The 72,089-nt window shown below is 36.0% G+C and overlaps 5 protein-coding genes across 5 annotated transcripts in view; 2 read left to right on the top strand and 3 right to left on the bottom strand.

Moving 5' to 3' along the window:
* col1a2 (collagen, type I, alpha 2) overlaps positions 1-3,192 on the bottom strand; it is a 19,367-nt gene extending 16,175 nt beyond the window's left edge. Inside the window, exons 1-3 of the mRNA XM_084131088.1 lie at positions 2,938-3,192; positions 323-358; positions 1-60 (exon numbers count right to left, since the gene is read on the bottom strand). The exon at positions 1-60 is cut by the window's left edge and continues 24 nt beyond it. The gene's annotated coding sequence lies outside the window, so the exon portion shown is untranslated. The remainder of the gene's footprint in view (positions 61-322; positions 359-2,937) is intronic.
* Positions 3,193-42,747: 39,555 nt separating this feature from the next.
* Positions 42,748-45,110, top strand: bet1 (Bet1 golgi vesicular membrane trafficking protein). Its single transcript, XM_084131086.1, has 4 exons — positions 42,748-42,933; positions 43,752-43,861; positions 43,983-44,039; positions 44,133-45,110. Exons 1-4 carry the CDS (start codon positions 42,915-42,917, stop codon positions 44,286-44,288), a joined length of 342 nt encoding a protein of 113 aa, XP_083987212.1. The 5' UTR covers positions 42,748-42,914; the 3' UTR covers positions 44,289-45,110.
* Positions 45,111-45,156: 46 nt separating this feature from the next.
* On the bottom strand, positions 45,157-65,490 carry LOC311093578 (putative acyl-CoA dehydrogenase 6). Its single transcript, XM_084131084.1, has 9 exons — positions 65,248-65,490; positions 61,335-61,455; positions 52,055-52,184; positions 49,466-49,572; positions 47,912-48,079; positions 47,648-47,821; positions 47,142-47,303; positions 45,766-45,916; positions 45,157-45,507 (listed from the first exon to the last, which is right to left on the bottom strand). Exons 1-9 carry the CDS (start codon positions 65,437-65,439, stop codon positions 45,417-45,419), a joined length of 1,296 nt encoding a protein of 431 aa, XP_083987210.1. The 5' UTR covers positions 65,440-65,490; the 3' UTR covers positions 45,157-45,416.
* A 791-nt stretch (positions 65,491-66,281) lies between these two features.
* Positions 66,282-67,270, bottom strand: gngt1 (guanine nucleotide binding protein (G protein), gamma transducing activity polypeptide 1). Its single transcript, XM_084131087.1, has 3 exons — positions 67,188-67,270; positions 66,992-67,090; positions 66,282-66,846 (listed from the first exon to the last, which is right to left on the bottom strand). The coding sequence occupies exons 2-3, from the start codon at positions 67,085-67,087 to the stop codon at positions 66,721-66,723; spliced, it is 222 nt and encodes a 73-aa protein (XP_083987213.1). The 5' UTR covers positions 67,088-67,090; positions 67,188-67,270; the 3' UTR covers positions 66,282-66,720.
* A 665-nt stretch (positions 67,271-67,935) lies between these two features.
* Positions 67,936-72,089, top strand: part of tfpi2 (tissue factor pathway inhibitor 2) — a 7,473-nt gene continuing 3,319 nt past the window's right edge. The window contains exons 1-3 of the mRNA XM_084131085.1: positions 67,936-68,166; positions 68,312-68,482; positions 70,415-70,594. Of these exons, the coding sequence (XP_083987211.1) occupies positions 68,091-68,166; positions 68,312-68,482; positions 70,415-70,594 (427 nt within the window). The 5' untranslated portion in view covers positions 67,936-68,090. The remainder of the gene's footprint in view (positions 68,167-68,311; positions 68,483-70,414; positions 70,595-72,089) is intronic.

The following is a 72,089-nucleotide window of genomic DNA, read 5'->3' as shown; positions in this document are numbered from 1 at the left end:
AGGGCCGGGAGGCCCATCAAGTCCAGGTCTGCCGGGTTTTCCATCTGGTCCTTTAGGACCCTATGTAGAACAAGAACAAATAACACAATTAAGCTAGTTGTGATTGCTCAGATGTTTTAAAATGTGAGGTAAATCTGTAGTGTTGACGTGAACTAGCCACTATGCTAGTGTAGTGAAACTGAAACTATACAAAACATACATAATAGCTTTCCTGTCCATATGTCCTTATAGATAATGGTTTAGTGAAACACCTTGTAATAATGTAGCCTTTGGCCTATTTTAAATATAACTTTAATTCTGAAAAATGACGGTGTAAACTTACCCTCTCACCTCTGGGTCCTTTTGGTCCCCTGGGGCTCTATTTATGGACAAATATAATCAGACAACAGGCACAGACCTATGGCTTAAAGTCTAACATTTTACTGTCAGACATTCATATGAAGAACATTTGCTTTTCATATGCATGTTATGCAGGGTGCATTTTCAGCTTTGAGTCAGAGCTCTACACTCATTACCATAAACATGAACATAACCTTAATATAACTGCACATAGAAAAGTGAATAAATAAAAACAGGATTTATTTATTCCCTCTTTCTAAGATTCTTATGTCATGTTGATGTCATATCAAAAGCATTTCTTCAAACTACAAACATGCAAATTAGTCTGCAAAAAGAGTTATAACATGCACTGTGTAGTATTCATCAGTAAATACTATTAACTGCATGCCTGGAATTCGATATTAGATATTAATGAAGGTTAACAGAGGTGCTTTAAGGAGCACACAGGCCTAGAGCAGGACGATGAGCCTGTCCCGCTGAAGTTCCTCACTATGCTCCTTTAAGCACCTTCTGTTGTTGGTGATCAATACTGTCATGTGATATTCAGGTGAACAGTTTGACTCAATCCCAAATAATATCCCATATTTATGCCAATTCCATTAATCTATGCTATGCATGTCCACTTGAGGGAACTGCTGGGCAAAATCCACCAGGTTGGAGGAATTTCTGCAGCATGTTGATTTTGTTACTTTGAGTCCACCTCTTCAGCAGGCCATCTAAAAAGGGTCCATTGTGCCCTGGCTGTCTGCTAGGCAGGGGAAGGTGATCTCTAGTTTCACTGACATTTGCCTGAGCCAATGGACTGCTTTTCTCATTCCTGACACAGGCAAGACGGAAAACCCCAGAAATAATCCAAAATGCTCTGGTGTATTTGAGATTGACCAAAGGATCTTTTCACCGAATATCATCATCCGCTTGGAGATTTGGGATCAGATCAGGTAAATATCTCTATTAATACAATTGAAATAACTTCATGCGAGTGTACTGACCGCTGTATGATGAAGATGGGGGGTGGAGGAAGAAAACGGAAAAACAGGGAGAGAAAAATGGGAAAAGACAGAGGTGATTGATTAGAGTTATGCACTCCACATAATGTTGAAATACAGTCTACTATTTATTATTCTAGGCTTCACTCATGTACAGTATGTATCCTTACACTGTTTATGATTAATAAAATATCCTTACATGCAAAAATCAATGTGTTAAAATGGAAAAATTATGCCTTTTTGATTTTTTTGCATTGTTGAGAAAATGAGAGGACCTGATCATAGTAGGCCTGGGTTTAATTTTGTGTCTTTTGCTGTAAAACAATAAAAGATTCATATCTTTCAGTGAAATGTGCTGTTATGATAGAGCATCTGTACGAATGGATGTACAAATTGTAGTGTAGTGTTTAAGAAACTTATATCCCAAAGCATAAAATTATTCCTAATCAATATACTTATTCCTGTACTTGCTTAATTAATTAATTGCTGATTCATTTGAGTTCAAATTGAGTAATCATAGTAAATCTCTTTTAAAAAAAAAAAAATCTTAAGCGAATTAACAAATATGCAATATTTTGATTATATATAAATATATGAATATGTTTTAATACAAATATATATTGTTCTATTGTGTATTTATAATATAATAGTTTCCTAGGCTGAATGTATTTATTGATTTATTTTAGCAAGTGAGTCACATACAGTAGAGGTTGTCAGGTACTATAAACCTGTAGAGGTGATCGGGTATTGTTTACATGCTTAGGCCTTCCGGTTGCATTGCCAACTATGAACTATGAACCCACTGAACTAAATAGTTTTATCCTATAGGAGCCACGTGTCATGTCGTTTATTCTCCACCAGGTGGCGTATTTGACTACAAGGTGATGACCTAATGCCACTTTAAATGTCAGTTTTCTTAGTTTTCTAAAGAAAAAAAAGCTATATTAAAAGGTAAGAATATTTTACTAAAACATTTTGGGTTTTAGAGGCATACAATCGATTTTATGATAGGCCTATATTTCAAGTCACTCCGTATATACGAGTCTTAACATTTGGGTATTATTTAAAATAACTTGTTGCTTTTTATACTTAAAATAGTTAATTTAAATGAGATAAGATTATAAATCAGTTAATTTTATATGATGTTGTTTAAATGTGATGTTACAGACTTCAGCCAGCAGGGGGCAGATTTTACAGACCCCCCCCCCCCCCCCCTTTAATTAAAAAAACACTCCTGGAGTCTGGGACAAAGATGAGGTGCAGCACCCGTCCCTGACCATAAACTAAACACCTTTAACCAGCTGTCCTTGACTATATTTTAAAAACTTTTTTTGATAATAGTATTTGATAACTATGCCATGTGTTTCCGTTTCTCAATCGCAACAGATGAAAATATCCAAGACCACGAAGTATCCATTTAAAGGATCCGCTGGATTTTACAGTGGAAAGCCAAAAGGAAACGCCTCAATTCTTCAGATGAAGTTCTAGCTTTCCTTGAGGTAAATTTCCCAGCAAGGTTCAACCAAACAAGCGGAGCAAATCCAGTAGAAGAAGAAAGAAAAAGCCTTAAGATCCTTGGTTAGACACAAAAAAAAGCATATTTCAGACTTACATTGACATGATGCTAGGTACGAAGTCACTGCAAGCAGCAACAGAATCCGGGTATCCACAAAGCTGAGCATGTCTAAACCGACATGCAGACTCCTTGTGCTGCAGTGCCCTGGTTAAACTCAAGCAGGCATACAGTTGTGGTATAAACTCCAAACTTAGCAGGAACCTGCTGCCGTGATGCTAGAATAATAAAGAGCAACCAGCCCTATTTATATGGCAGGAGGTTCCCTTGACTGCGTGTCCAGAGTGCGCCCTCAAACCAATGGGAGAGAGAGACTCTATATGACTCTCATCCTAGCACTGCCCTCATCCCAGCCTCTCTCTCTTTCTCTCAGACTTTGGCAATGCTCTGACAATGATGACGAGTACAACGTTTTAATTAGATCCATTCTTTTGAGGACGTGGACATGGTCGAGGTTTAAAAGAGAAAAGCGTTGCGTTTTTCTCAGGCTTTTCAATGGCTCTTATAGGATGGATGGGTCTGTGGACACTTGTGGCACATTTTGCGCATTTGAAGCATCTTCACAATGCGCTTCTGACCCCGGGAACGGGAGATATAGCCTGTCTAACTGAAGAATACTCGCTATGCAGGCTTAATAAGTCAGGCTTAGACGCTGTGAAACGCACACCACCTTATGATCAGGTCGTCAATGTGCGCGTGTTTGAACGGCATATGTTTGCCTTTTTACGCACCTTTATGTCTTGTAGATAGCGCACACTGAAACTCCTTGTTAGACTATTATAATAATGGCCACAGTCTGCGATTAGTGTTGTTTTTGTCTAAAGTGAAGCTTTTCTAAACCATACATTGCATCTGTATGTGGGCCAATGACATGGTGATCTTTTTTCACCGGTTCTATTAAGTTATTCAGAGTTACATTAAAAATTTAATTCAGACAAATTCTTCAGTGTTGGACGTTTTTAGGGTTATGAATAGAGTCGTGATATATTTGCAGGGCTTAAAATAAGTCTGGGTGCTTTAACTGTCCAGGGATCATTGAAAGACTGAAATTGTTGGGAAAAGAACATTTTAGAGTAGTTTGACATTTGTATTCATTTATTATTTTATTAATATTATTTCTTAATAAAGTAAGCAGTGGAGCATTTAAAACAAATGATAAATAATAAAAATTAACATTTCTCTTGCAAATCGGTGTGGCGTAACTAACATGCAGGAAGCCATTTTGTTGTCATGTGACCCTTAAGACCCTCATGACTTACAAAATATCAGTTTTGTGTAATAAAATAATACAATTTTAACCCTAATCCTAGCTTTCGGTGAACTGTTTGAATAATAATTTTAAAAAAAAATGATTTCGGTAACACTTAATTTCGATGGTCCCCCAACATACATCCTTCTAACTACGAGTAACTTTGCAACTACATGTCAACTTATTCTACTAACCCTAATCTACTAAACCCTAACCTAACAGTCTAATGAGAGATAGTTGACATGTAGCAAAGTTACTAAGTGTACCATCAAAATAAAGTGCAACCAAGATTTCTCATTTTTTATCATTCTTGTATGTCATTTATCCATACATAGATGACCAATTGGCTGGCATTTTTCATTTTTCAAACTCTTGTGTAGATTTTTTGCTTTAGTTCTCCTTTAGACGGAAGAGTAAAGGCCGGTCTGAGAGATCTAGTTTCAGATCCTCCTTCCTCAGTGCGGCTCTGGCCACAGGACCAGACATGTCTGCACCAAGAATACACCACTTAGTCCTCTGCAGAATGTGGCGTTCGGAACCTATGGCATGTTCACCAGAAAGAACACTACAAAAATGAGTATGCATGTGCTTTATAGCCTTTAATCATTAATTGGCTGTAGCCATGTGATCCAACACTAATTAAGGGCCGGTTCACACAGAATGGATTTTTTTCCTTTCCACTGCGCTACTTTTCCACTGTTTTTCCATGTAAATGCAGGCTAGATGGACGTGTTTGACTGTAGCACCTGTGTTCAAAATCACCCCCTATACACTCATTCACTATTCCCTATAGTTTGCTAATTTAGCCCACTTGAAGGAGTGAATGAAAACGAGTGAGCGAATTCGGACACTTAGTGCGCTAGAAGGGCTGCCGCTTTTGCATAGTTTGTGCTTGCTGTTAAATGGGAAACTAGCAAGTTTAAACCTTAATAAACCAATTTAATACCTGTATGATGTGCTGTATGACATGACCCTCACAATGCATTCTGGGTATTTTCTAGCTGTTGAGTGTACATTAGTTGTACACTTGTTATGCACTCGATAATCAACACTATGGTTTCGGACACCACTACAAATAGCTGTCGCCTCAAATAGTGCCCTATTTAAGGGTATAGGGGGCGATTTCGAACACAGCCAGAGCCTCGTGCAAAACTTGGTGCTCAAAAAACGCGTCTCTACACTTTGTTGGCCCGCTGACCTCATTTCGTCTCGCTTTTTTGTCAGCAAACATGTGTTCTGTGGTAGGACCGGTTCATACAGAACAGGTTTTTGCTGTTAAAAACGCGAAAAAAAAGACACTTTTTAAAAAAAAGTTGAACTTCTTTTAATTTTTTAGAATGCCTGTCATGCGCAATGGTTAAAGTTGTACATCTAGTGCGTGTTTACACTGAAAAAAACTGTGAAAATGCTGTCTGTGTGAACAGCCCCTGACCTGGCCCTAACAGCATCAGTTGTTTTTGACTATTGCAGTTTACAGTAATGCTCTATTGTTAGGAAACTTAGTACTATTATAAGGAGTATAGAAGACGCAGTTGTGTTGTCCATGAATAGGCTCACATGAGCATGTGATATACTGTATAAGTCATGTATAATCACTTCATAATGATTGAGCAGATGCTATAAGTGCAAATAACATTAGATTATATATAACATACAGTTTTCATTGTATAGGATTGTATTTATTAAAATCATAAATTGATGCTGCCTTATTGGCACCTAACCCATAACCATATCAGCCTGCAGTAAATGTGTCCTTGAAGTACCAGGAAGAGAGACACCGTTTTGGGCACAAAATGAAGTTATTTGCACTTAGTGTAAATAGAAACTCTGTAATGATAACTGATGTGAAAGCATGTTTGTTTTCTTCAGTGTAATAAACTCCCAAGGTCTGTTACTGCCCACCCACTGTTTAAATAGTTAATTGAACAGGATGGGAAAGCTCATAGACTATGAGTACTTAATTAGACTCCTCAGCAGGACTAACTGTAACACACTCATTAATGTCACAAGTGTTAATGACGTCTGTACAGGCTTTGACAAGTACTTGCTCTGTACTTAAGTAGGAGACACTTTCTGGGTTTTTAAAAATTGTCAGCCAGCCTATTTTACAGAAGATCTCATATTTTTGGGAAGTTCTTGTCCGTCATAAACTGTGGCAAATCATAATATTGTGAATATGCATTAATAGGCCTAAAGAAGATGAATAACACGTTTTCTTAAAATGGCGCTCCGCTATTTCTTTCCTTAGGGCTTCAATTCTTTGTGCCAGAAAAATATTAGTCATTGCTGGAATGTCCAGGCAACTTGCGTGTAGTTAAAGCAGGGAAAGCATTGAAGGGGAGGAGCAAATGAGAGCAAATGTGTTTCAAAGATGGCCAGGCATTTCAGCATGTTCAGTCAAACATGGAGTTCAGCAGAAACTAGACCAGATGAAGATCTGAGAACAGTGCTTGTGCACTGCACTAGTGAACATACTCATACAGTTGCTGAACTGACCTTATTCATATAACAATGATTCATATATTGTCAGAAGTGGAAAAGGTTCTGAAAACTCTTACTGAAAAAGCATTATTAGAATTAGTTTGACCTATATAGAAAATTAAAGTCAACTTGCAATTTTAAGAAATTTGAGTGTATGCGCAAGTGTTGTGACTTTAAGCTGCATGAAAGGAAATAATAACAGTAATAAAAAATATTATATATCACTGTAAAAAAATCATATGATCAGTAACTTATGACAGCATGTTTTTACATTGCTTTAACTCATCAAAATAAGTTAAGCAATTGTCAACTTTTTTACAAGTTATACAAGATTCAGCAAATTTTTAAGTCAGTTTAATGTAATTTAAGTTGAAATGACTTAAAAATCCAAGTTGATTGTACTTAAAGATTTAAGGCAGCAACTTTTTACAGTGATATTTCATACATACAGTTATTGTTAATAATAGTTTTATTATTTTTATTTTACATTTTGTTTGTAATGTAATCTGTATTTTGAAGTAAAATAAATACAAATGTAAGTTTAATAATTGTAAGAACTAATCTTGTATGGTTCTGCAAACTGTTAAATTTTCCATATTGAACAAGAATACCCATTTGTCTGGAAGGTGCAGAGGATCTTTTATTTCAATTCCATGGCTATTTTATTTATTATTTAGACTGCAGTTGGTCTTAGCTTTATATATGCCTATTGTGCAGTAAAATAATAAATAACATTACTAAACTTATTTTACTGTAAAATAAGTCATACTCATTATAGAACCCTTGATTCAAAACGGTTCTGAAACGGGGTAAAAACTTAACTTAGTTTGTTCGTACGCCATTCACTTTCATGACATTAGACCCAGATCAAATAATACTGGAGATCTCTTTTGTGCTTTTCAGATGTTGCTCAGCTTTTTATTGTCGGCCATTTTGCAGAACTCTCCTTTTTTCCACTGAGGTCTCCAGACTCCAGTGATCTGCTGGTGCCGTATGTTGTTGGGTTCCAGATGTGCTGATCTCAGGCATCGTGTGATTGGCTGCGCGCTCAAGCCAGTTTCCGCGTCTCAGATTTCTCCACATCCAGAGGCAGAGCAGAGGAGGTACATGGACCACAGTAGCCTCATGTCAGAGTTTATCCACTGTACACCTGCCAGCTAGCTGCAACATGATCAGTACAAGACTCTCATACCAGTGTGGCTGTCACAGCATGTAGCTAATGCAGTCAGACGCAAGTGTGAAAACCAAATGTACACAATGTAGGTTCACAGGTAAACTAAGGGGCCAAGAGACAACTCAAACATAATATTTAGCTAGAAAACCTACATTTATTTAGTGTTTTATGGTCAAAGGGACTTGAGCTGGTTCTTCCCCTGAGGAGTTCCTAAAGATCTGTCATTTCTGAAGGTGTAGGAGACGCGCCCAAGGAAGGCATTCGCAGTGAACATGCATTTAAACAACCTGCCTTCTCACTGACTGTAGGTGGTGCTGGCTTAGAGACTTCAACACTCGCAGTTCTCCCCTTTTCCTCTTTACTTATCATTATTATATATATATTTATATATGTAATTTATTTATTTTTTGTGACACGTGGCATATGGCAGTGTTGTTTCTTTGTGATAGTGAGTATATAAAATTATATAAAAAATATAAATATAAAATTCTCTATCTTTAGCTAATGGCATGTAATATGCTCCACTGTAAAAATGGCATTTCATTCAACAGATCATGAATATATCCCATCTACAGTATATGTAACCCTGGACCACAAAACCAGTCACATGGGTCAATATATATTTTTTTTTACATTTTTACATCTGAAAGCTGAATAAATAAGCTTTCCATTGATGAATGGTTTGTTGGGATAGGACAATATTTGGCCGGGATACAACTATTTGAAAATCTGGAATCTGAGGGTGCAAAAAAATCGAAACATTGAGAAAATTGCCTTTAAAGTTGTCCATTTATGTTCATGATTGTGCTGCATTCACTCACAAAAATAAATGTTTTATATATTTACGGTAGGAAATTTACAAAATATCTTCATGGAACATGATCTTTACTTAATATCCTAATGATTTTTGGCATAAAAGAAAAATCGATAATTTTGACCCATACAATGTATTATTGGCTGTTGCCACAAATATACCCGTGCGACTTGTGACTACCGGTTGGTAAGAGGTTTTGAAAGAAGATTCTTATGCTCACCAAGGTTGCAAAAATACAGTGAAAACAGTAATATTGAGAATATATTATTACAATTTAAAATTACTTTTTTTAGTTTCATATATTTTAAAATATATAATGAACTCCTGTTATCAAAGCTGAATTTTCAGCATCATTACTCCAGTCTTCAGTGTCACATGATCCTTCAGAAATCATTCTAATATGATGATTTGCTGCTCAAGAAACATTTCTGATGATTATCAATGTTGAAAACAGTTGTGGTGCTTCAAAGGAACAGCATTTATTTGAAATAGAAATCTTTAGTAACATAAATATATATATACGGTCACTTTTTATTATTTTAATGCATTTTTGCTTAATTAAAGTATTAAAACAAAATACTGACCCCAAACCTTTGAATGGTAGTGAATGTAAAATAACTAGGTAATAATTTATAATATATTACATTTTATAAGTACACAGGTAATTAGTCTTTTCTTTATTAAAATGAATCGTTCCAATCCTAGATGCTGATTGGTCAATACAGCATCCCAACTTAATGCTGTTAAACTGTTATAGTTTACATTGCAGGGACTTTAGAATGTGAACAAACAGCAAAACATGGCACTAACACTATTAGAGTCATGGGTTCAATTCCCATAGTGTTCTCTTTAGATAAAAGCATCTGTCAAATGCAGTATATGTTTGTAGTATACTTGTTGCTTATACATAGTATAAATATTGCCACTGATTCATGGTGAGTGGAATGGATTGCAGCTTATATATGGGATACGCAGGCACTGTGGGGGAGCTGCAGGAGAGCTAGTCTGCTGGTGTGGCATGTGAATTATCCTATCTTTGAGAAAGCTCTGCTAGACAGTGGGTCATTAAGGAGGAGGAGCACACACTCCCATAATTTAGAACTCATTTGACTGAGAAGAGGACACACTCACACAGAGAGAAAGAAAGTCGACTGAGGTTTTGAAATTACAGGCTATGCTCCAAGGCTGATATCCTTTTTCCTTACTTTGGACTCTGTGGTGATGACCTTTCCATATGAAAAGAGAAAAATCTGCAGCAAAAATGAACAGAGTAAATCTTACTGTATGACACATCAGTGCTACTAATGCACATTTTTGCTTCTTTAAGGGCTATTGATAATTAGATATTTGTTAGTATCTAATCATTGTCTCTGCTGAAACAACCATCATAGCTGGGCACCATTAAATTATCACTTTTAAAATTGAACTTGAGTATGCTTTTGAACACAGTCATCATCTGACAATCCCGCGTTCTTCATCTGTGAGATAAGTCAAGAACGTAGCCTTCTCAAATGAGAGAAGAAGAGAGAATCAAAGCTGGGAACCACCCTTGCTTCTGCCTAACACATAGTTAGTTTTATTCCGTGTCCACATGACTCAAAGTCTGGTCAGCAAAGGCATAATAAGAGGTATAAAAATACACAAGCACAATGTCACAGGGGTGCACAGCCAGTTAAATTGGTAGATGGGCCTGCAGTGGTTTGAGAATAAAGACCTAACGTATAATACCTTTTAAGACCAGCAAGGAGTTGTCCAGCACAAGGACCATAGCAGAATGAAATTAAATATATATGCACTAATCTAATCATTTATTATTATAATAATATTTAAAAAAAAAAAAAAATTGTTGTCTATCAAATAAAATGTCCTGCACAAAATTATTTATTTTTATTTTATTTAATCTTATTTCACATTTATGCATGCATGCAAAATAAATATTCAATATTTCAAAGCAGTTGATATCACTGTATAAATATATTTGTTGTTGTTTAGGTAGGTCAAATAAAATGTCCTGCACAAAAGTATATTAGTTTTTTTTATCATGTTTATTCATGCATTCAAAAAAATCTTCAATATATCAAAGCAGTTTGTATATATTTTTTGTCGTTTAGGTATCAAATAAAATGTCCTGCACAAAAGTATATTGAGTTTAGTTTTATTTTATTTTATTTTATTTTATAATTTGTCATAAATCTTATGAAAATCACATAAGTTTACTGATAAATAGTTTATAGGAACTGAGACTATGTGCAATTCTAGAGATTCACCCTTAAATATATACTATGGATACTGATTCTAGTTATGTAGCATATTTCTGTTATGCATGCATGCAAAGTAAATCTTCAGTATATCTTAAATCTCAAATATCTTCAATAATGCAGTTAATAAGTAAAGATCATAATGTTATTTGGTTAATACAAGCTTAAGACTGTATTTGATCAGAGCCAAGCAAAGCTGAATCCTGCATGGGGGTGGGTCATTAAATGGTTAAGCTAAAGCAGTCTCAGTAAAGGCAAACGGTGAAATTTTTTCCATATAACAGCACACATGAGGAACAGTTTAAGTGGGTCCAGCTGTCTGGCTTGTCTCTCTCTCTCTCTCTCTCTCTCTCTCTCTCTCTCTCTCTCTTTCTCTCTCTCTCTCTCTCTGGAAGAGGGCAAATGTGGTGCAGTATATCATCACACATCTGGGAAACTCACTCTTGGTCTGCTGCAGCAAGACAAAACTTTGAGCTGAAAGATTTTCTGTTCTCAAAAGCACTAACAGCAAAAGAAGACAAAAGTGTTAAAACGTCAAAAAGCACAGGATGTTGAGTATTGCTAGTTGTCCTGCCAACTTCACCAGGCACCAATATACCAGTCTGTAAACACACACAATTACAGCTCTTTGGTACTGTGGTCTCTAGCAGTTGTGGGAAGCAAAGAAAACGTGAATGCCAATGATAGAACACAGTGATTTGTGCTCTGCCCTCAGCTCATTGGCTGCCTCAGCTGTCCGTCAAGAGTGAAGGGGAGGGAACTGTTTATTAGGGCTCCGCCTTGAAATGAAATGAGAGAAAGAAAAATAGTTTTATTCACAAATGTCATGTATGCATCTGAAATCTGATATAAAGAAATAAATTAGTAAACTCTTGCAAAGAAAAAAAATCCTATTGGTTCATTCCAAAAGAGGAGAATGGATTTCTCTTCCAATATGGAAAATGTGGCAGCCCAACCGACTTCACATTCCACATATGACGATCTCCAACACAAATTCCTTAAACTGTTTTTACTGTCAAGCAAGAAAGTCTCATTTCTTTCGTATTTTACATCGATATGAAAGAGGAGCTAGAGAATACAGTTTTACATTCAAAAGTGACCAGATCATCAGACCTTTAGAGCCCAGAAGTCCTCAGTTCTCTTCCTGATCCACCCAAACCCCCACACACACCGCCTGAGCTCAGAAACAGCAGGAGAAACTGATGCAAACACACCACTCAAATTAGGATGGATGTAAGATTGGATGAATGGATGGATGTATGGATGGATTATATATATGGATGGATGGATGGATGGATAGATAGATAGATAGAGAGAGAGAGAGAGAGAGAGAGAGAGAGAGAGAGGATGGATGGATTGATGGATGGATATATATATATATATTATATATATATATATATATATATATATATATATATATATATATATATATATATATATATATATATGATGGATGGATGGATGGATAGATAGAGAATGGATGGATGGATAGATAGAGAATAGATGGATGGATATATATATATAGAGAGAGAGAGAGAGAGAGAGGATAGATGGATGGATGGATGGATGGATAGATAGAGAATAGATGGATGGATATATATATATAGAGAGAGAGAGAGAGAGAGAGAGAGAGGGGATAGATAGATGGATGATGGATATATATATATATAGAGAGAGAGAGAGAGAGAGAGAGAGGATAGATAGATGGATGATGGATATATATATATAGAGAGAGAGAGAGAGGATAGATGGATGGATGGATGGATAGATAGAGAATAGATGGATGGATATATATATATAGAGAGAGAGAGAGAGGGGATAGATAGATGGATATATATATATATATAGAGAGAGAGAGAGAGAGAGAGGATGGATGGATGGATGGATGGATATATAAAGAATAGATGGATGGATATATATATATATATAGAGAGAGAGAGAGAGAGAGAGAGAGGATGGATGGATGGATAGATAAAGAATAGATGGATGGATATATATATATATATATATATAGAGAGAGAGAGAGAGAGAGGATAGATGGATGGATGGATATATATATAGAGAGAGAGAGAGAGAGAGGATGGATGGATGGATGGATTGGATTTGATTTGATTTGATTGGATAACTGATCATTGGTGTGTCTGTAGTTTCTGGATTTGCTGAACACATAGCGCTGTCAGTCACCGGTTTACAATCAGACTCTCACCTGTCAAACAAAACTCTTCCTAACCTGTTTACCTTTAACTGCACTGAACCTCTGATAAAATGATCACTAGTCCTCAGGCACAATCTTTTAAAATGGAGGTGAAAGAGTATGTGAGGATCACTAACAGAAGTCCAAAAGACACAGTCTAGATGTGTTTTAGATATGTTTTATTTATTTATTTATGTTTGAACTATAGCATTTTTTCCAGCATGTATATATATATATTTTTAATACAGATATCTTCCTGCAAATAATCTTTTGGTGTTTTTAAAAAAACATCTCAGAAAGACGATTTTCATGTCTACGTTGTGTTTATTTTATTTTTTTAAATGTTATACTCATGAATCATTCCATGATGAGACTTCCCAGTACTCTCATCATGTCACTGTAAACACACATAAACACATTAACACACATGTCATTTAAGGTCTATCAAGGTCAGTAAAGCTCTACTATCCTCTATCTAAAGAGGAAACTGAGTTGAAGGATAAAGTAATAGTGTTGAATTTTAATCTTGTAGTTAGATGTGTTTGGCTCATTTTTCATGAAAGAAGTCAAATGTCTGTTTTATTTTGTTTTGTTTTCTAAGGTCTTTCGCTCCTGCACGAATGTGATCTTTTTCCACATGCCATGTCACTTTTTCCATGGTGTCAGTGTTAGGGGGAAGGCGACTCAGCACACACTGTTGGTCACTCTCAAAGACTGAAACAGACAATTCTCTCCGTCCTTCTCCACTTTCAGTGAGTTTATAAGCAACATATGTGACCCGTCCAACTCCTCCTTTTTTTGTCTCTCATGCTTTTTTCCTCCTTTCCCCCTGGTCTTTCCTCCCTCTTCAGCTCAGCGTGTCTGTTGCTGAAATAAAATCTGAACATTTATTTTGCTTGATAACGCAGTGTTATTGTTCAAATATGCTGCACTCATTCCCTTACAGTTTCCTGCAGATCTGTCCTATTTTAGGTTAATGATGCATGGTATTTAAAAAGCAATAATAATGCAATCAATAATTGTTAGATTATGTTCTTTGCATGTCCTCATCAAAATCATAAGAGATATGAGGATTTTACAACTAAAACAATTGGGAAATAACACAAATACGGTCAGTCAGAACCTGACAAACATGGCATGGCATTCTCAGATCACGGAAACCTTTGGTTAGTGGAGCAATTTGGAGCCAGTGAGAGCTGTGAGGATTGATGGATTGTCCTGTTGGCCTGTTTAGGTATGAGAGTTTAACTACATAGATATGGAGCATGAGAGAATCAGATTAAAGTGTAAGGCACATGAGTTGTCCAAAAATGTTTTGAGTGTTTAACAACTATTAGCTTAGTTTGTTAGTTAGTTGTAAATGTAATCCCAGGGTGAGGGAACTCATATCTTAGGGTCATAAAAAGCCCTAAAGACACCTGGAAGACATTATATCCGTGAGGAAACATATGGAGGGCGCACAAGTTTTAAAGAGGCACAGCTTCATTTTTCCACACTAGTGGCTTAAAGGTATTGAAGAGCCTGTGGGAGGTCTGTTTAGCCTGGTGCATGACATCATCAATATGTTTGTGATGTCATCATTTTTGGTGTGATTAACATGATAAGTTTAATACAATAAAGGTTGCTTAAGGCCCTGTTTACACCTTGTATTAAGATGTGTTTTGGTCGATCGGATCACAAGTAGACGAGGGAGACACTTTCACGTTTACACCTGGTGTTTTGATCCGTCTCTTTTGTCCACTTTCGAACGCTTCTGTCCTGATTACTTTCGAGGGGATGGTCTATGGGCGGGTCCCTCTGTTTTCGTCAAAACACAAGCACATGTACATGTAAATATATGGGCTTTTTTAAGATATTTTGATACAATGAATGAAATAAGCTCACACAACTTTCATATGCTTGCAGAATGAGACAACAGAAAAAGATGAGTAGAGCAGCCGCTTTCGTTTCTACAGTGATAGCAGCCAGACCCTGCCGATCGCTGTGGGTTTGTGCTAGAAGTCAGGACAGGCTTCCCATAATGTTTCTGCATTAGGTAAGTAGGGGGAGAGTAGGCATCTTTTGTGGCTGTTTAAATGCATTTGACCACATAAGCGTCTACATTACAAAAGCAATCTGGTCAAATATGGTCAAAAGTGGACAAGCTCAAAACATTTTAGACCCCGTTTACACCTGTATTTAGTGTCGTCCACTTGTATTCCGATCGACAAATACACATAATGGGCCCTATCTGAAATGCAAGTATCAAATGCAAAACGCGAGTAACTTTGTGGGCGGATCTAGGCCAGACGCAAATCTAAAATGGGTTGGTCTGAAGTAGCTTCATTATTCATAGGTGTGGTTTGGGCGTAACGTGAAATAAACCAATCAGAGCGACATCTCACATTCCCTTTAAGAGCATGTGCGCTTGTTCCATGGCGGATTGCTATTATAACGGCGGATTTGCCGGGCGCACGCCAGGAGCGGTTCACAGCCGAGGAGACCGACGTTCTCGTCAGGGCCGTAAAAGACAGAAGAGTGACATTGGGGATGGAGAAACCCACCCAAATAAGCTTTGGCTTAACAGGCGTATAATAATTTGGGTAAATGTGTAAGCTAGATTTATGCATATTTTTTCCACATCTTCATGGACACCACAATGATTTCCCTTGTGTGGTAATATTTTTCCTTGTAATTATGTATGGTTTGCAAAAATGGCAACTGCTGCGTCTGTGTGTAGATGAGAGAAGCAAAGTGTACACGCTACATTATGGCCAAGCATGCGCCCTTAAAATAGCATCTGAATAACGCGCCACTGACTTTAGATTAGGTTTTTCCTGGTCTGTGGCGGAATTGTTTTCTGAAACTGCAAAATAGCACCAAGGATCGTTTGCGCCGGAACACGCCTCCTCTTTTCGCTGAACCGCCCCCGGGAGCGCAAGTTCATTCCCTAATTTACCGACGTGCGTCTGTGGAGGGAAAAGTCCGCTGTGCGTCGGGTGCAAAATAGGAATGATACATGCGTCGGTGTACAAAGTCAATTGTGCTGGGTGATAGGGCTCCTTAACTCTTTCCCCGTCATTGACGGAATTTTCTGGCCTTCCGTGTTTTCACTGTTATACGGTAGGGGGCGCTATTACTCATCCTCTGAAACATTACTGAATCTCCTGATCAAAGCACAGGTGAAGATGAAGCAGAAACAAGCGATAGCATTTGTAAGCAGATCCATATCCAAAAAAACGCAATCATCAAAATTAAACCGCATATAATTTAAAACTGCCTAATGTTACTGAATGAAATGTCGACCCAGGAAGAGCTATAGGACTGTGCAAGCATTGCGGGTGTTTATGGACTAGTTTATGATTTTGATCACCATTCTGAATCTGATCCAGACTTTGTCATTGGAAAAAAACACTATTTTCTCAGCTTTTTGCTCACAATGTTGCCTTTTTTATTAAAATTACCCACATTCAAGTGTTGATAAAAAAGAAAAGAATGCATGAAGCCAGAATAAAACAGGTTTTTTTGTTTTGATATATTGCATGTTCAGATATTCATACAACAAAAGATTCTGCAGGCCTTGAATGTTTTGTGAAAATGATAAAAAAAAAAAAAAACTTTTTTCAAAAATGCTGGTGGGAAAAGAGTTAAATACTAGGTGTAAAAAGTCTTCAATGGGGTTCTGTACAGAACCCTAGGGTTTGTGACTCAACTTTATGCCAAAAAGGTTCTATATAAGGAGAAATGTTTTAAATGATTGCATAATACTTTCCTGTTCGAAGTATGATTTAGTAATAATAAGTATGTTTAAGAGCTGTTTAATTCATACAATTTGATCAAAATTAAAAATGTATTAAAACTAAATTGATAAAATTATCCCATTATGGTTCTATAAAAGGTTCTATATATGAAGCATCTGACAAAACCCTTTAAGGTTCCTTTTAGAAAATGTATAGGGGCAATTTTTATATGCACTTTTAGGAGTTTTGTTTCTCTCTCCATTCGGTTACATTCAGAGGTCTGGTTGATGATGCCAGAAATTCCAGCTCGGAGAACTGCAGACGAATTTATTTTTTCCAGCTTCCTTTGTCTCGTCCCTCCCCCTTTCTTCTCCAAGAGCTCTCGCAGTGGAAAATCACAGTCACAGTTAATGTGAGATGCAGTTCCTTGTGCTTAACATCTCTCGGCCCTCTTAAATGGAAAGAAAGGCAGTCACCACTATAGCTCAGTAATAGCACACATTTGCTGTGTTATACCATTGCAGTGGTTTGCTTGTTGAGTTGAGCTTCATATATCATATATTTAAGGTGTAGGTGTATCTACAGTATCTGAAAGATGGAAACATCTCTCTGCACTTTTGAAAGTGTTGAAAGTAGGATGAAAGTTTTTTTGAACTCTGTAAGTCTAAGCCCCTCCTCTAATGATCGGGCTGCCCATGAAATAGCTAAAGCATGAGTACATTTTCACTGGCCTTCCTCCAGTGTGAAACCACTGCATCTGGTAGAAATCTCCTGTCCTTTCTCTCGGTTCTTTTTGCCTCTCCCTCCTCCCTGTGTCGTTTACTTTTTCTAAACAAAGAAAAACAGACGATTCATGTGAAAACAGCAACAGAATTGTACAGTCTGTTAAGAAAAGATTCACCATATCGCATGTAAAGCAGCATGCACATATTGTAATGGGGGATTGAACTGTAAACATGCAGTAATGATTTGTTGTAGAGAAACATTGAGCTGACTCTGAAACAGGTCAACATATGCAGTAGTGCCAAAAGTGATGTCAAGCCTAAGAAAACTGAAATCTTCACCCTTTAATAAAAAAAAATGTTCTAAAGATTTTCTAAGCATATTGCATAGCTGTGCTTGAAGTCGATAGTTTTATTTCGCAATGAAACAAGCCAAAAACAAGAGAGAACCAACAAAACATTAGCAACTAATTATGTTGTAGTCAATGTATGCTTTTTCCTGTGAAGCTTTTTTCTATGCATTTTTTTTTCTTCTTTTGCATAGTAAAATAAAACCTTTATCTCTAGTTTGCCTTTTTTGCCAAATCATTTTGTCAGAGAAACACCTTAAACAAGTTAAATGATTTGTGCTTGCCTCATATTTTAAAAATATTAAAACGTATCATGGAACTTGTAAGGTTATTAAAAATAAATATCCCCTCTGGAAATCACTTTTGGCCAACCGAAAAATTAAGTAAATTATATTCGGTTCTTTTTCTGTTCACTTTATTCTAGTATTTGAATGTCTTTGTTTCTTTATAGTAATATAATACTGTAGGCGATCTATTATAGAGTCTAGCCCTGGAATTTATAATGGACTTGCCAGGTCACAAAAGAATTGAAAGGAATACTTTCCATTCTTTTGTATTTTTTTTTCCGAAATGAAAGAGGGGAAAAAAAGACATATGACAGATATTGTATTTTCCAGCAGAATCACCATAAATATCCTAATTTCTCTGCATATGGTCAGAAGTAAATCATAAAGAATTAAATGCTAAATAGGAATATTTGGTTAGTGTCTTCCATGTTGAATATAACTCAAATTTCAGAATGGATACGCATGAACTTGCCTCTCTCTCTCTCTCTCTCTCTCTCTCTCTCTCTCTCTCTCTCTCTCTCTCTCTCTCTCGCATGGAGAAAAGCTTCATGAGTTCATGGGTGTGTCTCTGTTTCATTGCTGCTTTTCCACCAGATGATTTCTTTTCTAGTTATACATAGAGGAGGAGCGTTTTCCCTTTTTAACTCCCTGGAAATCCTTCACATATGCATGTAAACAATATATGAACCCCTGAAAGTATGTAGATGTTTTTTTAATGTTCTCCGCTTAGAGGCTTAAAAGGAAAACAACAATCCATAGACCCAAATTCTCATTTGAGGACACATTAACAGTTAAGTACAAGAGTTTAGATTCATCTTAAGTGGACAGGCACTTTGGTGCACCGAAAGGAACGTGAATATTTGTACTTTTGTTAAAAAGTAGATGTTCTGAAGTTTTAAACTTCATGTATCTCAGACACCCACAATCTCCACTAGAAATCAGATGAACTGTTTCTAACTTAATACAGTTCCTGTACAACACTGTGATCAAACCATAGTAAATATATATATATATATATATATATATATATATATATATATATATATATTTGTATCATAATTGAAAACAGATCATTTAGACTTTTAGTTCTGATTTCATGAGCCACGTTCAAAGCCATTGTATATTGACTATAAATGCATAGTTTTATGCACATATTGTGTAATAAAGAAATGAATTGAATTTAAGCATGTATTGAAGCTGTCATGTTTCAAAATGGATGTAAAACCACCATAAAAGTATCATAAAAGACTTGAAAAAGTTAATGGAATTTAGAAGACTTATATTTATGTATATATAGTCTTCTGAACTGTAAATGCATCTTAATACCGAATGGAAACGGGCTTCTCCATTATTAGTAAGCAATATTTTTTTTGTCAATAAAGGCCATCATATTTATTTTAGCCTCATTATTATTCCATTATGTTAATTCGCAGTTATAAAATGCCAACTTGCTAACTTTAAACGTCTGTCTCTTTGCATTTTACTGAGGATATATTGGTTCAAGCGGGCCTCTGTGTGAAAGTAATTGAAGTGTTGTCTTTCCTGGGAGGTATATGAGGGGAGATAAGAGTGAAGGTTAGTACGAGTTAAGAATGGGAACCCTCAGGTCATGAGCTGTGCTTTTCTTTATGTGTGTGTGTGTGTGTGTGTGTCTGTGTGTGTGGGGGGGAAGACACAGGACAGGCCAGGACTGGTGCAGCTGCACTCTGCACATACTCAAATTACACTTATTCCTTCTTTCTCCCTCTGTTTTTCCACACTTTTGACTTTTAGTTATTTTAGATCTGCTTTTTTAAAGTAACAAGATCATGACTGATCACGTATGGAAAAATGCATTCTTCATCAATGTATTTATTCATTCTTATACCATTTATAATAGCTTTTGTCCTCCTCACTATTTAAAGCTCCATTAAGAGGCATCATATAGATTGAATGATAACCCATATTTCAACACATTCTGTGTGAACGGCAGCTTACAAGCGCAATCTATAACATCTACAACCCACAGGCAATTAGTGGTAGTACAACAGAAACCTCATCCACTATCTCTACCTCCACCAAAATTAACTCGGTTATAATTTTGGCAATCTGAAATTTCATTCAGTTATTATTTAATATTACAGTGGATCATGTAATTGTATGTAGATTTGAATGTAAATATTCTTCCCTGATTTGATTGATTCACTAAATGCATTGGTTGTAAAAGAAGAGAGGCGTTTTCGGTGGTTGTCACCTCGTGGCCATGTGTTGGGTGTTAAATTAGGGTCCTGTCTGGCCTGCTCTTTATAGGGAACACCTGCCACTCCTGCTGAGACTTCAGTGGATGTGCTCAGCATATAGGCAACATGTTCAAATGCCATCCATCCCACCTACATTTAGTAAGATCATTTTATTTATTTGACAAAAAAGCATTAAAAAAAATTATTTACTTACTTTATTTGTTCATTGCTGTCTTTTGAAATCCCCAGGCATGCTAGTAGGCACAAGATCAGAAACTCTTAAATATTATCTGAGGCTCTTCTGTTTATAGCCTACTTCAATTCCATTATCACAGACCACAGTCTTAAAGGGATAGTTCACCCAAAAATGAAAATTCTGTCATTAATTACTCACCCTCATGTCGTTCCAAACCTGTAAGACTTTCGTTCATCTTCGGAACACAAATAAAGATCTTTTTGATGAAATCTGAGAGCTTTCTGTTCATCCATTGACAGCTACGCAACTACCACTGTGACACTTCAAAGAGTTCATAAAGAGATCGTAAAACAAATCCATATGAACTGAGCGATTAGTTCAAATTTTCTGAAGAAACACGATCACTTTATATGATGAAAAGATTGAATTTGATTGAATTTAGGCTCAAGCATGTTCGCTTGACGTGTGAGAACCAATGAGGGTCATTCTCGTGTTACGCATCACGTTTGAGCTTCTGCAAGAACCAATGAGGTTTGTTCTCTCATGTCAAGCAGGTTCGGTTGAGCTTCTGCTTATGTTCGCTGATCAATGATCATTGGTGTTTTAATGTGAATAAAAGCCTAAATTAAATCTGTTCATCATATAAAGTGATTGAGTCTCTTCAGAAAATTTGGACTAAACCTCTCAATTCGCATGATTAGTTTATGATCTCTTTATGAAGTTTATGAAGCGTTAAAGTAGTAGTTGCGTACTGGTTAATAGTGAGAATTGAACCCTAAAATAAAGTGTAAAAAATTAAAGAAAAAGAGAAATTATGTGAATAAAAGGATCTGGTTACAGTTTATTTAGACTAATGACTAGTTGACATGTAGTTACTTAGTTAGAATTTCTAAAGTGGACCATCAAAATAAATTGTTAACAAGGATCCCTAGCTATGTTGTTTTGGTCAAAGGATCAAGGCCTTTGTAAGCCAATGAGGTATTTTGTTCAAATCAAGTTTCCTAAATCTGTTATTTTATATATGTTTATATTTTAGCCGAGCGAGTCAGCGAGAGATGACAGACTCTTTCGGTGTGTGTGCTTCTTCACAGCGGATCATCGGAGTGCTGATGGGCTTTTTTGGGGTGATCTACAGCTGACAGGTTTGGCTGCTGGACGCTGGAGGAATTCAGCTGCTTGTCAATACAAAAAAAGCTTTAGCTATAGTCACTGTTTCTCACAGTTTAACAGATGCATGCATGAAGCCGATACTTCTCACCGCACACATACAGGTTAAGAAAATGTCTGAGCCGGTGTGTGTCAGACTGCGAGTGTGTTGTGCGGGACGTTTAGTTTAGCCCCTACCAGGCAGGATAAGGCGCACTGTGCTGGAATCAAAGTGCTTTCCTCTGCTTGTCCCAGGGGCAGTTAGATAAACACACTTATGCGCTGGCCTAAGACCAGATCTCTTCTTTGCAAGTTCACAACATGGACGCTGTGTTTTCTCTCGTCTGATCTTCATGTGTGATCAGAGTGTAGTTTATATGGAAGTGTGGACCGGAGGAAGTAACGGGGGCTCTGACTACAAATTATACTTGCGCCCACTACCACTGCCTCAAAAGATGCAATAATACCCATAACACCTACAATCCGGTCTCAGTTACAGACGGGAATGTCCAGTCAAGTCACGCTTTTTACAATACAGATTGTTTAAAATAATGCAACTGAGTTTGTTTCGGCTGTACAGCAGATCTAGAAGAAAACAGTGTAGTAAATAGTCCAGCTTAAGTAAGTTTCTGTTGTAAAAAAGTTATTAATTTAGTTCATTTATCTATACACCAAGCTCAGTTCAGTTCTCATATAATGGTGTCAATGCAGGCGGATCAATAATATGTGACCCTGGACCACAAAAACAGTCACAAGTCGCTCGGGTATATTTGTGGCAATAGCCAACAATACATTGTATGGGTCAAAATTATCAATTTTTCTTTTATGCCCAAAATCATTAGGATATTAAGTAAAGATCATGTTCCATGAAGATATTTTATAAATTTCCTATTGTAAATATATAAAACATTTATTTTTGTGAGTGAATGCAGCACAATTGCGAACATAAATGGAAAAATTTAAAGGCGATTTTCTCAATGTTTCGATTTTTTTGCACCCTCAGATTCCAGATTTTCAAATAGTTGTATTTCGGCCAAATATCGTCCTATCCTAACAAACCACACATCAATGGAAAGCGTATTTATTCAGCTTTCAGATGATGTATACATTTCAATTTAAAAAAATTGACCCATGTGGCTGGTTTTGTGGTCCAGGGTCACATATTGTTGAATATTAAGTGTCCCCAACTAAGCAAGCCACAGGCGACAGTGGCAAGGAACCCAAACTCCATCATGGGACAGAATGGAGAATAAAACATTTCAGAGTCTCTGCTTTGCTCCATTGTTAAGTTAGATTCTTTTTTTTGAAAGAAGTCCTTCTGCTCACCAAGGCTGCATTTATTTGAGCAAAACACAGCAAAAACAATAATGCTGTGAAAAATTATTACAATCACAGTCACGTGATCCTTAAAAAATCTTTCTAAAATGCTGATTTGCTGCTCAAAAAACATTTAGTATTATTATCAACGTTAAAAACAGTTGTGCTGCTTATTTTTTGCTGGAAGATTCTTTAAAGTTAAAGTCATTTATTTGAAATAGAAATCTTTTGTAACATTATAAATTTCTTAATGTCACTTTTCATAATTTAACGAGTCCTTGCTGAATAAAAGTCTTTCATAAGTCAGGCATTTTTATACTTTATGCCCAACATTTTCAATTAAAAATCATACGTCTCATTTTTCATTTAGAGTCTCAAAGTACAAGTTTTCAATAATAATTTTTCTGAACACACAGAGGTTTCCCAAAATTATCCAATAGCAGCATACATTGAAACACAAGTATCTCCTTTACACGTCTGCCTAAAAGATGCTTCTCTAACTCTCAGTAGTACATGACGTGGCTGAAGACGGAGATCTTCTTGACCTCGCTGCACTGGAAGCACACACACCTCCGGTAAGAAAAGAAAAAACTCTAATGACATGTGTGGCGAGCCAAAGAGATTTGGGCATTGGCAGCTGAAGTTTGCAGTGCTGTTCTATCTGTTATTGTGGAGGATGGTTAGTATTTTACAGAGCAGTCTGCAGCCTTGAAAAAACATGACATTAAAGGAACCCGAGGATGTTGAGGAGAGCTTGATGCCTGAACTCTGTTTAGACTGCAGATCCCAGACTGCTTCTTACTGTAATGGAAGGGATCTCGACTCAATTGCAGAGTCTAGATGAGCAAACGTTTTTTGCTGAGCAAAATCTGTAAATGTTATTTAAACTTATGATTACGAAGGTTTTCTTTAACTTTTAGGGCGTAAAAGTGACATATCTACGGAAAATGGAAAGTTAGATATGCGTCGGTGAAAGTTTTCCTTTCTAGCTCTCCTTTTTTGTCCAGATGTGTTTCTCGTCTCTCTCTCTCTCTCCCTTGAGTCAGCCTCTGTGATTCATTTTCCACAGACATCTTGAGGCCCCTCTCACTATCTCACGTCTCTCTCCCTCGTTCTCTCACTCCTGCAGAGCCTCAGCCTGCCTGTCAGGTCTGGAAAAAACACAGCAGAAGGAAGGAATGGAATCCTGTGGCCTGGAGCTACACGCATACACACACAGATAATGGTGGGACGTCGTTCCTCACAGACCCGCCCTGTTCAGGGCCTGTTGTCCGCAAACACAATCACCCAGGGGCTTTTACGGGACCCTGAAGGCCAAGACCCTCGTTCTAGGGGGGTGTGGTCCAGACTTGATGAGGAAGGAGGAGTTTATGGGTTAATCTCAGTCAGTCACTGAAGGAAACACTGCTTCCTCCTTTCAATGCTCCGCCCACTTTCCTCCATTGAACCAGCATTCAATGTGATTTCTTGCCTAGTTGTATTTGTTTTACATGGCATTGATGGCACCAATAATGTAGATTTAGACATATTGTTACGACCCCCGAGATAGCGAAGCAGTTCAGGGGTCTATGAACCTTAATTTACATTAAAGAGAAACATATATAATCTATGTGCGGTACAAAGACCCACTAATCCAGGTAACTGTGCAAAAAGCCAATAACTTTATTCAGTACAACAAGGTTATATAGGCAAGAGTGAAGCAAGACAAACATATATATATATATATATAGATCATTATCTTATTTTAATAAACAAATCATATTCAAAGTAAAAAAAGTTTTTAAGTCATTAACTTAATATTTGGAGACTGAAATAAAAGGTAGGCTACTAAGGTTTTTATTTATTTATTTTTTATTGTCTATAAATAATATATACCGGTCAACAGTTTGGAATAATTAAGTTTTTTGTTTATGTTTTTGAAAGAAGTCTCTTATGCTCACCAGGGCTGCATTTATTTGGTGAAAAATACAGTAAAACAGCAATATTGTGGAAATATTATTACAATTTAAAATAACTGTTGTTTTTTTATGTGTAATATATTTTAAAATATATATTCTTGTGATGAATCTGTGATGTGAATTTTCAGCATCATTACTCCAGTCTTCAGTGTCACATGATCCATCAGAAATCATTCTAATATGATGATTTGCTGCTCAAGAAACATATGCTCTTATGATCTTATTATTATCAATGTTGTGCTGCTTAATATTTTTGTGGAAACTGTTACAGCATCATTCAAAAGGTTTGAGGTAAGTATGTTAAAAAAAAGAAGAAAAAAAGTTAATACTTTTATTCAGCAATAATGCAAGTTAATATAAGAAAGTATTTATAATGTTATTTATAATGCTATATTTCAAATAAATGCTGTTGTTTTGAACTTTTTACTCATTAAAGAATCCTGACAAAAAAATTGATCACGGTTTCCACAAAAATATTAAGCAGCACAACTGTTTTCAACATTGATAATAATAAGAACCATTATTAATAATTGAGCAGCAAATCAGCATATTATAATGATTTCTGAAGGATCATGTGACACTGAATACTGGAGTAATGATGCTGAAAATTCAGCTTTACATCACGGGAATAAATTGAATTTTAAAAAATATATTCAAATTTGATGAGTATAAAAAAAATCTGAATTATTCCAGACTTTTGACCGGTAGTGTACATTGAAGCAAATATTGCTCTAAAAGTGTTATTATCGTATTTTTATATAAACAAGGTACCATCAATTTTATGGCTCCATACTTGCAACCTAGATTTATTTCTAAGTGTCATTTTCACTGAGCCTCAGAACTAAGACTATTCCATCTGTACTCTTTCTTTAACAGCCGATCTGTGGCGGAGCCTCACGTTTGGGCCTATACACACACCGCCCATCAAATTACAAGGCATACCTGCTCTTTACAGCCACGTGTGGACTGAGTGCATGTTGAGGAGCTTCATCTCAGGGGTCATAAACTAAAATAGAAAGGTGGGTTTGGGAAGTTAGTGTCTGTCGTCCTGGACACCTAGAGGAACAAGAAAGATTTTTCTCAAAAGCAAAGGTGCTATCAACTTTAAACTCATGACAGACATACAGTGCGAGATCACATCTAAAATCTGGGATTTAACATTTAGATTGTTAGGATTTTATTTTAGAACCATTTCAAATGAAGAAGAAATGGAGAAATGTTTCTGCACTATTTCTAGGTCACTAATCAAATAAGTGAATTTGTGCAACTGAGACACTTTGTTCTGATGCTCTTTGGATTATTTTGTGTCACTGGACTTTTATATATATATATATATGTGACCCTGGACCACAAAACCAGTCACAAGTCGCACAGGTATATTTGTGGCAATAGCCAACAATACATGGTATGGGTCAAAATTATAAATTTTTCTTTTATGCCAAAAATCATTAGGATATTAAGTAAAGATCATGTTCCATGAAGATATTTTGTAAATTTCCTATTGTAAATATATAAAACATTTATTTCTGTGAGTGAATGCAGCACAATCACGAACATACATGGACAACTTTAAAGGCGATTTTCTCAATGTTTCGATTTTTTTTGCACCCTCAGATTCCAGATTTTCATATAGTCGTATTTCGGCCAAATATTGTCCTATCCCAACAAACCATACATCAATGGAAAGCTTATTTATTCAGCTTTCAGATGATGTATACATCTCAATTTCAAAAAATTGACCCATGTGACTGGTTTTGTGGTCCAGAGTCATATATACTGTCAAAAAATGTGGGGTCAGTAAGATTGTTTTAATTAATAATTTTATTTTGCAAGGACGCATTAAATTGACCAAAGGTGGAAGTAAAGACATTTAAAATGTTACAAAAGATTTCCATTTCAAATAAATGCTGTTCTTTTGAAATTTCTATTCATCAAAGAATCCTGAAAAAAAAATATATATATGCATTTTCATAATAAAAAAATGTTTCTTGAGCAGCAAATCAGCATATTAGCTTTCTGAAGGATCATGTGACACTGAAGAATGATGCTCAACATGTATCTTTTTTTCTGAGGTATTTTTAAAAAATTATAATTCAGAAAAACACGATTGAATGTTCACATGGTCGCCTTTGCTACCTCAGATGAACCTTTAGTAATTTGCCTGTCTTCAGAAGTAGCAGAGGAATACACACTGCCACGTTGTCTCCTTCATTCTCATTCCCCTCCCTGTCTCTCACGTCTATTTCTTCCCCTGCTGGCGTCCCATCCCATCTCTTTCTCTAACATGCTCTCTGACCTCCCTGATGTTTAGCTCGATGGATTTCAGACTTAAGATGTGGTTGTTTCAGGGCCGGAAGGAGGCAGTGTAAATCAGGCACTTCCTGGGCAAATGTGACCTCAATGCCATCCTCAAAACACCATGTCACCGAATGTTGGAGCTCCAAGAAGAATTCTGGTTGGATTCAGTTTTGCTTCTTACATCAATTTAATTATTTGAAGGATGTTTAGATATTTTATCTAAAGAAAATGTTTTTGCAGTGTGCTGGAGTGATATCCAGTGAAATACCTGTGGAAAATCCCTGGTCTTAGATCACAGGTGCAGTGAAGTTGATGATTACAGGGACAGTAAAACATCCTTTTCTCTGATCTTTACTACAAATACACCAATTGAACACATGCTGTACTAGAAAATATAGAACCTTAAAGGGATAGTTCACCCAAAAATGAAAATTCTGTCAGTAATTACTCACCCTCATGTCATTCCAAACCCTTAAGACTTTCGTTCATCTTCACAAATGAAGATCTTTTTGATGAAATCTGAGCGATTTCACTTAGAGTGCCACTTTGACTTAGAGATTTTAAAACTAATCCATGTCTCTTCAGAAAACGTGGACGATTAGTTTTACGATCTCTTTATGAACTTTTTGAAGCGTCAAAGTGGCAGTTGCGTAGCTGTCAATGGAGGGACAGAAATCACTCAGATTTCATCAAAAAGATCTTCATTTGTGTTCCGGAGATGAACGAAAGTCTTACAGGTTTGGAACGACATGAGGGTGAACTATCACTTTAACGGGTTCTGTCAGGAGCTTCATACAAAGAAAGAACCTTTTAGGGGTTCCCATCATGTGATCTTTTTATGGATTTAGTTTGATTAAATTTTATTAATCAAACAGCTCATAAACATTCTTTATCACTAGAAAAGAATTACGTTTTAACTTGAAAGTATAATTTTGGCATAACGTGTTCTTTAAAATGGAGTCAAGAACCTCAATGACTTTGGTTTTGTAGCCTATAGAATTTTTGTTTTCTTAGAGTGAATGTTTTGCTGTAGATTTAGTGTTCAGGTAGAAGACTGTCATTGTACTTCACTATATCTGACCACTGGACTTTTAAGAAAGCAGCTGAAACAGCTCAAACCTGTGACACGAGCACATCTTAAACCCTTCACAGACCAGCACTGGTCTGACAGGCATCCTCGAATCCAGCCAAGTTCAAAAACTGCAGCCAGTGTACTCTTCTAATCTCGTACAGACACCTTCCTGAATTCATTTTAATCTTTTACATCAATTTTAGCCTGTATTCCTTCAAATTTGAATGAGGTTTGTGGAATACTGTAAGAGTTTATTTAATCTTGATCACACAGCCATATTGTTGAATTAACTCGGCCAGTAAAGGCATCTGGATAGAAAAGTGTTCATCAAATAGCCCTGGAACAAAACTAAGAAACTTGAGGTATTCAGCACCTCCCCCTATTCTCAAGCCATTCCCAAACGACTTCACCAGACGAGTTAGAAAACAGAAAAGTGAAATAGTCCAGTTAACAGACTGAACTCTAAAAGAAAAATTTAACTGGGGAAAGTGCCCTTTTGGTCCTCATGAATATTTTTTTTTTCAGTTAAGGCATTCAGAAATCTTCTTTCTAGGGGTCTTGCCATAAAAAATAAATAAATAAATAAATCACAATATATAGTTAATTCAGTTTTAATTAAATACAAACACATTTTGCATTCCAGGTTGAAACGCAGTATAATAAAGTAAAGTTTACTAGACTTAAACTCAGTTTAGTTAAGCAGATTTTGTTTGAAAACAACCCCTTTATTTCTGGGGCCATGAATGAGAGAGCAGCGACCCCTGCTGGTTAAGGGCTGCCAAAGGCTTCACACTACTGCACACATTCATTGCTCATGCTCAAGCATTTAAGGGTTAGTTCACCCAAAAAGGAAAATTATCCCAAAATGTAGCCTACTCAAGTGTATATGACCTTCTTTCAGCCAAACACAATTGGAGTTATATTAAAAAATAGCCTGGCTCCGCTCTTCCAAGCTTTAAAATGGAAGTGAATGGTAGGCCTACCTTAAATTTTGAAGCCCAAAAAAGCACATCCAGGGGGTTAATAAAGGACTTCTGAAGCAAAGCGATGCGTTTTTGTAAGAAAAACATGTTAATATTTATAACTTTATAATCTATCGAGGAGCCCACTGAATCAAGACAGGCCTACACATTTTATTTCATTTTAAGGACAAATGTTTGACTAAATATGATGTGGTGATTTCGGACCATTTTTCATCCATTTTCACTTTGCAGAAAAAAAGTTGTAGCCTACTGTTTTCTGGGACTTTCTTTCACCCACACAGACAGACATACCAGAGAAAAGCTCAAACCCGTTTCGGTGTTTCTTATTGGAGGAGAACACTGTACGGGAATCACTTGGTTAAGAAGCTACATATCTTTGTCCACTGGGTGGCGCTCACATATAACTGTCTGGGGGGATTGGAAAAACGGGACGATACTTTTTCATATTTCAACGCCTGGGCCGAGCATAAGTCATGATTATGTGTTGGATAAACCTGTCTACTGTCCTACCTTTCTGTCCTTGATCTTTGAATTGTAGGCCTGGCCAACAGACATTTAAAGCGACAAAATCAACATCTTATGTCACTGTTAAATATTGCTGTTTTATCTTTCAGATAAACATCTAGCCACCAGATGTGCAATAACCGGAGGTTGAATCTGTTTGACAGATGCTGCATGGCTTGTGTGACTAATGCTTAGCTTGTTTAATGCAAAGAGTGAACACCTTGTGGAATGTGTCTAAATGATAGGCTACAGACTTTTGTTTTTGAGGCAGGGAGATCTGTATGTTCAGATTTTTACATCTGAACAGAATCCTTGAATAATCTGGCAAATACATGTTTGTAGATTGTCGTTGAACAGACTGCCCATTTCATCATTTAAACAAGGACTTAAGATAGACAGTGTAAGTTATATAGAGAGTTCCATAGTTTAAATCAACACTGCCACAGTAATTGTAAATAAATAATAAAGCTTTATTGCAGACACAGGTCCATATAACACATACAAAAAGGAGATACAAAATATACATAAAAATTCCATATTAGCCGATATACAGGCTATTGCACCAATGTCGTCTTAACCTAGAAGTGTATCTCTAACAGCTTTTCAGAGGACTGACTAGAGCTTCAATTATATGGTTCACTGACTTGTCCAGGCGACACATAAAACTAAACATCAGTTGTTCAAGAGTGCCTCACAGGTTGATTCATGAAGTGGCTTGTGTTTGATAACTTTATCAAATTTAGAGCAAAATAACAAAATGCACATTTTGAGACCATGTAAAGTTCAACTGATAAATGAAATCTGCAGACTGTGAAGACTGGATCATTATTGCAGTGATTATTAACATGTTCTATGTTTGGCAACAGTTTTTCTAACCCTAATTGATGGAGTGTGCAGCTTTTCATTTCTTAAAAACCATGTATGAAGACACATCATATTCCAGGATGACAATGCACACATGAAGTGGCTCCTCTGAGTCCAGACCTTAAATTCATTGGAAGTCTTTGGGATGTGCTGGAGGAGACTTTACAGAGTGCTGGACTCTTGTATCGTCAATACAAGATCTGGACCAAATTTTGATGCCCCTCTTGATGGAAATAAAGAGGTGCATATATATGTGTTTGGACACAATAGCTTGCAATAGCAGTTCCTTGATGTGAGATGCACCTCATAACTATTAATCTCATTAGTATAACATGAAAATATCACTTGTGATCTGTAACGATGTTTACAGCATTTTGTGGATGTGATTGATCAGGTGTCCTTGCATAGTTTACTTGCAAAGGTCCACAACTCTTGCCACCTTATATAGTTGGAAACTCAATACGTCTGTCATCTTCAGAATTAGACTTGTAGATTAGCAGGATACAGGTCATGGAGCTTAGAGAGATGAGAGAGAGAGAGAGAGAGAGAGAGCCAGTCAGATCAATGAGAGAGAGATAGAGAGAGAGAGAGAGAGAGAGAAAGAGAGAGAGAGCCAGTCAGATCAATGAGAGAGAGAGAGAGAGACTTAAGCCAAATAAAATAAGCCAAAATACAGTTTCTGTAGCTTCTCATAGGTTATGTGTGTTTAACATTTCCATGGCTTATATCAAACAGTACCGCACAGATTACCATTTTTAACAGTTCCATCATCAGTTTTATGTAATGATAGCATTAGCTAAACAATGACGCACCACTTTAATTTCTTGAAATGGACTGAGTCATTTTGAATTATGAGCAACTAGTTCTTATCAAGCTCCTGATTCATTTGACTCTTCTTCAGTAGAACATGTGTAATATCTCAGATTAATGAAACTGTCAGAGAAGTAACCTCTTCTCTTGTCACTGTGATTTGTTATACAGTTCTTTCTCACATTAATTCAACACGACCCCAGTGCACCCAGAGACAGCAACACAGTTCGGCCCAGATCCGGCACACATCTGGTTTGTGTGGATTCCACGTGTATCAGATGTGGATCTGGGCCAACACTATGTTGCTGTCTGGGTAGAAAGCAGAAGCAGACATGTAGATTTAAGTTCTAGAAACATGCTTTCTACAAAGACTAGAGCTTGTGTACTGACTTTCTTTTTTTACTGATCCCACATCTTCAGTCTTTCCTGCATGGCTTTGTGTTGCATCATTTAGGCTGGAAAAGGTTTAAAACTGATTTGTTTGTAATAGCATTCAGACAAAATTCCTTTTCTTTTATTATTATTAATTATTATCCTAATAAGAAGTAGTATTTCAATCCCAAGCTTGTTGTCATGCCTGAAGAAGCGCAAACGCCACATCTGAGAATGAATGCTGAAATAGAGGGACAGTGTTTGATAATGCTTGATTTCAGCCATGTCTGCAACACTACAGTTGAACTCTATAGGTCAAAAATGTAGTTATTTTTTATTTTTTCCTTTGTATATTTTGTTGGTTACAGAAAGCCATTTCCCCTGACAGCACAGAGATTTTTGTGAAACATGAAAGGAGATTACGTTAGAAAGCCTCTGTCAGGCAAGGCTGTGCTTTAATCACCATTTTCATTTTCTCTGACATTTCTCTCCTGATATTCGTCTAGCATGACAATGAAAAACGCAAGAAATAACACAGAGGTCTTAAAATGATTCTTTTCCTCATGACAACCTGTCCTGCAAGTTCATTTCCTACTTTCATTCTTTTTATCCACATTTTTTGTGCAGCATTTTTTGTATGTCTAAATCAAGAATGTTTAGTATTTTTTAGTTTCTTCATATTATCGTATGTCTTACGAGCCTAAGCTTTTTGGGAATGAGCAGTTGTTTGGTGTATTGTTTGGACCTTAGAGAAATGATTAGTTGAATCAGTGGAAAAGTAGCTGTAATGTATCTATAGTAGACTAGACTAGATGGCACTGTTGCTCCTGTATGGAGAGAGAATTGTGTCTTTATTACATGCGAGAAAATAAATGATCTGAGAGAAAAAAAAAAGTTTGAGAGAAAAAGTTATCACACTGATAGCAAAAAAGCATTTCATGAGAGAAAAAAAAAATATTTGAGAGAAAAAGTTTTCATACCAATAGCAAAAAATAATAATATTTGAGACTAAAAAAAGTTTTGAGAGAAAGTATTTTCTCATAGAACATAAAAAATATCAATTTGAATTTTTAAAAATTATCTCTGAAAAAAAAATCTCTCTCAAAATACTTTGAAAAAAACTCTCAAATATATATTTTTGCTATCAGTGTGAAAACATTTTCTCTAAAAAAAAGTGTTTCTCTCAAAACGCTTTTCTTTGCTCTCGATGCAATTTCATGCTCTCGTGTCAGGATTCTGCCCACGCCCGCGCCCCACACTTTGAGAAACACTGAGCTAACTTAGCAATAGGGGTACCTCCGTTTGGTCAGGATTTTTCCTCTTTTTGGCTGGTGTCGACCAACAATGAAAAATCGTTGTCTGGCTGCCTTTCAGTGTCCTTTTCATCTTTCCATCCGTTAGCATGCACTGTCAGCTTTCTCCAACCATTCATCCCAGCGACTGCGCAAAATAGTGAACAAACTTGGTAGAGAAAGCGGTTTGGGTAATACCAAGTAGTCGGTGCGGTGGGCGGGGGGGTACATTACAGATTATTTAAAATATATACTATCTTTCTCGCTGGCAAATGAAATTAATAAAGAAAACGAACAAAAGTATTCATTCGGAATATTTCATATTTATTTTAATCTGAATGATGTGATGATATTGGGGGGGTGGGGGGGTTATATTAGCTGGATCTGATTTTTGAGGGGGTCATGACCCCCGTAACCCCCGTGCAAATTACGCGCATGTGTGTATGTATAGCCTACTAAACGCTGTTGATTCTATTCTGTATGGGGATAAATCTTAACCAGAATCAGTTTGCTAAATATTAGAACTTCCTTGTTTAAAGTCCGCATGAACCGGAAGTTGCAAACGACTTTTCTCCAGTGTTGTGACGTATTTCCAAGTGAAAAGGAATATTGAATAGAGGGCGGGGTTTTACTTTAGCGCACCTCCTCTCCATCTCTCGCTCATCGCAGACTAACGGTTTGAGGGGAGTGGTTTAGCGTTTTCAACCCAAGCCGTCAAACTGACCTCATCAGAGAAGGAACGCCATTCCAGACCGGAAGTAATCTTTCAGATTTTGATTAAAGATTACCACGGCAAACTATTTTTTTTTTGTGTATTAACTTGCACATATTAATTGTTCACCACAAGACTAGTATCCGCTAACAAAGTATAGGGTCAGTTTTGATTTCATGTCGACTTTAAGAAACATGGAGGAATGACAAGCAGTCCAGCTGTTATTGCTTCGTTTCTGAATGGGGATGTATGGTACAGCAGTGTATTTTCCATAGACTGTAAAAAAAATATGGACGTAGTGTCCATGACGTCACGTCACCCGTAAGTTTCTGAAGACCGTTTTTGAAGCCTAAAGTGGGCGTGGCCGACCGTCGCCATCTTGGCAGCGCGTCACTCCCAAATTTATTTATTTACATTCAGACAATGAGCTGAGGTAACGTGACGGCTAACAGACAGCAGACAAATGGCTAATGATGACTAATGACCACAGCAGCGGGAATCCACCTGTCACTCAAAAGTGGACACCCTTAATTATGCAGAAATTTTAAGGCTTAATATAATTTAAACGGATGAGTTATAAAAAAATTCACCCCCCTCACAGTTGTCATGAAGGGAAAAATAAGCTATATAGACCAAAGCCACTTTTTGCACCAGACTGTAAATGTGTTTTTTTCTGCTGTAAAGTTGGGCATTTTAACATGGGGGAGATGCAGATTTGACTCACTTCTGCACCCAGCCTCAAGCGGACAGTCGATTAATTGCCGTTGAATTCACTTCCGTGTTGGTTTCAAGAGAGAGACGGGGAGGTTGCCGCTTGGTATTTTCATATAAATTCATGTTCAAGTTAGATGGTTTAACCTTTATGAAATCGGTTTGTATAGGACAAGGAAAAAAAAAAAACATCTTGAATGTTAAGAGGATTTTCCAAGAGCTGTGAACAAATTTGAAGGCACTAAAAACTCATCAGTCTACATTCATCATTTCCCCCCTCTCTCTTTCTCCTCCCTCTCTTAATGAGTCATTCAGCACTCCCAGAACATGACCGATGCACATGAATTCAGGGGTTACTCTAATTATACATTTAATAATGCATATCTCTGTTCATTTTGTGCAAAAAATAAAATAAAATTCCAACTTAGAGCATGGCTTGTTTCCTCATATTTGAACAAAGCACGGTCTTTTCCAGCCTGTTCTTCTGTTATGCTGAGCAGATGGTTGCATCCCCCGTGCGTATGTTTTCAGCAAACAGAGGCTCTGGGGAAATTCATGCAGCAAATGAATACTTGCCTATCTATACTTTTGTTTTAATAAAGAAAGCAGTTACAGCCTCGCTATGTTGTCTTTCGAATGATAAGCACTCACTCTTGTTAGAACGAGAAATGTTTGACCAGACGGTGGCACTTCATACAGAGGGGATTTGCAAAAGCAATTTTCCCAGTTCAGCAAACAATGGTTTACTTGTTAAACTCAGTGAATCTGCAGTGTAGAATGAAATGAAAGACACATGTTGGGAATGGATGAACGGGGACAAAAGCAAGAGCAACTGTACACTAGCTTTTAGAAGAAAAGGTTCTATAGAACTCTTTAGAACCCCTTTTAGACAGCAACCAGGAACTATACAGTGACTTGCTTTTATTAGACCCCCTTTTCTTTTTTATTAGAAAAAATAAATTAATTTAAAGTTTCAGCTACTCTGCTTTGCTATGGAGATAGGAACCTTTTGGCTGATGATTTTATTTTTGAGACGTTTGCCATTTTTATCGTGCATCCTCAGGCATGATGTTATTAATGAGTTCACTTGTGATGTCTTTTAATTTGATGAATAATTAACTTCACCTTTTATCACTTTGGTTACGCTGCACTGGTGGCTGATGTGATGTGAAGCAATCCAAACCCGTCTTTCTCTTTCTTAGATATTTAATTAGTCCATATCACATTTACCTCAATCAGATTAATGTCGATAAGTCGATGCAGATTTATCCACTGTTAATTAAAAGAGTTTTATTTCAAATCTCTGCCCGTTGGCATCTCTGCTTTTTGTGAAGACTTAAGAATGTCGAAGGACTTACATTCGAAAAACATTCAGTAAAGATAGTTGCTGTTATTCTATAAGGGGAAAAAATGCTGCATTCAGAGGCAAGTGAATATTGTTTTGTTGAGTTTTCCTAATACATCTGGAGGTATACAGGTGGGCGATATGACCATCTTATATCACAATATGAGTCATTTTATTTCATGATAACAATATATATCTTATATATATATACAGTACCAGTCAAAAGTTTGGAAACATTACTATTTTTAATGTTTTTGAAAGAAGTCTCTTATGCTCATCAAGCCTGCAGTAAAAAAAAAAAAAAAAAAGAAGTAATATTATGAAATATTATTACAATTTAAAATAATGGTTCTCTTTTTTAAGATACTTTAAAATGTAATTTATTTTTGTGATGCAAAGCTGAATTTTCATCAGCAAGTACTCCAGTCTTTGGTGTCTTATGATCCTTCAGAAATCATTCTAATATGATGATTTATGATCAATGTTGGAAACAGTTGTGCTGCTTAATATTTTTTCTATAACCTGAGATACTTTTTTCAGGATTATTTGATGAATAAAAAGTTAAAAAGAACTGTATTTATTTAGAATAGAAATCTTTTGTAACAATATACACTACCGTTCAAAAGTTTGGGAACAATAACTATTTTTTTTTAAAAGAAATTAGTACTTTAATTCAACAAGGATGCGTTAAATTGATAAAAGGTGATGGTAACGATTTATATTGTTAGAAATGTTTTTATTTTGAATAAATGCTGTTTTTATGAATAAATGCTGTTAATGTTTTACTCATCAATGAATCCTGAAAAAAGTATTCCAAAAAAATATATTAAACAGCACAACTGTTTCCATCATTGATAATAACTGAGTATCAAATCATCATATTAGAATGATTTCTGAAGGATCATAAGACACCAAAGACTGGAGTACTTGCTGATGAAAATTCAGCTTTGCATCACAAAAATAAATTACATTTTAAAATATATTAAAAAAGAGAACCATTATTTTAAATTGTAATAATATTTCATAATATTACTGTTTTTTTTGTTGTTGTTGTTGTTTTTTAACTGCAGGCTTGATGAGCATAAGAGACTTCTTTCAAAAACATTAAAAATAGTAATGTTTCCAAACTTTTGACTGGTACTGTATATATACAATATATATACAATATCTGAAGTCTTCATACAATATGTAGACTTCAGATGCAAAAGCCTCTTAAGTGCCATCTGAAATTTTCTTCTAGAATGATCATTTTTATCAAGCTTGTATGTTTATGTTCAGTTATTTCAAATTAATGGCAATGAAAATGACCTATTAACTGTCATCAAAGTGAAATTACTGAACTTAAATATACAAGCTTGATAAAAATGCTCATTTTAGAAGAAAATTTCAGATGGCACTTAGAGGCTTTTGCATCTGAAGTCTTCATATATATATAAATTATTTTAGAATTGTTTTTATGATATCAAAATTTAACATTGGAATTTCATAATTCTATTCACTAGTTTCAATATCACAAAAAACGCATTCTAGCTTAGTTAATAAAAAACGTTCAAGCTTACTGAATACAAGTAACAGTCAGTGATAAAATAAGAACAAAGAAACTAATAACAAGCAATAGGACAACAAACTACAACAGAACAAAGAAATAGACATATAGACATACCGTATAAAGTAATCAAATGTATAAAAAACACAGCATAGTCTATGTAAATTAAATATACATTTATTCTTATTAAATTTACAAAAGTGATTCAGTCAAGAGCAGTGAGAGATTTTCTCTTGCTGATTAAATGATGGCAGACAGCAGCAGGAATATTAGGCTGCTGTCACTTTAAGATCCAGTTTTACACGTGTGTTTTCTTTCTCAACTGTTTACCTTCACTTTAGAGATAAATGACTTTTTATGAGGATATTTGCAAAGACGGGTACAGTACGGTAACGTTAAACCGTTCAAGCCAAATATGACGGCAAAAAGAACTTGCGCGCTCTGAGCGGCGGCTTTATGTGTTCGCATCTCTCAAAAGTTCTCTTCAGCTGCTTATTGCTCTTCAACAGTTTAAAATCACCTGTTTATAAACGATAAGCTTTTGTGACCACACGGCACAGCAAAATCTATACCGGATGACACATTTCTACCAGTTAATCGCGTCTATCGCTCAGCCCTATCTGGAGGTCTGAACTCTTTCATGGCTGTCATAAAAGCAGTACTTTTCCATTAGAGGAATGTTCTTGGCCTGTTGTGCTGGTCTTTATCACTATATTTCCCTTTTTAAGTCATCATCAAGAATTTTGCAACATCTCTGCTGAAAATGATGTCATCTTCTGTGATTAAAAAAGAACATTTGGTATTATCTGGAGCTTCTACTGTTCAAGAATCATCCTTAGATCATTAAGAGATGTAGTGCAGAAATCTTTCTGGAATTTGAAAGCACGTATGATGAGTTGATCATAAACAGCCTCTGGGCAAAGCTGAGATTTTTGCTGATATTTCTTTATTACAGCTCCTAAACTGCTTTGTGAAAGTTGGTCTGTGCACAAACTATATCCAGGGACAGTTTAAAAATTGTATATTAATGAAAGCAGAACAGATCAGAGAGTAAACAGAGATTATATTCATTGAAGTGGAACACAGCTGTGCAAATGATGCAACCAAAGTTATGAAAATATGTATGCAAGAGGCCAAGTTGGCCCAGACCTGTAAACTGTGCAGAATGACTGTATGGCTGCAACATTATTTTATTAAAAAACACAATGAGCGGAGAATTTCACGAGGTCATGTTCGATGAAAGAAGGTGTTCATTTGTGTTCCGAAGATGAATGAAAGTCTTACGGGTTTGGAACGACATAATGAATTAATTGAATTAATAGAATTTTCATTTTTGGCTGGACTTTTTAATGCATTTTAGCTTTTACCATGCTGATAAATGTCAAAATGGTTTATATATAACAGTAAAATGGTGGCAAAGGGGAAATGTTTGATCCCAGCTTGGCATGAAAATGGCTTTTTTGAAAGCCATTTTGTATTGTTATATTATGTCCTTCCTTCCTTGTAAGGAGATGAGTGCACTTTAACTGCTTTATTATTATAAAGTGTTGAAATGATAAAGGCTTAAAATAGAGCCAAGCACTCTGATAATTGCATCGCCCAGATTCATTTGTAGTTGAATAGCATGAATATTAGAACATGATGTTGAGAGATTTCTTTTCTTTATCTGCAGTTCAAAGTGATGTCAATCCGAAAAAGGAGTGGGTTTCTTCTATCCCATTTCTACGTTCCCTGAGGCTGAGTGAGTTCCCCACCGAAAATAATTCAAGCAAGATGTGCTGTAGGCACTCCTAATAATAACTAGTTCCACAACCAATAATGGTGAGGAAAAGACTATTTTACATCAGCTGTTCCCTTGCTCTAATCAATAGCTTAGTTTTAAGAGAAGATTAAAATGTCAAATACGCTTATCTGTGCATTCTACAGAAAGCCATTAGTGATATCTTCTTTGCTCAGTATATACATAACACAATAAGAGATTAGTTTAAATGAAATCAGTGCATGTTAATTGAAATTTCTGGCCATCAGTGGAGCAAGTAATTAGTTTGCTGTTCCAGATGACCTTCAAGCAATATGTCCACACTTGGATTCGAAGCAATTTATAGAATCAATGTTAAAAATTGGGGTTACACTTTATTTTAAGGGGATTTAGTTACATTGTACTTAAATAACTGAGTAATATATACTTACTATACGGTTGGGGTTTGGTTTAGGGTTAGTTACTTGTAATTATGCATAATTTACTGTTATTACTAAGTAGATGTAGTAATGTGTAACTAACATCACCTTAAAATAAAGGGTAACACTTTATTTTACAGTGTCCTTGTTACATATGTTACATGTACTTACCATAGTAATAACAGTAAATTATGCATAATTACATGCAACTAGTTGCTTATTATTACTCAGTACTTAAATATATAATTCCACTGTAACAATGACACCTTAAAATAAAGTGTAACCAAGTTACCAACATTGTTTTTTATTATATTTTTTTTTTATGTCAGTGAATGTTTTAGTGAATATATTTTCTATCCTGTTCTTTAACAACCCATAAAGCACAAATTAATATTTTTATTTTCCACACATCCCACAATAAGCTGATTTTTATAATGCTGATTATTCTGAAAAAATATTACATGACAATTTTTTTAATTATTATTTTTTAAGAATTTTCTGTTTCCTCAAGAAAATGATTCTTGGGAATTTATACCTTTAGTTATCTGTAAACAGATCTTTCAGACAAATCATTAAATAATCTACAAGTATATTGTCTCTATTATTAATTCAGGTAAACAGGATTACATTACTGTCAAAATTGACAATGACTTTTTTTATGGAATAATGCAGTTTATTATAAACAAATTATATTTGCACAGCCTTATTTCTTTAAAATTCATGTGCCCTTGTAAACTTTAATCAAAATAACTTCATAACATCTCTTCTCTTCTCTGATGTCGTGTTTACTGGCGTGAGGGCGGGGGCGGGGCAACCTGTCACTCACATGGGATTGACCAATAGCAAACCACAAACATCCAATCAATTCCCCATGGACAAAATCAAACCCCGCCCTACATTTTTACCTGTTCGAGAAGCCGTTTCACTTAGATATAAGTCACAACAGAGAAGAAAAGACTATCTTAACTTCCTTTTCATGTCGATTTAATGTCACAGTGAGAGCAGAACATCCGGTGTATGTTAAGAGTTTACTCAATTTATGCTGTGACAGATATGTTGAGTAAATGTCCTAAAAATAAAAGCAAGGGATCTTTTCTCATAGTATTTGTGTAGTTTGCTAGGTTTACTAATAATATGTGCAGCACAAAATAGTTTACAATTCCACAACTGTCACTTTTTCATCTGTAAGACAAACAATATGTCCTATGGATAAAAAATAATCCTCACATAATAGTGTCTTAGTGTAATACGAATGGCCAAAGAAGAGCCGTACATTGTTCTGTGAATGTTTACCAGACTTAGGCAGCGAAATAACGGATTAGAGATTGTGATGGTGAATACTAATGAGACAGCGTCTGTTTAGCTGTGACTCATAGCTGAGATTATATAGCTGGAATTATGTCAGGATGATTGTCAGGAATTAAATAGATTCCAAACTCAGTGTATGTTCTCAGCTTTTGAGCTGTCCGTCACATTCCACAGAGACGACAAGAGTGATATCAGCAATTTGAGCTTTTAAGTGTCAGATATTTTTGAAATGATCTCTAAATGACAAGAATGCATGGTGAATGAAAGAATGATGATAATGAAAGGAAATGAAAGGGATTTGGGGTTTCAGAATACAAGAAGACACTGTAGATTCATTGATTCTTTGACATGCACAAGTTTGTGATTCAAGTATCCGAGAGTACATTTCAAAGATATTTTTTTATAATCTTTTTTTAGTATTTTTTTAGTGTTTGTGTGTGCGTATGTGTGTACAAAAAGTAAACTATAGTCTTGATTCTATTTTGTGCGATTTCAAACAATATATACAAACAATTTGGTATTTTTATTGTATGAAAGTCCAAATCAAAACATGAACTTTGTACTCTAAGAAAACTGGCATTTACAGACATGGATTATTGATTATTGATAATCAGGAACACTGAAATTTCTCTTTGAGGGGTTCTTTCTGAAGCTTGCTTTGTTGAGTGCTCTGTGAAATTGCAGGGTGATGCACGGAAAACAGTGGACGGACACAGTGATGTGCTGTGGGTTCAGGACAAGCCAGACCCTATAAATGGCACTATTTGGCCCTATAATAGTTGGTAATATTTCCGTCATGACAAATCTTGGAGTGTTTGGCATGGTAAGGGACATGACAAAGTTGATAGGTTTGGTCTTGGCAGAATAAATCTGCTACGCCGCCGCTGCTGATGCAGAGCTAGAACAGGACTTGCTACTGCCAATACCTACATCATGAGTGTTAACACTAAAAGCAATCCGATCTAATGTGTTTGAAAGTGATTTTAAAGTGAACAAGCTCAAAACATTTTAGACCCTGTTTACATCTGTATTCAATGTCGTCCACTTGGGATCCGATCGACCAAAACGCATCTAAAAGCAGCTTAGTCCTCTAGAAGTAAAAAAAAATAAAAACTGCATGCATTTTTGTAGAAGAACATTGTTTTGGCTGTGCCTCGACTCTGCGTGACTGTGCGGATGATTATGACCCTTCACGATAGAAAATGATTTACAATGAACTCTGTTAGAGAGCTACATATGGTAATTTATCTGTTTAATAAAATACCTTACCTTAGTAAAAACGCCATAGTTTCTTGTGCATAGCCCGTATTCAGAGTGAATCACAAAATGGTCTCCCACAATTTGCCAAAGAACAATTTTCATTAGTGGTTTTTGAGTAAATTGGTACGAATTTTGAAAAAAGGGAGGAAATTAGCCATTCTACACCTAACAAAAAAAAATGCTTTTCAAGTTCTAACTCAATGCAGAAAAAGCTAATGTCCATATTATCTATCAATGACCATCATACAAAGTAGAAAAACGGAGAAAAAAATATTGCTATTGGTGGATCTCGTGTGAGTAACAGGTTGCCCCGCCCTCGCGAGAAGAGATGTCGCTGTTATTTTGATAAAAGATTACAAGGGCACATTAATAATAATAATTTAAAAAAAGCATTTATAATAAACACTGCAATATTCCACAAAACACAAGAAGTGTCCATTTTGATTTCAACCTGTCAGCTGTCTGCAAACAAAACTCGCTGAATAAACTTCATTACCCACACACCCTTTCGCGTGTGGCTGGCTTCATCCTTCGCGGCTTCCGTAGGGTGTCGTGGCGCTTGTTGAGTTGGAGGGGGAAAGTACAGCGGCTTTAAATAGCAAGACAAGCTAAAATCTGTTACATTAATTTCAAACTGTGGTGATCGTATATCATATCACAAAGATTTCCGGGCTATAATGAGGCGTGCAGGTTTGGGTAAGTCTTTTTCTCTCTGTTGTTATGTTTGAAGCTCATGCTAAGCTAAGTCAGCCACAGTTTCCGAGATTAATCAAAGATTGTTTGGCCAAATCATGCTAAATATCACAGTTTCCAGATCTGGAGAAGCACCTGCCTAAATAACGGTACCAGACCTGACCTGAGAAAGACAATAACTGGCTAATTTACTCTGTATTAGACAAGTTGCTACATAGGTCAGGTTAACATAGAGATGTTTACATCAGAAAATGAATGAGTGTTTGTTAGTGTTTCTGCGTGTATGACAAAATAACTGACACATCCAAGCTTAACTTTAGGTTCCTTCGATATTGATTAAACAGTTTGAAAGGAACCATCAAAATATAATCTAAAAGTCAGTTCTCAAAGGGGTTAATTTTAACTGATAAATAAAACTGGGCAGCAAATAAATTAGATTTATGAACAAAACAGATTGTTTCAAAGGAGCTTTACGGTGATAGGAATTATTTTGAATATCTAATTTTGATTTTTGTATCAATATTTCATTCATAACTAGTCTCTCACTTTTAGACGTTCAGTAGTTTCTGATGATTGTATATTTAAAGTGCACATCTATTTGATTTTGCAGTCAGCATGTCAAGGAACTGGAAGTTTTTCCCAGCCAGCCTCAGTAAAATGATTGGCCCTGCCCATCTTAGACAAGTCAAATCAATTCATGCATGTTAATTCATACGTGGCAAATAGTTGGATAGTTGCTGTGATTGGATATTGTATTTTAAAATACTGAGAAACACTAGTGTTATCTAATGAGTTGGACCTGATTGTTACTTGTTCTTTAGGTGAGGGAGGACCTCAAGGGAATTACGTAGCGAGTGGATACAGCGTGTATGAGGAGGAGAACGAACATCTACAGGAGGGACTGAAAGCTAAAGTAAACGCACTTAAACATGTGAGTGGGCTTATTTCATTTTATATTTGGGGCATATATATATTGTTTTAGTTTTCACTCATTACAATATATCTAATGAGAAAAAAATAATAATTTCTTTGTCTATTTACATCTATTTCAGCTATCGATTGACATTGGAAATGAAGTCAAGTACCAGAATAAAATGTTGGGAGAAATGGTAAGCGATGGGAAATGATTAATGAAAATCTAGTTTCTTCATCAAAACACTGATCTGAATGACTTTAACATCTCGCGTTTGTTTCTCCTCAAGGACTCGGACTTCGACTCCACTGGAGGCCTGTTGGGATCCACCATGGGTAGACTGAAGCATCTCGCCAGGGGGAGCCAATCCAAGGTGTTCTGCTACATGCTGCTGTTCGCCCTGTTTGTCTTCATTGTCCTGTACTGGGTGATCAAACTGAGGTGATCGCAGGACCGATGAGATCCAGGACATTTCTTATGTGCCATGCTCACATGGGGGACAGGATCAGAATCCTCACAGTGACGACGAGGAGTGTTTAACTGCTTGCTTTCCATTGGACAGGAAACTGAACCATTGAGTGACAATGTGCAATCTGAAAAATCTGTATAAATATAAAATATATCTGTCCCAACCCACCAAAATTAATGTCGTCTCAGTGCAGGGATAATGCTACTTGTTTAATACTGGTCATGAAAAAAGATGAACATGCATATTTTATTCAATAATGACCTTTGTTTAATGATATTATTCTTTTAGGAGAACTTCAGTGCTATAAATGTGTGCTAACCTCTATATGGATACTGATTAAATTCTTTTAAGAGAGTGTGACATCACAGTAATCCTTTTAATTGTATAGTTGGAAATTCAGGTTATGACAACTGGCCAGAAGTGAAGCTGGATGGGTGTAAACAATTTAGCACTTTTTACCATGCAAGTCTATACAACATCTTTTGAAAGAGTTGCCACAATTTTGTTTATTGAATATAGTGTTTAAAGGGCTGATCTTGAGACTGTGAAATCCATACTGAGATACGTGAAGTTATGTGAAATTCAGTTTTGTATAATAATCATATATCCAGAAACCACCCCAGAATTCTGTGTACTTCAGAAATGTCTTGCATTAATTTTTTGAGGTTCTTGCTCAAACCTGTCTGCTCTCTATGGTTAACAATGCATGGTTAATTTTAGTTTTTCAGAGACTAATATGTAAATAAATGTAATTTTTGAGAGAATTATTACATAAACATTTCCTTTATGTTGTCAAAAGCCTGAGTCCCGTTTTCATGTATTCCGTTTGTGGTTCTCAAGAATCTTAAGAATTGTGAAAACTTTATTTCTTTTCATGCATATTAAAAAACTAAGTCATATACAACTATAATCAGAATTTACATATGTTACATACAATTTTGTCAGGTTTTCATCAGCCAAGTCTTCATTAAGGCAACAATATCTGACTGCAAGTTACAAATCATCTTAAAGTTGATGTTACTGCCACTATAACTTAATTAACTATTAGACTCTCCAGTTCATTGTAAGTGCACTATTTTTCACATTGAATACATATCAGTGATATCATTTCCTGGGCAGAGTGTCCATGTACTTGCATATGATTGACAGCATCACCTCATCGGCTCCTGCACCAATAGACATTAATCTGGAGTCCCTGTTAAGACAAAAAAAAAAAAAGACAACCCAGATTTGATTTATTTGTGACCTGACATGAGGATTAGGCTTACCAATATTTTACACTTTTAACAATCAGTTGGGTGTTCGATTCACTGCACTGACAGCTCTTTCCACACACTCAAAAGCATTTTATGCTTCATGCAATCCAAACCTGTTGCTTTTAAATGTCACTAGATGTCACTGCAGCTCTGGGAGCGCATGCATGTTCACCTCAGTTCAGCTGATAGAAACTGACCTGTAGAACCGGCTGACCAGGACATCACTGGTAAAGCCCATGCCACCCCAGTACTGGAGGCAGCTGTCACCGACCTCTCGGGCCAGTCGTCCCGCCTTCAGCTTGGCCATCGACGCCAACTTTGTCACGTCGTTTCCCTTGATGTACAGAGCTAATGAAAGCGCACAGAAAACATATAAATTCTAAAGGTATTATTTTTCAGGATATGCTGAGATTCAGCTCCATTTTTTTTGAGGGAGGAGAAACATTTTTTAAAACAAAACAATTTTTTGATTAAAATAGAGATCACGATCCTACGATCTGAATAGACATCGAAACAAAAACATGATTTACTAGAGGTTCTGACATAATGTCTTTAAAAAGTCTACTTTTTTTTTTTATCGTTTTGAATGAATGATTCAATTACTCACTCAAAGACTTCACTCATTTCATTACTGGATGAATCAGCGTTTTTGAACGAATCTCTTGAATGAATGATTCAACAACATAAATTTTTTAGCAGTCACTTGTCGCCACCTACTGGTGTAACAATGTAATGATACCATTTTTATTTGAAGCATTATTAAGTTACTTTCAAAAGGTGATTTGTGACCCTGGATCACAAAACCAGTCATATGTCACACAGGTATATTTGTGGCAATAGCCAACAATACATTGTATGGGTCAAAATTATAAATTTTTCTTTTATGCCAAAAATCATTAGGGTATTAAGTAAAGATCATGTTCCATGAAGAAATTTTGTATATAAAACATTTATTTTTGTGAATGCAGCACAATCGCGAACATAAATGGACAACTTTAAAGGAGATTTTCTCAATGTTTCGATTTTCTTGCACCCTCAGATTCCAGATTTTCATATAGTTGTATCTCGGCCAAATATTGTCCTATCACAACAAACCATACATCAATGCAAAGCTTATTTATTAAGCTTTCATTTGATGTATAAATCTCAGTTTCAAGAAATTGACCCATGTGACTGGTTTTGTAGTCCAGGGTCACATTACTCTATTTTGATCGCTACCGTAGACATCAGTTTATATCCGAACTATAAACTTTTATCCCTGTGCTTATGTGATAATTTGAATTACTGTAATTACATCAAGTGTAATGATATGGTGTATTAGAAAAGATGTTTGTGGAGCCATTTCATACTAATACATGACAACTGCTCTCTCTGGGGCAGCGCCAACGCAGATTTGAATGTTCGCTGTGTACTTGTCAAAGGATTTTAACGTGCAGCTCTAGAGCACACCATTTCATTCCATTATTAATTTGGAAATGGTGGCCCTGTAGACCTACCAGACACAAACCCATGAAATTGCAAAGCTGCCTTGGCCAATCATTCTAAAATAATTTCAGAAACAGTCTGGACTCGCCTGTGGCGCGATGCAAAAGGGAGCGCAACAGCTCGATTTCTGTCTGCAGCTCAGCCAGCCTGAAGTGAACGACCTGGTGAGACAGAACCGGCTGTTTGAAGATCTTCCTCTGTCTGGTGTAATTAATGGTCTCTTGGACAACTTTCTCCATCATCGTCAGGACTTGAAAAACAAGAAATACGACACAATCGGGTCATGTCTCCGGTCTAACATACCAAAGGAAAACAATTCCAATGTGTTTTTCAACAAATTATATGATAGAGGGAATTAGTTGTAGACAATATGTCGACAGAAAGTAGGCAGCTGATGATGTCAGAAGATTTAACACAAAGTTTAAGTCATCAGTAAACACGTTTGGGCCTGAGAGGAGAGCGATCTAGATTTATTGTACATACTCCAGCACCACTGCCATTAACACACGGACGTCATGCCCGTGCCAATCCCAACAGTGAAGAGAAATGTTTGACGTGCAACGGGATGTGTGGGAGTCGAAAAGAATGACTTACTATTGGCCACTCCCCAGAGCCGCTCCTCCTGGAATTGTAGCATCTGGTAAGTGAAGCCCATTCCCTCCTGCCCTATGACATTTTTGCAGGGCACTCGCACGTCATCGAAAAACACCTCCGCTGTGTCCGATGACCACATGCCCATTTTACCGATCTTGCGTGCGATTTGAACGCCTGCGGACGTACGGTAAAACATTAACATGTTTACTTTGGCAGACAAACGACTCTTTTTCATAAGTTTTGTGCTTTTGCCTCCAGTCTCACCAGGCAGATTCATGGGTAAGCAGATTAGGGATTTGTTCTTGTGAGAAGGGTCATCGCTGGTGTTGGCCAGAAGGCACATCCAGTCTGCTTGAGTGCCATTAGTGGTCCACATCTTTCCACCGTTAATGACAAACTCGTCTCCTTTGCGCACAGCTGTAGTCTTGATGCCTGGAGGAGATGGTATTTATAGACTCTTTAGATAAGTGGTTCTTAACCTGGAGGCCGGGGCCCACTAGGGGCCTCATTAAACTTCCAAGGGGGCCAAAGGGTGACTTAAAATGATTTAAATGAATAATAATAATATTTACCAATTTCCAATAATATGAATCTAACATTGTTATTAATATAATAAAAACTCTAACTTAATTAAACATCATAAAATTACTAAGAAACGAAAATTTCTTTCCCCAACTACAGATTTTATTGAAATTTCTTGAACAGCGCTTTTTTAATATTATTTATATACTTATACTATTTTTAGTATTTTGAATTAGCTCTTATTTTTTGTTTTAATTTTAATTTTAGTTTAAGTTTTAGTAATATTTTGATAGATTTTTTATATAGCTTTGATTTATTTTTATTTCAGTTTTAGTCATTTTAGTACTTCAACTTGTTTATTTTAGTTAGTTGCAAAGGCAACATTTATCTTAAGTTTAAGTTTTTTATATCTAACATTTATATTAAATCTTATTTTACTTTTATTTCAATTACCAAAAACAAGTTCTTGAACAGTTATTTTAGTATTATTTATCTACAATTGTAAAAAAAAAAAATATTTTGAATTAGCTTTTATTTTTATGTTTTCATTTTTCATTTTAATTTCAGTTTGTTTTAGTAATATTGTATTAGTTTTTTTAAATATTTTTTTAATTTAACATTTATTTCAGTTTTAGTCATTTTAGTATTTCAACTTATTTGTTTTAGTTAGTTACATTTATCTTAAGTTTAAGTTTTACATCTAATTTTTATATACAAATTAATTTCATTTTCTTTTCAATTACCGAAAACTATTTTCTAGTTAACTATAACTATGAATTAATTGAACTGTATCACCACTCCCAGTTTCTGTTAATAAAAAAGTTGAAATCAAGCAGCTTTATCATAATTACAGCAGAAATATCATATAGCAAATATTTTAGCTGTTGAATTTTATGTTGGACAATAAAGGGCCTTTGAGTCAAAAAGGTTGAGAACACCTGCTTTAGATCATACTTAAAATGTGGAATAAAGTATTACAGCACTCTTATTTCACCATAAAACAAGTTCAGATTTCTTTGCAACTCATTAATAATTTGTGACTAGTGCCGGCTTTACTTCAAATACAAAATTGAATACATTTATGAAAAATAGCTCAGCATACCCCTGTGTGGTATTCCCATGTAGGCTAGTCTTTTAATCTCCCTGGCCTGAAATGCTTTGATATCTTCATTTGATAAAGTAATTAATTTTAAATTTGCGTCTGGTGTGTGTTTACATCTTGTTTAAAACACCCCCTTGGCAATATAAAGAACATATCTTTCTTGTTTGGTACGTTATCTCCAGCAAAATACTTACTTGCTACATCAGAGCCGGCCCCTGTTTCGCTCACCCCGAGGCAGGCCACTATGTCTCCCGTTATGCTGGGCAGCAAGAACTCTCTCTTGAGCTCTGCAGAACCAAACCTACAACGGCACAGAAGTCACAGTCACATCCTCACAGGTATCAGTGTCATAGCAGCTGTGATTTACTGTAAAGCTTGTGAGGTTACACAAGAGATTTACATTTTACTAGTAGCAAATGCAATTACAGAAGCTGTTCCCTATGGCAGAATCACAAAGGACACTAATCAAAATCCCTGATTTTCTGAAATCAAATAGCCAGAAAGTGGATGTGCACAGAAAATCAAGTTTCCAGAGAGTGAGCACAGTGCAGTAATTTCCCCTCAGTGACAGTGTACAACCGGCTGCAGTCAGAATATGGCAATTACTAATAGGAGGAAAGGAACCATTGTTGTAAATTTGGCCCTTTTCTTTAATTTTACTTCTAGTAGGCCTCACTTCCGTCCTTTGTTTCTTTTGTATTGGTGAGGTGTGGGTGTTTGAATGGACACCCAACCATGTCCTTTGAGTCCTTTCCTTAGGATGCGTTAAGTAAGTTTGTTTTGCTAATTGTATTGTTTGAATTTGTTTATTTGAATTGTTTGGATTGAATATATATATATATATGTTATGTTTATTGATGAATTATATGAGTTTGATTTCCTTTATTGTATTGTTTGTAGTGACTTAAGACCATCTTGTACATCCTGTTCATCCATTAACTCCTGTCCATTTACATCGTGTGAATCTGCTCCATGTGAATCCATGAACTTCAAGTCATGTGAATTACCCAAGATTTTAATCATCCTGAGCTTAAAATAAAAGAGAGCAAAGGACTGGTATTTTTCATGTGTTTTAATCAGACACGCCATCAAGTTTCTGCAACTCCAACGAACTTGGGATATAATTAACAGCTGATATCCAACAACCGTCCTGATAACTACAGTATTTATTTATAATAAATGATAGGTGTTTTAAATTGTTATAAGTCTGTCAACACATTTTATCATTTGCTTAATCAGTATTTTTTGTCTTTTTTCACAGTAAAATATCAAAACTTAAAACAAGATCGATTTTCTTGAGAAGCAAAACTGCATAATATAATTTGTTATCATAGAATATATCTTATATAAAGTTAAAACACAATTTTTTCACAAACCTTAAGTCGATATGAAACTTAAGTTGCAATAGTCTTTGCTTCCATAGTGTGATGCATATCTGAGTGAAGAGGCTTCTCGAAAGATACAATTATTTAGTCTATGGAGAATTGATTGGATGGTTGTGGTACTATTGGTGGATCTCATCTGAGTGACAGGTTGCCCCGCCCTCGTGCCAGTAAACACGACATCAGAGAAAATATGACCAATACAATATATTAAAAAACACAATTCTGATTGTAATATGTAAAAAAAACTTAGAAAATTAACTGAACAGCGCTCATCACTGCCGCGTTTTAACCAGCCGTCCAATCACAGTGGAGGAGGGGCGGGACAAACACCACACCGACCAACCGCATTCTGCTTGTACAGCGATAACAAATGACAACAGACACTCTGTATCTGCCAAAATGCAAACCTTCCTCCTGGTCAGCATCGACTTAAACTGGATGCTCGCCTGTGCGTAATTAAACGCATCAAGGGCATTTCTCATTAGATTTTGCGTCTTTGCCTCAGACAGACAACTTCTCCTGCCAGTTTTAGGCTGTGTCCGAAATTGCCCCCTATACCCTCATTCACAACTACCTACATTAGTCCACTAATATAGGGAGTTAATGAAAACGAGTGAGTGAATTCGGACACTGAGTGCGCTGGAAGGGCTGCCGCTTTTGCATAGTTTGTGCTTGCTGTTTAATAATCATTTGAAATTTAGCAAACTGGAAGCTCCAGTAGTAATGAAAAGATTTATCTTGAACTCTGTCATGAAAACTAGCAAAATTAAACAATTGAATGATCAATTAAAAAGGAATTTACACCTGAATGATATTACGCTGTAGACACATTGGACCAGCGGTTTGGAAAAAGGATGGATGGATGATTCAGGTACGGTGCCATCTTCTGGTCAGACGAGGGACTTCCTTCAGCACGCAACTCTCACAGTGCATTATGGGTATTTTCTAGCTGTTGAGCGTACATCGGTTGTACACTCGTTATTGCGCTGCAATATTAAATGAGTGCACTCGATCACATCCACAATGGTTTCGGACACTAGTAGAAATGGCTGTCCCCTCAAATAGTGCCCTATTTAAGGATATAGGGGGCGATTTCGAACACAGCCATAATTTTGTTCTGGAGGCTGAAACTGCGCTCTACAGCCACACTGAGCGCACTCGCCACCAACTGGACAGGGGTGGGAATTACAGTTCCAAGCTATAATAGATCACCCTCAGTGTAATCTGTCAAAATGATGGACAGCCTTCAGATTTTTGTCACTGAAAAAAAAAAAGGGGGTCAATGACAGAAAATATTCGTTGAACACAACCTCTGATTCTGTGTAGTATTCCATTCTGAGTACAGGAACTGTTTGATGTGTACTTAAAGGATAACAATATTTCAGTTTTAGAAATCACCTCGCCAGTGCAGGTGTAGCCATGTCACTCTGAACGCCAATGGCCATGGGAATCCCTCCACAGTTGATGTTCCCCAGTTCCTCAGCCACAGCCAAACTGTAGCTGAAGTCCAATCCCAGACCGCCATACTCTGCAAACAATGAAAACAAACAATATTTGCCCAATTTCCTGAACATTTTGATCACAAAGCAAGTGAAATTTAGAGTGTTTCTATCAGGTCTCTTTGTTCTTGGGCCTCAATAAGCTAAACTTGCTTACTTTAGTATTGAAGACAAATATGCATCATGCAAAAGTCATCTACATATTTGTACCATGCAGCAATCTAAAACCTGACATGCCCTTTTCACACCCCTGCGGTCCATTTCATCATAACACACTACAATGTCTTGGGCAAATGGCGTACAGGCCATTACATGTGATTGTAATAACAGCATTACTGTTTCCCACGATACTTTCCTTGTCATGCATTTATTCATGTCATTTCATGTTCCATTTCATTTAGCATTTTCCTTCAGGAAACAAATATTCCGACATTAAGGAAATGATTGTAATCTGTGCAGGCAATAAGGGCAACAATACTGTTGAAAAGCAAGTCCTTTATTGAATGTGGTGAACTCTGCACTCATTTCCCCCAGTACTACAGGACGCTGTATTCTGTCATCATCAGGTCCCGCGATGGTTGTGGACAACATTTGGTGTGGCAAAATAAGGAAAAGTGAAGCCAGAGAGCAAAGGAAACAGATACAGCTGCACAGGAACAGTCGTAGGCAAATAGTACCCAAACAGACAATCTGTCAGTGTTCAGTACCGAGTGAGATGCATCTGAAAGGAAGGTTTGTTTATCCTGACCACAAACTAGCTTAACTAACCTAAAAGGGGACCTATTATGCCCTTTTGTTTTTGGGGTCTACTAGAATAGGCTTGAATGTTCAAAAAACACATTATTTTTCACATTCTCCATTGTTGCAGCTCCTCTTTTCCCAGTCTGTCAGTAACGCTCTGTTTAGTTCCTGTCTCTATGAAGCCCCTCCTTCTGAAAAGCACAATGTGCTCTGATTGGTCGGCTAGATCAGTGTGTTGTGATTCGAGCGCGTTTTGTAAATGACACACCCTTTACCATAGCAGCGAGCTTCAACAAACTACTAACTAGCTAACTCAACTAGTTAGCCTCGACCCTTTATTTTACGCTGTAATTTTGATGTAATAGCTTGTAAAAAACAAGTAAACAGTCAGTAATAAAAAAACTATTTGCAAATGATAGCACAAATAAATACTATAGAATAAAGTGACAAATTAATTAAAAAAGGCTTTAAGTTTTTCAGTTGGGTCTAACAGTAGTATTCAGGTAAGAAACACTACAGAAATTAAATAAAGTAATCAAATGTAAGAAATGAATCACAGATTAATGCTTAAAATTAAAGTTACAAAAGTTATTTAGTCAAGAGCAGTGAGTCATTTTCTCTTTGTCTTTTGTTCTTTGATTAACATGACAGAAAGCAGGAGGTTTATTAGGTTACTGTCACTTTAAGAGCTGATTCACAGATCCAATATACTTTTACACAACATGTAATTTATTTTTCAACTATTAACGTTCTCTATTTACCTGAATATTCGGCAAAACTGACTTTTTGACATCATTTTGAAGTAATTTTGGTACTCGCTTTTGGTGTGAGCGCGATACCTGCGGGAATGACTAAAATTATGCACAATACAAGCACTATTCAATCGTAGCCAATGAGACGAGTGAGTGAGAGGAGGCGGGTGTGTTTTAATTCGCTGTTGGAGAGAAGTGAGAATGCGCAGTTTGGTATCGGCGATTCAGAAAACGAGTATTGGAACCGATTCAGATATTTCAGCATCGATACATATCTATATTTTTGACAACACTAATATAGAAAATATCTCTTTTTGCAGTGACTTTGTGCTTTTAAACTTTTCAGAGTTTTTTTTATTCTCAAACAGCAACATTACACACTAAAGAAAGATGGAAATGTTAAAAAAGCAAATATTGTATCATAGTCTTAATAGGGGTTTGTAGTATGAAATAACAGGATATAAAGTGGGAACAAAGAGGGAAAAATGATGTCATATGCCATCAAGCAGGTCTAATCTTTACAACGGTCAAATATTGGAAGCTGGTCAACACTTCTGTTTACTGCGTACATGTAAAAACAGTGGAAAGTGATTCTCCTGTTTGGTGGGATAACCTCGCACAGTACATTTAATCACCGCATAGATATGAAATGAGAAGTATTTCAAGAGGCACAAAAGGCCTTGCACCCCCACATATTTTGGGACTTAAGTAAATGTCAGAAGACTGGATGGTTTGGATAAGAAAGTTTTAGTGCCTTATCTGAGGTTGCCAGGGTTGGAAAAACAGACAATCTGGATTTATGCCAGTGTTTTGTAAAATGGAGTTGTTTTAGCCTGGTTGTGAAAGCTGTGATTTCATGAGGAAGACGGTGTTATGGGAACCAGCAAAACTCTAAAACGAGGACTCAAAATACCTTCCATCATGCAAAATAATCAAAATGCTAGCCTGTAAGATCATGTAGCATTGTGCGCATGCATTAGTATATAGGGCTCAGTCATGATGGTTATACATATGGGAGACCGGGGGAGGCCATTTCTTAGTAACTGTAAGGTTGAGTCAAAAGTTCATGACACAAATGTGCTTTCTAACACTTAATTCAAAAATATTTTTTGTGACTTTTTGTGACCTCCAAAATAAAATAGCAATACCATCATATTATTGCTGTCGCTGTTAAGTAAATAAGTGAACAAAATGAAACCACACTGAAATATTTAATATACCGTGTATATATATATATATATATATATATATATATATATACAGTATTTACTTTTTGTCGGTTTATGTATTGTTGGATTACATATTTTTATTAAATGTTTAATTTAGTTTTTCCACTGCAATAGTATATAAACTGATAAAGTTTAGTAGACTGAGTTCAGGTGATTATTGAGTCTCCAGCAAGAGTCTCCATTCCTGCCAGACCTGTTTTCTCTATTGTGTTTTAAATGAGTCAGATCACTTGATTCTCACCTTTCGGAGCCCAGACGTTGAATCGTTAGGTTGATTGACTTTCACCTTTTGTCTTTAATGGCTCTGGGATGGCTCTTGGAATTGGAGTTCCTGGCCAGTATCAGCATGTGAATAGTTATGCTGATTCAATTGGACTCAGAGTAGGGTGTGTTCCTACTTCATTTGCATGCTTTGTTCAGAGTCTCCACCTCTATGTAATCCCTCCCCCTTGAAATGTATATAACTACAATGCATACTGTATTAGAGTTAGATCATGTTGGACGTTTCTACAGCCGCGTACAGAGGAGTTCTCAATAAAGAATAACTTCTGTTGAACGTGATCCCAACTGTCTCACTGGTCTCTGCTTCGATCAAAGAAAACTTTACAACAGATGGTGCCGTGACCCGGATGGAGAAGTAAACTCAAAGGAATTTTAAGCTCAATGAACTGAATCTTGAAACCTCAAGCTCAACAAAAGATTTGACAAAGATTGCCAGACTGAATCTTTCCAGCTTCCTCCAGATTGAAAACTTCAAGCTCAAAGATCTCAACAAAGCTGACTGAGTCCCAGACTGAATCTTGAAACTTCAAGCTCAAAGATCTCAACAAAGCTGACTGAGTCCCAGACTGAATCTTGAAACTTCAAGCTCAAAGATCTCAACAAAGCTGACTGAGTTCCAGACGAAATTTTTCTGTACAACCAACGATTCGGTGAGTTTACACTCCATTCAAAGAACCAATGCAGACCAGTACAATTGTTTTCCTCTGCGCCGTTCAGAGAAGTAGTTAACAAACAGCTGTAGAGTTTGGTTAACTAAAGATAAGCCTCTAAAAAGTTTTCTTTTAGAGATGAAATTGATCCTCTGTTGTTGACAGGGAAGATTAACAGTTACATGTTAATATTGTGTGTATGCTCTTGCTAGAGAAGACCTATCTATAAGCTAGAGAAAGTTAGCATCAAGTGCTAACAGGTGGTGTCCTTTGCTTTAGGCAGAGAAGAATTAGCTTTACGTGCTAGTTATTTCTGTTGATCCTCTGTTCTTGTCAGCAGGGAAGTTAAGTGTGGTAATTTGGAAAGTTAACAATAGTTAAGCTGTGTTAACAAGTGTACCCTCTATTGTAGACAGTAGAGAGAAGTTTTAGTGTTTTGTTTGTGGTAACAAAAATTCACAAAATGTTTAGGAAAAGTACTAGACAGATTACACCTTTTTGGACAGATAGTGAATTCAAGTCTTTGTTATCAGAGCACATGGACTCCATCGTGACTGAGAAAGTCAGATTGAATTTAACAAAGAAATTTGGCATTAATCCAGGCAAAGTTTGGTCAATCGAAGATTGTAAGAAGGTACTAGGAGAAAGTATTCGCAAGAACAGTGTCAAAGGCATTATCTTCTGTCACAGAGAATTTAGCTTATCCATTGTACAAGAACAAGCTCGTTGTATAGATAATTTGAAAGAACAGAACAAAAAATTGCTTACTCAAGTGTCCTGTTTCACGAAAACGGTGGGCCTCAAAGCCTCAACCAAATGTGACTCAGAAAACCAACAGTCAGATGAAAGCTATCCTGATTTACAGTCTTTTGATAGTATAGAGGACAATGTCAATGCAGATGTAAATGCAGTTGAAGTGTGCGTAGCTAGACAAAAGCCTCAGGGAAAAGGTGTTGATACAGTTTCATTTGCAACCCCCATATTGCAGCCACAAGCAGTCAAAACATCTTTATGTCCTAAAGATATTGAGAGAATTGCTGAAAGTTTGCCATCAGTGCAAAGAAATTTTTCTGAGTTTAGGAGAGTTGTCCAAAAAGATGCGGCTCTACGATATGTCTCTAGCTGAAGTCACTCAGTTAATATCACAGATCTTGACTGAGTCAGAATTCAATGATTTTGAAAGTGCTGTAAACAATTCTGAGTTTCAAAATGCCAGAAAAGATGAATTGAGAGATGGAGTTTTGAGAGTGTTAACGAACATTGTTGGACCGAACGTGGACTGGTCAAAGATTACTAGCTGTGTACAAGAGAAAGAAGAAACTGTGAGTGAATATACTGAGAGATTCTGTCAGGTAGCGGTAACGTACAGTGGAATAGTGGATGATTCCGAAAGTGTGTTAGCTGACAAAGGAGCTCTAATCCGAATTTGGGCAGATGGTCTTGTAGCTGAGTACAGAACAGCCTTGCCATTCCTAGATATTACGTGGGCTAAAAGAACTCTCCGAAGTAACCTAGAAAGTTTAGCTATTTGGGAAAGAAATTCTGATGTCAAAGAGAGAGTAAGAATTGCAGCAGCATCCATTAAGGTCAACTCAGAGAAGCCAAAGAAACGCAAAAGTCCTAGAGAAGCCAGTTGTTCTTACTGTGGCAAGCACGGACATTTTGGAAAAGAATGTAGAAAAAACAAAAATAACTTAAGACAAGTTAACAATGTATGCAGCTCTTACTACATTTGTTTGCTACTTTAAAGCAGCCCCTCCCCTCCTCGTTAAACTCGTGGGGCAACTTGATACGGTGTTAACCATTTAGGCTGTGAGTGCTTAATTTCCCCAGTAACTCACAACAAAGATGAAAGACTTATTTTTGTTTAATAGAACAAAAGGAAAGTGACTGTCACAGCCTTTGTTTGGGGGACATTCAGAAAACTCACAGCCATAAATGTTACACTGCAGAACACTACAATCAGACCTCCATGCTCTATATGATGTCTATTAAGACTGATGTTTCACTGGAGAATGAAAATGTGCCAATTTTCTCACACACTGTACAGTGTGTACACAACACAGGGACAGAAAAGGACACGGTTCAGTGAGGGCCCTGGAAAGAACTGACGCAACAGGCGTTCGGGGGCCAATCCAGGGTGAAGACACTACCTCATAGGCCTCTCCCCATTTAGTCCATCCTTACCTCACTGGTCCATAGGTGTCAAATCAATTAAGAAATAGGGAAAGAATGAAACGACAACAGTAGACTCTGAAAACGATAGAACCATAGTGTTTAAACTGCTACAACCGTAGTGTTTTGAAGAAATACTGCTCTCTGTTTTTCTGTTTTCTGTCTTACAGTGTGCAGATAAAACTTGATGTTTTTTTCGAGATCCATATGCAACGACCGTCTCATCTGCGTATGAAGCCCCAACCTCAAGAAGACAACCAGACCCACTGCTGAACGAACTATCACAAGAGAAAATGAAAAATACACAACGCAGAGAATTCACGGACCCTAATCGCATGTTTGTTTCTGTGTCAACATGCAATTACAGAAAATCAACACAGAACATGTGCAACTTATGGAAGAATGAAGTCCATGCATGAATACTGCAGGTCTGCCGTTTCTTTGTTTTATTGTGTTACAGGTATGTGTGTATGCCATGATGTCTTCACAAGCGGCATCCTGGTATAAAACATCACCTCAGATTTCCATGAACAAACCTCATGAGGGACGAGTCATCAGAGCGACTCTACGTGAGAAATGGACTCTACAGGAAACAGACTTCACAGCTATTCAGGCGCCATGGACTTTCAAGACTTCCACTCTTATGCTACATGGTTTTCTGTGTAATCATGTAGTTTATACGACATTTTACACCCTGCGTCGCAGGTGTCAACAGTTATGGTTTTGAGAAGAACTATGACACTCATGTAAATCAAGGACACAACACAGAATAAGTTATACGTGCCTGTAACTTACACAAGTTACAAGAATTAACTTTTAAGTGTATAAATTTGTATTTTTGTGAGAGTTATTAGAACTCTCAAAGGGGGAAGTGTTGGATTACATATTTTTATTAAATGTTTAATTTAGTTTTTCCACTGCAATAGTATATAAACTGATAAAGTTTAGTAGACTGAGTTCAGGTGATTATTGAGTCTCCAGCAAGAGTCTCCATTCCTGCCAGACCTGTTTTCTCTATTGTGTTTTAAATGAGTCAGATCACTTGATTCTCACCTTTCGGAGCCCAGACGTTGAATCGTTAGGTTGATTGACTTTCACCTTTTGTCTTTAATGGCTCTGGGATGGCTCTTGGAATTGGAGTTCCTGGCCAGTATCAGCATGTGAATAGTTATGCTGATTCAATTGGACTCAGAGTAGGGTGTGTTCCTACTTCATTTGCATGCTTTGTTCAGAGTCTCCACCTCTATGTAATCCCTCCCCCTTGAAATGTATATAACTACAATGCATACTGTATTAGAGTTAGATCATGTTGGACGTTTCTACAGCCGCGTACAGAGGAGTTCTCAATAAAGAATAACTTCTGTTGAACGTGATCCCAACTGTCTCACTGGTCTCTGCTTCGATCAAAGAAAACTTTACAACAGTATCTTAAATCAAGATACATTTGAGTAGCAAAATGCCTTAAGATATTAAATCTTCTTTACTGAAAAAAATGAACAATATTAAGTTTAATACAAGAAAAATATCTGTCAGTGAGGTAAAAAAATGATATTGTTTTCCCTTTTAATTTAGTTCATTTTTCTGACCCCACTGACAGGTATTTTGTACACTTAATTTTGATGATTTTCTTTTCAGAAATCAAGACTTAAGTCATTTTGCTTCTCAAGTAAATGTCTTAATTTAAGAATTTTTAGATATTTGTAATGGAAAACGAGACAAAAGTATTGAATGAGAATTTTGTTTTTTGCAGTGCAATTGATATTTGATATTTGATATTTTAAATGGTTTGACGCATGACCTTTTACATTTTTGCTGTTTCATGATTGTTTTACTGTTTAAATTTGCTGCAAAATTTATAACAGGCAGATTAAAGGCAGGTTACATTGTGTAAAATTACCTCAACTAATGTGACAACAAGCCCTGCTGCTGAGTAATGTGTGTTCATTGAACTATATCCTTTTTCCTGTGCAATAACCATGAAAATGTTTTTGTAGGCAAGATTTTCAAATACATGTCTGTACAGAAACAGACTTTTAGAAAATAAACCTAGCCTGAGAAATATTCATCCAGTTTCCCTCACATCTTGATTGATAATTTCAGAAAATTATAACCTATCACTAAAAATGTTCTGTGTTCTATAAACGTGAAAATGCTAAATTTGTAGTCACTGACGATGGTGGATTCTGTTGATAAAAATAGCCTCAAAACCCACCCAAATCTCAACAGGGAGTGCGCAGAAAAGAGATGAAAAATAGAGCGTATAGCCTACAGCAGTCAAGTCACAATTCACCTGAACAGATTCTACGTTATTGTTCAGAGATTTGCTGGTGTATCTGTGCTGCACATACAAAATGAGGTGAGGCAACGCTATAAGTACTAATCCTCCGTCTAAGAAGATGCTGTAAATCCAGCCGGCTAATGCAGAAGTGTCACAGTGTCAGCACTTCTTAATGCAAGTGCTGTTCTCCTCTTACCTACAGATTTATGAAGCCAGATTTAAGTTTCCCCCGAGCTTCCAGCCATTAGTAATTATACTGCATTATATTCTTAGTTGCTAAAACTTTATATATATCATATGATTTTTATTTTTTTTAAATGATGTGGATATTATATGCATGTTATTTAAGAATGAGACTCAACAGTCATCGATTGTTTGAATAATTTCAATATAATAACAGATAATCTGTTGTACATGAACTGTATGACTTTTGGTTCTCCTATCATTCTTCTCATGTTTTGGGAGTCTATAGCAACCCTTTGAACTGCATGGCAAAAAGTTGTGCACTGACATATTGATACCTGAGATAATACTACAAATCGGTTTTGTGTTTTCCACTGTTCTCGTAATTGCTTCTTGCAGCGCTGTTGATATTTTCTCATGAATCCATCTGCACTCACATAAAAAAAAAAAAAAAAAAAACTGTTTAAGGGCACTCTACAATCTTCTTTGTCCTCTACTTTTCTCAAAAAGGACACTGTAATTCTGCCATTACCAAAGACAAAATGATCCAGTTTGTACTTAAAATGCATATTTTCATTTTTACAATGTCTTTTTCAACCAGCTGCTTTCAAGGTGATACTTCAAGAAGAATCAAATTGTCCTTTATCTTGTGCAATAGAAAAGCTATGAAAACATACTGCAAAAACTGCTTGTTCTGAAATGTTTGATGTAAAAAAAAATTGAAACATATGATATGACGGCCCAAACTGACAGCATTTCTCAACCTTTTTGACTCTAAGGAAAATGCTTGACCCCATGGAGGAAAAAATAATAAAAACCAAAGATCCCTTTTAGAGGGTCACTTGTGTGTTTGATTAAGGTACATCTGAAGTAGCAAACGTCTGCTTACCCACAGGTTTGTTGACTCCCAGAAATCCTGCACTTCCCAGGATTTTGAAGATCTTATGAGCAGGAAACTGCCCTTCTTCCTCCCATTTGTCTACATAAGGGTTGATCTCTTGATCAATGATCTGTAACACATTCAAACATAGATGTATACTTAAACTGAGTCCTGTAACTAAATATGAACATGACCAGACCTGAATATGATCTGATTTATAGTACAGTAACATTTTGTATGCAATTAAACACGTAATTATTCCAGTGATGCAGGATATCACTCACTTCTTCTCATCACTTCCAGCCCTCTATATAAAAGTGGCAAAAGGCCAAAAATTAAAAATAGTTTTCAAGTTCCTTCAAACTATATAGAGTATAATAGCCAGAAAATGTCTTCCTTGAAAGCGGGAATATGCTGTCTTCCTTCTGAGTCACTTCAAGACATCTGGTTTTGTAACAACATAACCGTTGTGAAATATAGTGAGCATCTGCAGCAATATTCCATGTAGATTTGACCAATACAAGCGCTGCCAAAACAAGCATTCCTGACAGAAGAGTGACATACATTATCACTTTCAAGTTTAGCTCTGTCAACATCTAGATTTCTAGTTAAACCGTAAAACTGAACATGCTTTTAAAAAAGACACCATATCACCAAATCTGATCACCACTTTCAATTGCATTTTGACCACATGTGCTTTTTTTTTTTTTTTTTTTTACAATACCTACAGTTTGGGGTAAGTAAATGTTTTTTTTATTATTAATATTTTATTCAGGAAATATGCATTCAATTGATCAAAAATGACAGTAAAGATATTTATAATGTTACAAAAAAATGCATGTTGTTACTCTGAACTTTGAAAAATAAAAAATAAATGACAAAAAATCCTGAAAAAATGCGCAATAAAGAGCAAGGCAATTAATTAAAATCTACTTACACAACTCAAGCAGAAAAGGAACTGAATTCTTTTCTCAATAATGCATTATGTGAACAATAGCTTTTTTCAACATTAATAATAATAAGAAATGTTTCTTGAGCAAATCAGCATATTAGGATAATTTCTGAAGGATCACGTGACACTGAAGACTGGAGAAACGATGCTGAAAATTCAGCTTTTTTTTTTTACTAATGTGTAAATATTAGTGTTTTGCTGTCTTTTCGATCAAATAAATGCAGCCTTGGTGAGCATAAGAGACTTCTTTCAGAAACATAAAAAAATGTACTGAATCTGAACTTTTGAACTGCAGTGTATATTTCATAAATCATGCACAATTTTGCTGGCAATATTTTTGCATTGTTCTGGCTTTAATTTATTTGAACTAATAATAAACATAATATATTCCATAACTTTTTGCTTATATTCTTTTCAAATTTTGAGTTTTAAAAATGTCCTCCTTGCTTACTAATGCTAATGTCATTATAAAACTATAAAAGTATAATCTTTCTTTATGGGCCACAATAAAAGGTAATTTAGTGGAATGGCCAGGCTTCTCTTTTCTGACACATCATCTAGGTTAAAAACAACATAAGGCTGAGTATTTTTTGTAAATGTTAAGTTATAAAGCAGAAGTTTTTTAAATAAATGCAATTAAAGGTCAACAGACCTTGTAATGCTCATTGTCTGAACTGTTTTAGTGTCTGATCACAAGAACACTAAATGTTTTAATGGGGGAGTCAAAGGAAAGCAAGGCAATTCATTAAAATCTACTTACACAAATGAAGCAGAAAAGGAACTGAATTAATTTTCCAATAATGCATTATGTGTACAACAAAACAAAGTTGATTCAAGCATGATGAACCAGTAATGTTAATTCAATTAAGGCTGTAAAGTTTTTCAGCTGTGGTAATGACTCCTCTTCAGCTAATATGTCATGCTTATATGTTTAATGTGTACAGACTGAGCTTTCAGTATGAGCTGTGAAAAGTTAAAGAAAATAAAAATACTGCAGAGGGATGAGCACCACATTTCCCCAAAAACACGCGGACATGCTGATTCACTGGCCAACAAAAACGTCCTGCCTCAAAAGCAGTGTGAACAGAACAAACAGCATTTAATAACGAAAGGAAGCCAGGGGTCAAGAACCCGATAACAAAGTCAGAATGAACTAGTTTCTGACTTTCTTCAGCAGAAAGAATTTGTGGGGAACAACTGGCATAGAACATATAATGGAAGTGTCTTATTTAGTATTAGATTCACTCAAAACCCAGAGGACTGTGACTGGATAATACGGTCATGAAAGGAAGGGTGGTCCACCCTGTCCGAACCTACAGTACAAGGTTGAAGGTTCCTTGTTCTTAATAAAGGTTGGTGATACATTCCACAATACTTTTGTCAGTTAGAGCTGTGAATTGTTTGGTGGGGCCCAAAACTCTGACTTATGGTTTGTCAACACTTCATGCACCCAGAAGACCATTGAACTAAACTGAATAACACAATAAGTGATGTTTCCTGGAAGTGCTAACCCTAATAGGTGCATTAAACATTTTGATTTAAAAAAAGAAAAGAAAAGAAATTATACTCCCATTATTTCAATCAGAACATAGCCTAACTGACATGCCTTATGCATTACATAAGATACTGTGAAAAATGTAATCTTGAGTCATGAGATGACCCTTGAGAAGGAATGCATTTTATTGTAAAATACATGAAGGCTGAAAAATAGAACTGAGCTTGCAAATATTAAGCCCTATTGAATCAGACACCAATCTTTCCTTCCATTTAGATGCATATAACTATTACATGTACAAAAGTCAAGGACTTTTCTAACTTGTTTTCAGTGTTTCTCTGTCTCTGGTGAGTTCTTTTAATAAAATCCGTCCCTGAGCTTCACGCTATACAGCATTGTTCTCATTATCCGCTGCTTTTTCTGTTTTCTACTAATATCCTTTCTCATAGCAGTCTATTCTGATACACTTAAAGCCACTGGGAACTGGATAAAGCAACTTCCTTCCCAAGCCCTGTAACCCTTCAGTCTAGCCAGTTGATATTAAAGTATAATTACAGTGACTTTCACTCAATTAAATCTTATTCATTCGAATTCAGTTTCAAGTTTAAATATTTACCGCATGCCTTGGAGATGGTTTCACTTTTTGGAGAAAAGCCTTGAACTTTCTATTCTAACACAAAAGATTAGCTATTAGTAAATTAAAACTGACTTAAAAAAAAAAGTTCTGAAATAAAATGTACAAAAAAGAGACTGGTTTTGTAATAAATCCTCATAATACCCTATTTCTCACAGATCTTAAAATGAATTGATCTTCAAAATGTCACTCAGGTGCCCTGATAGAGATATTTCTTTATTCTAATTCCTATCCTAATCAGAGAAAAAGAAATCCCAGAGAAAGTTTTGGGGAAGAAAAAAAAAAAGGATTGTTTGTTGCTTGGTGTGATGGAAATGAGAGCAGAACAGACAGCAGTCTTATTAATTACAATAACAATTACTTTTTTTTTTTCTTATATAAAATGCAATGTAAATAATCTGTTTTTTAAAAAGTGTATATATTTGGTATAGAAGTTTATTTTTAATAATTCTGGAGTTGACAGCTGGCTGTACAATCACCTTCAGCGTCACGTGACAATCCTGGAAGTATCAAAACAAAACTTAGTCTTGACATTTCATCTGTTAATCTAGAAAATTCATCTTTATATCAAACATATCCTTCCTAAAAATCCTTTAATTGTGTCTGGCATTAAGAACAAATCCCTAAGTTATTCATATAACCCGAAACAGATACAACTAGCTGTCCAAGCTAGCTACAAAGTAACTTAAGTGACCTCTTACCTACATTCACTTGCTGAAAAAGATTCGACCTGTACATTCACATGTGTGATATTCAGGTAACAAGAAACTTAATCAACATTAATCTCGACAGAGAATTATACATTTGTTATGGATACAAAATAGCACGCTGTCATATCTACCTTTCTCAAAGATGACTTTAATGCAAAATGTTCCTCTGTGTAGAGAACATGATCGATATTTTCGGTAGAAACAGATGCTTTCGGATTGGAGGACGATTTTTCTGAGAAGTGCCGATTGTTGCAGACAACAGTATTGGGTAAATTACGATTTACAGCTAAACTGAATCTCAAGACCTTAGCACGCAATGCCATTCTTACAAACTACACACAAAAGTGTTGACCTGCGCATGCGCGTTGGACCTCACGTAGAACTCGGAAGTCGAATGTACAGTATTTACAGAGCTTTACAAAGATAACTATAGTTATAGTTAACCAGGCTATAGTAGTATTGTTAAAACTGTGATAAATGGGTATTAGCCAAAAGTAAGAATAATTCTGAAACAATATTTGCAGAAAATCCATATTTACTAAATGGTAGCCTATTAGCTATACCATTATATGCTACCGTTTGTTATTATGGTATTTTGTCAGTTACATCTATGGTTACCATAGTACATTTTGGTTTACACTTTATTTCGATAGTCCACATTACATTAGACATTCTACTAACTATAGGGGTGAATTCAGGTTGATTTGGACACTTCCCAGTCATTTAAATGGCAAAAGTGTCTCAGTTAACCTAAATCCACTCCATGTAACTTTGCCTACATGTCAACTAAATCTCATTAGAGTATTAATAGACTGTTAGGTTAGGGTTAGGGTTAGTAGAATAGCCTAACTTGACGTGTACTGTAGTTAGAAAGTTACTTACAGTCAGAATGTCTGTTGGGGAGCCTCAAAATAAAGTGTTAGCAAATATTAAGCAGACAGTCTACTAATACTCTTATAACTGCTAGTACAAAGTCGAAATCGAAATTACCACATTTGTAATTAACAAGTGTGGCCTTTCTTCTGCATTATTATGGCAAAGACTTGATGTAACGTTTTCTGTAAAATACGGTTTGCTTTATAATAGGCTACTGTACACTTTAAACCAAACTCATAATGGCTCTTGGGAATGTTCAGGTGACAAAAATTTCAGTCAGAAACTGTAGTGGCCTTTTGCCATGTAACTTTGGTTTTATTGAATAGCTAAATTATTCCACCGATTAAGCCTTGATTTATCATGTTAATTACAAGCTCAAAAATTCACTTTCACCCAGTTTTGTTACACAGATGTTACCCTCTGGCTGGCTGCCTAAGAAAGAAATACATGGATTAGTCCATCAAGCAAGTCTCTGGTGATCAGTGCACAATGGTAGTCAGATTTATTACATCACTTCAAAGATGAATACACAACATATGAGGGTCCAGATCCTGTGGACTCATTTACAAGGGAGAAAGAGCCATTTAGAGTTATTCGAACATCTATCCATGTTTGTGATTGTCCTTTCTCGGGGAGCAGAGTGGATTCCAGCTATGATTAAATTTTAGCAGGTGTCCATGGGCTGCATTGAACACTAAACTGCAAAAGTCGGGGCTTCTCTGTCCACATTAGCAAACGACACATCCACCTTTCTCCTTGAATGGGTTCTTCTCCTCTGGAATGCCTTTGACCAAAGGATCCTCCTCTGATCCGCCCTGAATGTACTCCGTAATCTCTTCACAGCATTTGGAGGTCTGACAGAAAAAAGTGATTGAAGTGACAATCAAACAAAAAAGAGCATACCAACAATGCCTATACACGCTTTAGAAAGCCATCCAGGCCATCCAACTTTGATGTATAGTCCATTTTGTGTAATCTGGCCATGATTTGAACGCTTACCTTCTCCCTTTCCAGCTTCACCTCAGTTTTGAGCTGGGTTACTTCCATTTTAGCCTTATCCAGGTCTGTAAGTTCATCTATATTTATGACCGGCATTGTCTGTGAGAAATCAAATCAGACAATTACATCACAAGTGGTAGGGTATTTATGATTGAGATTTGCAATTATTCAAAAAATTGCAGATGACCAAACTTACTGCCGCTTACGACGAGGTCTCCTCCACCCCTGAAAATGGAAAGAGATTCCGCACCTCTCCCTCAATCCGGTTTATAAAGTAATCTGCATAAACATTGTAATCTCTTAATCTCATTAAAACAAGCACACTATATTTTATCTTTCCATAGTCTTCTTCTCCAAATTTGTGGTCAGGTGTTCTTGTGGATTACCATACACACAGAAGTAATACATATTTTCTTAAAAAATGAATTACGTCCCAAACATAGTGAAATTAATATAAAGGGTTTCTAATGACCTTCGGATTGCAATATAGGTCAAGGGGACATAGAAAGTATTACAGCCTACTGTGATAAGCATGCTAATCCATGTTTACCCCTAACCTGTCACATTAGATAATTCATTATCATCAAGATATGACAAATGCATTATCTTACAACATTTCCTGTGTTTTTATGTGAAAAAGGGGTTTTCATTATTATATTGTTAATAATAATATAAATGTGATTGTTCCAATATTATTTTTATTTATTATTATTCTATAGTAGGCTAATTATAATGATTATACATTCTATTTTTTATTCTATTTTTACTATATTATAATATGTTAATATTACTATAGAATAGTTATAGTAGTAGGCTAGTTAGTAAGTTTGGCTTTGTTATAATTCTATGGTAATTTGTTATAATTCATATAATTCAACACGTCATTATTTATTTCCTACTTCGGGAATAGACGTTTTTCGCTCTAATACTGTGTGGATACTGTGTGGATACTAAGTTTAGCCCGCCCTTCCAATTCCCCCCTGACAAATTCTCCATTTATAAGGCAACGATTGGGAGAAGTCAAGTTACAAATCAGGCGAGTAACATAGCAGTTAGTATATCAGACTACACGCGATCTTAGAATCCATAATCTCTCACAATGGTGTGTGATTTGCTTGGAGGTCTTTTGCTTATTGTTGTTCTGCTGCAAAGCGCCGTCGGACTACAACCCAAAGGTAAATGTAACATTGTGCTCTTTTAATGGCTAGTAAAGTGGCGAAACAGAGGCATTCTGTTGTTGAAACGTGACACTTAAAAGTTGCAAGTGAATTTCAGCTTGAGGTTTATTATATTTTTACCGTGTTATTTATTCCCTCACAGAAGTTTGTCTGTTGCAAGTTGAAGAAGGAACGTGCAATGACGACATCCAGCGCTATTACTACAACACAATCACCCAACAGTGTGAGGAATTCAGCTATAGCGGCTGTGGAGGAAACGCAAACAACTTCAGGTCATTTATGGAATGTCAGAAAACTTGCTTCAGGATTCCAAGTACGTTTATTATTAATATACGTAAATGCTCTGTAAACAATACACATGGCATCCCCTTACGAAAAATAAGTTTATTCAAGTGTGCTATTTACTTCTTTTAAACTAAAAATAAGAAGGTATACTTTGTCTACTTTTTATGTCCTTTTCAAGAATATACTTTATGTACTTCTCAGAATTATACTTAAAATTGCACTTAAGTAGGCTATAGTTTGACTTATATTGACAGAAAAGTCTAAGTCTGTTTGGCCTATAGCCTACTTGTAGCCTACTCAATCTTTTGATCAAGATATACTTAAAAGTATAATTAAGTACTTGGTTTGTAGTTGTGTTTACTCTTTTGATTGAGTATAGTGGCCTATTAACTCTTTCACCGCCAGCGTTTAAAAAAAGAAAGAAAAGTTGCCAGCCACCACCAGTGTTTTTGATCATTTTCACAAAAGTTTCATGGCCCCCAGAATATTTTGTTGTATGCAACAAAAGGTATTTGTCAAGGTATTTGAACATGCAGTATATCAAAAGTAAGAAAAGAGCCTCTGCTTTAAAAAAAGTTTTATTCTAGCCTCATTTATTCTAGCTATTACCCATCTTCTGAAAGACTTCAAAATCTCCAGATCAAAATTAACAGATGAAGAAGTAGCAGAAACAAGTGATAGAAGATAAACAGCACAAAAGATCAAAACTGCCTAACGTTACTGAATGAAACGTCGACCCAGGAAGTGTTAACGACTGTGAAGCTTTGTAGGTGTGTTGATGGACACGATCTACTCCATCTATGTTTTGATCATCGCTCTGAATCCGATCCAGACGTAGTCTTTAAAAAGAAAAGCAATTTTCTCAGCTTTTTGCGCAAAAAGTTGCTTTTTATTTTTATTTTTTTAAATAAAACGTACCCAGATTCAAGTGTTGATAAAAAAGGTTGCATGTTGCTTTAAATGTTTTTACAACAAAGTTAAAGTACAGTTAAAGGTATTTGTCAAGTATAAAAAAATAATTCTATACTGGAACATAGTAGGCTTTTGGAAAATAGTTTGAAACTTTTTACTTAAAGTGCAAAAATAATATATAAATTGTAAACAAAAGTATGATGATGTGTTCACTTCAAGAACACTTACAAGTATACTTGCAGTATAAAACTACTAAACTAGTAGAGAGTACACTTCAAAGTGTACTTTTATAAACTAAAAAGTGTGCTACAAGTATTTGACTAGTAAACTATCAGTATACCTATAAGTTCACTTGTAGTATAGTTGCAGTATGAACGAAAAAACTTAGTTGTAAACTAGTTGTGTACTCAAAGTTTACTACTGTTACACTTAAAGTATACTTATAGGTAGGCTATACTTTTATACGCTGAAAAGTATGCCAATTTTGTCCCAAGTAGTATTAAAAACAGTACACTTACAAGTATACATCTAGTACATTGATATTAGTATATTTATACAAGAGGTATACTTCAAAATATACTTGAACTTAAAGCTGCAGTCTGTAACTTTTGGCGCTCTAGCGGTTAATAAGCAGAACTGCATGTGTTTTGTGGAAGAACATTGTAGCCGGACCTACTTCTCTCTGTTTATGTCTATGACGAGTGGAACGCTGGAACTGGGAAACTCCACAGCATTGCCGACACAAACCAGTCTAAAATAGTCTGAATATAAACACTTAAGATAGGTGTACCGTAGTGATTCAGGATAAGACAAAAAAATGGTTTGGAAAATGTATTCATGATGTACTCGCTTATTATATAAATTTTGTCAATTTTGAACACAAAAAAAATTACAGACTGCAGCTTTAAGTACACTTATTTTTCGTAAGGGATCTTAAATGGGATTTTTTTAATGAGAGTTTCTGAGGGCAGTTATGGTTTAAAACGATCATAAGCTCACTTCTGATGTGAAATGCTCATTTAAATGTGTTTTGTTTTGCACACCACAGAAATCCCCCAGATCTGTCGTTTTCCAAAGAAAGAGGGGCCCTGCCGAGGCATCTTCAAGCGTTATTTCTTCAATATGACCTCCATGCAGTGTGAACCCTTCTCTTATGGTGGTTGCCAAGGCAATGAAAACATGTTTGAAAACTTTCAAGGATGTCTGGAATATTGCAAACCTCCTAAAAGTAAGTAGAAACACTGTAGATGTGGATGTAAAAAAGTTTTATTGAAGCATTTGCAATCAAATCAAATAATTAAAATGCTCAATAGTAGGCAAAAATGGTGGGAAAGTGCTTTGCCATCTTCAAAATAAAATCAGCAATAAAGCATTGGACCTTGATAATGATTTGGTGAGGAAATGTCAATGGCATTAATAAAACTGATGAGCGGAACATAGAACAGAACATTAAAGGCAGGGTAGGTAGGAATGGTCTAAAAAACTTCTTTTTCAAATTTGTTTAAACTTTATGTTCATATCAATACATAATTAAAATGTAAGTACTCTGAAAAAGAAAGTATAAAAATCGAGTGTCTGTAGACCTCTCAGGACTGTTTTAAAGACAGTTCATTATTTCCATTCACTCCACCCCCTCCCTTCTGGGCTCCTTCCAAAGCCACGCCCCCAAAACACATGAACGCGCGACTCCAACCGCTGAGCTGAAGACGCATTATTTACCTGAGACAAGCAGAGAGGAAGGAGCACAGTGCATGTAGTGACATCATGTCAGAATCACATGTAATAAAAAAATCTAACGCTAATTGCTTATGAATATAAACAAATAAGATGTATTTTAGTACTCACTATCAAGCTAGCATATTGATATTGGTAAATTTAAAATATATATTTTTTGATTCGCTAACGAGCTAGTTATATAAGCTAAAAACAGGTTGCATTGATACACTTTTTTACATTACCATCAGTTATATTGTGATGAAGATGAATTTCGTGTAAGATTCATAACATATATGGTGTTCTGCATGTAGGGGTGGGAGATATTGACAAAAATGAATATCTCGATATTTTTTTCCAATATCTAGATATAGATATTCAGGCGATATTTTTGCCATCCTTCAAAGAAATGTGAGCAAACTGGCAAAGAAGGTCCAGTTGGTCTTTTGACTTGCTGCATTTGACCTATATTATTCTAGGCTATAGAAAAAACAATAAAGGAGCTAACTAAACAGAATCTGTGGCACCCCCTACTTTTTCCACTTACAAAAAAAAAAAAAAAAAAAAAAACTTAACTAGGCACTTCTTGCAACAGTGATTATTAAATCAAACAACAATATTGTTGATGATCAATTCAAAGTAAAAAAAAATTAACATTTTCAAAACGGTATAAATCCATTCATTTTTCCCCCAAAACGCTATAAATCCATCTTTTTTTTTTTTTTTTTCTAAATTTATGGTTTGTCTTTTTAAAAAAGTTTTTGTCTTTTATTTTTCGTGTTTGCATTTATGAGGAAAAAACAATATTACTTGACAGTTCTCCATTATGGACGCGAGCGCTCTGAAAGCTGCACTGAGACTTTCAAACTTTAACAGAGACCTCAAAACAGAAAGCACAAAGCCTTTCTTTAAAACGAATTTCGTTTTGTATTAATTGTATCTTAATTTTAATATATTTTTTTTTCATTAATTCATTAATATTTTCATTCCTGCATTAAATACATAAAGTA

This window comes from Abramis brama (assembly GCF_963993115.1).
Source record: "Abramis brama genome assembly, chromosome: 12".
Taxonomy (NCBI): Eukaryota; Metazoa; Chordata; class Actinopteri; order Cypriniformes; family Leuciscidae; genus Abramis; species Abramis brama.
This window is presented reverse-complemented; position numbering and strand designations above follow the sequence as displayed.

What these genes read in the sequence shown, in the direction of transcription:
- gngt1 (XM_084131087.1), bottom strand. Translation starts at nt 67,087, where the DNA reads ATGCCGGTCATAAATATAGATGAACTTACAGACCTGGATAAGGCTAAA. An exon ending in TGAAGCTGGAAAGGGAGAAG is followed by an intron (nt 66,847 to 66,991) that starts GTAAGCGTTCAA and finishes TTTTTCTGTCAG; the next exon opens with ACCTCCAAATGCTGTGAAGA.
- bet1 (XM_084131086.1), top strand. An exon ending in AAGTAAACGCACTTAAACAT is followed by an intron (nt 43,862 to 43,982) that starts GTGAGTGGGCTT and finishes CATCTATTTCAG; the next exon opens with CTATCGATTGACATTGGAAA. An exon ending in ATAAAATGTTGGGAGAAATG is followed by an intron (nt 44,040 to 44,132) that starts GTAAGCGATGGG and finishes TTTCTCCTCAAG; the next exon opens with GACTCGGACTTCGACTCCAC.
- LOC311093578 (XM_084131084.1), bottom strand. Translation starts at nt 65,439, where the DNA reads ATGGCATTGCGTGCTAAGGTCTTGAGATTCAGTTTAGCTGTAAATCGT. An exon ending in GGCCGGCTCTGATGTAGCAA is followed by an intron (nt 48,080 to 49,465) that starts GTAAGTATTTTG and finishes CATCTCCTCCAG; the next exon opens with GCATCAAGACTACAGCTGTG. An exon ending in CTGGTCAGCCGGTTCTACAG is followed by an intron (nt 45,508 to 45,765) that starts GTCAGTTTCTAT and finishes TTGTCTTAACAG; the next exon opens with GGACTCCAGATTAATGTCTA.